The sequence below is a fragment of the Papio anubis genome, chromosome 7, assembly GCF_008728515.1.
Source record: "Papio anubis isolate 15944 chromosome 7, Panubis1.0, whole genome shotgun sequence".
Lineage (NCBI taxonomy): Eukaryota > Metazoa > Chordata > Mammalia > Primates > Cercopithecidae > Papio > Papio anubis.
The window spans coordinates 5,257,008-5,329,096 of record NC_044982.1 but is presented as its reverse complement, the minus strand read 5'-3'; the positions used below and the strand labels follow the sequence as shown (position 1 = coordinate 5,329,096).

Genomic DNA, 72,089 nt, shown 5'->3' with positions numbered 1-72,089 from the left:
TTCTGGATGTTTCAGGAGGGAGGAGAATTCTAGTCCCTGTGAGTCCTTTCTAATGAGAGGTAAAAGTTCATCACATATTTGCTGACTGTCAAATATTTATTCCATATCAATGATTATCGAAAGCCAGGTGACTTCTATGCATTTGAGCTGCACTGGAGAGCAAGCTCTGACAGCTCAGTCCTCGGGGCGGACACGAGGACCGCGGGGTGGTCTAAACCAGAAAATAAAAAATAAACAAAATAGAACAATGAATTATGTACAGAATGTGGGAAGTGTTCACTGCTGCGGAAAACAAGAAAGCAGCAGAGCTGATTACGGGGTGCATTAGGGTCATGGTGACCAGAGGGGGCATAGGGCAGTCAGGGTGGGTCTAACCAGGAAGGTGACATTTCTGCTTCCTCCCTCCTTCTCACGTGCCCCACCAAAACCCTAGTGCAATTAGAAAGGCCACCAGGAAACCAACACAACCTCCTTGGAGACGCCTCATTCCATGTCTTGGACTCCTGAAAGCCACCCCACCCCCTAATTTGATCCCCAAAGCTGGGCGGAGCACAGAGAGGAAAACGTGATCATGAGCAGGCCTCCTCAGATGGCACGCGCCTCTGAGCCTGTCCAAGTGGTAATTAATTGGTATACGTGCTCCCAGAGCTCACAAATGTTTATCCTACAAAACCAAGAAGGAAGGCCCAATGAGAAAATGCATTTTCCCTAGTGAGTGTCTGGGTCTGATTAGGCCTCTTGTGACGGAGGACAGCTGAACTGCACAGCTCCCACTGGCCATCATCTGTGTATTCCTAGAAGCACACAGTTGAGCATTGTTTCCATAGTTGAGTCCATGGCGGGAGGTCCTAGCCCGTGTTCGGACGTCAGTGGTGCCAGCAGTGTGGCCACATGCCCCACCCTAGATGACAGCCATGCCTCGAGTTACCCTTGAGTGGTGCTTCTGCCCAAATGCTGTGGCCTCTTCTTTCCAGGGGTGATCGTGCCCTGCCAGTGCTGCCTCTGTTACTGGGCAGGCCCCACCACATGAAGTGTGGGGATTTCCTTGCAGCCTCCCTGGTCACAGCTCACCTCCCATGACATGTGAATTATCTGCTCTTCTGGGCTTCCTGGAGCATAGTTCCCAACTCACACTCACAGCCCCCTACCCCATAGCCACGGACAGACCCATTCCCTACGCAGTGTGTCTCCTTCTTTGTTATGGAGTGCATGGGTGTGTCCCCCAGATGCAATGTTGAAATCCTAACCCCCAAAGTGATGGTATTAGGAAGTGGGGCCTTTGGGTGGTGACTAGGTCATGAGGATGGAGCCCTCACAAATGAGATTAGTGCCCTTTAAAAGGGGCCCCAGAGAGAGCTCTCTCACCCTCTTTCTACCATGCGAGGACACAATGAGATGACAGCTGTCTGCAGCCCAGAAGAGGACCTTCCCCAGAACCTGACCATGCTGGCACCCTGACTTCCAGCTTCCTGGACTCGTAGAAGTAAAGCTGGGCTGTCTGTAGGCCGCCCAGGCTTTGGAAATTTGTCATGGCAGCTGCAGCTCACTAAGACACTGCGTGCTCTCAGCTGGTGACACTGCTTAGACCCCTCAGCACCTGCCCCATCCTCATGGGTCTGTCCTGCCACTGCCCCTGTCTGGGGCCTAGAACCCTTTGTCCCCAACCTGTGCTCTCTCCTGGGCTGTGGCCCTGAGGTCTATAAAGGACACGAGGGGACGGTAGACAAGAATATGGTTGGTGGGGAGGAAGGAAGGTGTTCTTGATTTGGGTACTTTGACCCTAGCCCATAGATTTCTTTCAAATCTTTCAACTTTTCAGTTGCACCAGAACAATTTACTAAAATTTTTTTAAAACTTTAAAAAAAAAACCCTTTGGCTTCCTTTTTTCCCCAACCCATAAACCCTGAAGGAGGCAAAACAAAACAAAACAAACCAAAACACAACTAAACCAAAACAAAGAACAACACATCAGTGAAACTCAGGCAGTTAGGGACCTCAAAAAACAGGCCTGGTGTCAGGAGAGGACACCAGTTCCCATAGCCGGCTGCACCTGTACCCAAGGCCTGCATCAATCCAGTGTCCCCGGCTGCCTCAGTAGAGAGCTGCCTTCGGCCTCTGCTTCCCCAGAGCTCTGCCTGTCTGGGCATCCTCTAAGGGTGTGCGGGAGCCAGAATCACTTCCAGATCTACACTCTTCAAGGCATTGAGGTCGAACTTTTCTAAATAGTTCAGCTAGCCAACATTAGGAACAAAACAGTATATGTGGTGCTTGCAGGGAATTGTATATAATCCGCTTGAGAGAACGCACTGAGACCCTGGAAATTTCCTCGTCACATCCCTGAATATGTGCCTCCAGTCAACAATACTTGGCTGCATTTGAGGCTGTCCGAGCCACCAGGTCTGGTCCAGCTTTCGTTCTGGGATGTATGGATGGAACCCAGAATAGGGAATAGTGTGGGATTTTAAAACAGCAGGCTGTGTGGACCTCCTGGGGATGGTCCTCCTGCACATGGCAGCCTTCTCTGAGTTACCGCCTGCCCCCCCTGCCACTCTCCTCCCTGCCAACACACACCTCAGTTTCCTTATTTGTAGAATTGTTCGCGGAGCAATTGTGTGGGGTGAAAATGCAATTTGTAAGAAGGTTTCACTGCTCCACGATGGGAATATGATTTATTAACATGTGAATGGCCCCATCCTCTATGGAATAAAGAGAATTTTGACCTCCCTGGCTCGGCTTCACCCTTTCTGTTCCCCCAGCCCCAAGGAGAGCCCTCTATTTGCCAGCTGAGTTGCAAGGGTTTTTATGATGCAGATTTGGGAGAGAGGGCACAAAGAGAGAGGTCTCCAGAGGGCAAGAGACGGGGGAGGGCTCCTCCTGGCTGGGTGAGTTCCAGGGTTCCCCTTTGTTGCACAGAAATATGGAGAATGGGCAAAGCAGAAAGGAAACAAAAAAAAAGAAGCCAGGAGGCCAAGTCTAGCTGCATCAGAAAGAGCCAGGGGAGAGGGCGCTGTCGGAGAGAGAAAGAGCCCTGCAACAGGGCCAAGACGAGTGTTTGCAAGTGTTGGGATGAGAGAAAGATGACAGGGGCATCAGAGAGGGGCGAACTGGGGAGAGAAGACAGCGGGGGCTTCACAGAGGCCTTACTGGAACTACGAAAGGCATCTCCTAAAACGTTTTTCTCCAAAGCTGGCAACAAGGATGGGGACTCCTTCTCCACTCTCTGGTTGCTGGACTGCTGTTTCTTTGCATGTGACTCAGTGCTGTGCCTGGACACGTGGGCTCTGCGGTTTATCTGGGTTACAGAGCCATCATTCCACCTGCTCCCTGGTCTCCTCATCAAACCCTGAGCCCCTGTTGTTTCTCTAGCGTGGTGACTGCTCATGCTCCAGGAATGGTGGCTACAGAGACCTGGCAGACACATGCCTGGGAGAACAATTCCACTCAGTGCGTGGTGAGCGTCCTGTCAGGGCAAACACGGGGGCTGTTCTCAGAAGAGGGGACCTGACAGCGGGTCCTGAAGACAACGATATACTGTCAGTCGACCGAGGAACAGAGGCAGGAAGGAGATGCACCAGGATTCCTGGCTGAGGGAACCGCATGTGCAAATGCCCAGGGGCAAGAACATGGGTGGTGAGTTTGTGAAAACCCCAGCATGACTGAAGCTCTGAGTTCAAAGTCCTATGCAGTGAGAGCAGCGAGCCTGGGGTTTTGTTTTGTTTTGTTTTATTTGAGACAAAGTTTTGCTCTTGTCGCCCAGGCTGGAGTGCAGTGGCATGATCTCAGCTCACTGCAACCTCCACCTCCCAGGTTCAAGCGATTGTCCTGCCTCAGCCTCCCGAGTAGCTGGGATTACAGGTCTGAGCCACCACGCCCAGCTAATCTTTTGCATTTTTAGTAGAGATGGGGGTTTCACCATGTTGGCCAGGCTGGTCTCGAACTCCTGACCTCAGGTGATGGGTGGGGAGCTCACCCTGCTCAGATGTGAGGCTTCATTCCTGCAGGTGCCCATGTCCAGCCCAGACACAGGTGTGCATGTGTGTGTGCGGACGTGCGTGCGTGTGTTCCAGCTCTGGGACCTCAGGGCCAGGGAAGGGACACTGAGGCAGGCTTCCTCGCAAGTACACTGACGCCTTCCCCATCTCTTTCCCCCACTGCATGTTCCTGGAGAAGCAGAGATGCCAGGAGCAGGCCCGTGAAGAGCAGGCTTCTGCCTGTGGCTGAGTGAGGACTGAAGCTGCAGGAACAGCTGGAGGGAAATCAATTTGTTCTTTGCTACAGTCAGACATAAACCAATTAGAGCAGACCCAACGGGGGCCCTCGGTGTTCGGAGAAGTGAACATGAGTCTGGCCAATCAGGGCCTGTTAATCCCTGCTTGTACCTTCCAGCTGCCTGCGAGATAAAGGCCAGCTTTGCGGGAAGGTGGCCAAAGCCTCCTCCAGCTGCTCGCTGTCTCCCCTCCGGAGTCAGAGTTCACCGCGGCCCCTCCTCACCCGAATCCAGACTCAGGAGTGACTTTAGGGGGCCTTGGGGCCCATCGTCATGTGACTCCTCTCCATGTGAGCCCTCCCATGGCCCTGAGGGCCCGGACCTGGCCATCCTCACAGCATACCTGCCCCAGGTCTCTCCTGCACCCCTGCAGGGGTAGAAGCCGTGCTGCCTTCCTTTAGCCAGGGAGCTCGAGTGAACGGCAGGCAGCCGCCTGTGTAGGCCAACGCCTCTGCGCTTCATTTTCACATCTCACCGGCCCCGCAGGAGTGCCAGGGGTCAAAAAGACAGCGCTCAGGAGAGGCGCCTACAGCAGGACTCTGGGCAGGGGCTCAGGAGCTGGGGCTGTCCTGGTGAGAGGCTCGCTGGGCACAGGCTGCCTGGGGCCACGTCGACCCCATCGACAGAGACAGCAGTACCCCAGGACCCTAGCCTGGCACCCAGTGGGTGTCCCCTGCCTTAAGGTGGTGCTGGGGGCTGATGGTGACACTGCTACCCCCTCTGACCGCAGAGTTCCCTTTTGCCCCTCTGGCCCCACCCACACCAGCTGTATCCTGGCCAGGGAGTCTGCAGAATCCGCCCATCCCTGCTGACTCCTGGCAGCTGCCCAGAGCGTGAGCCTTCCCCACAAGGGCCCCCCGGGGGCCGTGGGACCCTGTTTTCCAGGAAACAGCATCTCAGCATCTCCAGGCTGAGACGGGCCCCAGGTCGTGACTGAGAGCTGAATTCCTGGAACTGGCCTTCCAAGGAGTGGGGGTGGGGGATGTCAGTTAGGGGTGGGCGGCTGGGGAGGGGCCCCTTTGCTTCCTCTGGCTGCCTGGCCAGGTAGGGCTTGGCAAGCGACCTCAGAGCTCGCCTGTGTCCATGTGTGGACGCCTCCGCCTCTGACCCCCGAGCTGCACCTTCAGTACCACACACGCCTGCCCCTGGTTTCTGGGGTGCCAAGTGGGTGCTCCTGATCCAGGGTTGCGCAGCTGCTGCCCCCGCACATCCTGAGCGCCCCCCGCCGGCCCTCGTGGGGCTGACAACTGGGCTGGGTCTCACTTTCTCAGTTCAGCCGGTGACAGGATTCTGTATGTAGGGTTCAAGGTGCCGTGGCGTTGCTAAGGGGAACGTGAGCTTCCGGCAGAGGTGACTGCTTAGTGGAGGGTGACAGGGCTGGCTTTGAAGGGAGGGGGAGGAAAAGGCACAGCAGCGGCAGGGGTGAGGGAGAGAGTGTGGCACTGCCTGGCCTGGGGTGGCCAGGACCTGGGGTCAGCAAGGCCCTGAAAGGAGATCCCTGCATGCCAAGTTAAGGGGGCATGGATTTCCTTGTGAAGGTCACGGGACCTACTGAGAAGGCTGGGTGGGGATGACACATCAGCTTTCAGCCTAGGAAACCTAGGGAGGAGGGGCACAGGGGGGTGCAGGGAGGCCAAGGGGAAGCTGCCTAGGGGGTCCAGGACAAACAGCTGGGCCCAGCCTGACCCGGAAGCCTGACCTGGAAACCTGATGCAGCCAGGAGCATGGTCCCCTACCAGGCCTGTCTGTAGTCCTGGAAAGGGGCAGCTGGACCACAAGCACCCCTTGCTCCCCGTTTTGTGCTGAGTGAGCTCTGCCCCTTTATGCCAAGGACAACGAGGTGCCCCTCCTCTCGTATGCCACACACCCTGGTGGGCAGAGGGGTCCCAGGCTGGATTCCAACCCAACCCACTCTCCTGTTCCAGGGACCAGCTGCAGGCCACAAAGTACACAGTGCGTGTGGTGGCCCTGGCCTGGCACAGACTCAGAGCCCACAGGCCAGAGTCACAGGGAAGTCAGTTTCATCTCCGCACAGGGTGTAACTTTCTAGTAATCTCTGTTGACCAAGAAGAGACAGTGGCAGAGTCAGGGTTGGGACAAAGCTCGGGGGGACCTGTCACAGACAGACTCACAGACAGAGGCACCCAGAGAAAGGCAGACCCACAGACAGGGGCACCCAGGGACAGTCAGACCCAACAAACAGGCACAGCCAGGGGCAGGCTGACCCACAGGCAGACACATCCAAGGACAGGCGGATGCACAGATAGGCACTCCCAGGAACAGGTGGGCCCACAGACATGTGCATCTAGAGACAGGCAGACCCACAGACAGGCACACCCAGGGACAGGCAGAGCCACAGACAGGCACACCCAGGGACAGGCAGAGCCACAGACAGGCGCACCCAGGGACAGGTAGACCCACAGACAGGCGCATCTAGGGGTGGGAGGCACATAGGGAGGGACACCTACAAGGGGGGACCAACCCTCCCGGGGATAGGCGTGCACACGCAGACCTGAGCAGAAAGACAGAAGGATGTGCACCTGAAGTCAGACAGCACGTGCCCACATACACACGCATACGCATGCACTCAGAGGATGTCCAGTCACACGGCCCTGAGGCGCTCACAGGCCCCAGACAATCTGGGCAGGTTTGTATTGGGGAGAGATGTGGAAGGTGGAGAAGGACAGGGTAAGGTTTTTTGTTTTCCAGTCCACAAACCGTCAGCCCTGGAGAGCGTTCTGCGTGCCTGCAAAGGGCAGCGGGAAGAAATAATAGATGAGAACAATGAAGGAAGAGCCCTGAAGGCATGGAAACACTAGCTTTGAGGAGCTGCTTGAGAGAGCAGCCCACGGGAAGCCTCCCCCGCCATGTCGCGTGTTGTTGGGGATGAAACCAACTTGGGGGCAGATGGAAGGGGCTCCATGGGAGGGAGAGCCCAGGGAGAAGCACGTTGGAGCAGGCGTCTCGACCTGGTACCCATCAGCCCTCCCTGGACCCCACAGGCCAGGGACGCAGTGCAGACCACCCTGTAGGGGCGTCGGACACAGAGCCACTTATGCAGAGGCCTCTCTCAGAATGGCCGCAGCAGGTCACACAACGAGTGTCTCAAGACCCTGCAGAGCTCTGAATGCAGGTCTGGGGGCTGGAGATGACCTTCGAGGCTGGCCCCTGAGTGAGGGGAACAGCAGTGCTGGGTTCAGGAAAATCTCCCCAGGAGCCCAAGTGGGGAGCACAGACTCAAGAGCCTCGGCCATTGATCCACGGTGGTGTGAGGGGAAAGGGAGGGGAACCAGATGGGGCCACATGGGCCATCTTGTGGGGTAATATTTCAAAGACAAATCTCCATTGCTGACCGCAGTGTTTCTCAAATTCAAGCACGGGAGGACCCCGGATCACAGAGCTGCAGAACCGCGGGGTGCGAACCGTGGGGTCTGTGCGCCTGGTGGGGAGCACTGAGCACTGAGTCGTGTTTGGGAGGGTGTCTCTCAGATAGGATTCAGCCTTGCAGAAGGGAAGATTGATGTCTGGGCAAAGGATTTAGCACAGGTGCTAACCCAAATATGCATTGCCTGTGGCCTAGTCTCCGCCTGAGGAGTCCTCAAGGAAACAGTCAATCCAAGGAACAAGGTGGCAAAGTCATTCCCTTCTGCTGGTGTCCCTGGAGGAGCTCCCAGGGGCTCTGGCTCCCAGCCCCACAACTTCTTTTTCTTGCCAGGAATTTCACATTTCTCAACCACTCTGGGGCCTCACAGACCCCACCCCATCTCACAAGTTTTCCCCCCATCCCCGCCCCACCCTCTGGGAACCCACGTCCTCCTGGCCTTAGGTCTGGGTCTCTCACCATCCTGGCTTCCCTCCGGGAGAGGGGGTCCCGGGGTCCAGGCCCCACCCACCGATAGTCCTGGCCACTCATTTCCTGGGCCTTCCTTGCTCTCTGCAGAAAGACACGGAGGGCCCAGGAACTGCCTTTCACTCTGTTTCTCTCTCTAAAAAATGAAAAATAAAAATAAAAAACTTAAAATTAATGGAGAACTTCAGGTAAATAAAATAACCAGCATCATTCTAGTGAATGTGTGCGGCATCTGCCGGTGTGCTCATGTCGAGATGATGCCTCTACGGTGCAGACTCACGTCTGTGCAGCCCCAGGCTTCAGGAGCAGAGTCTGGGAAGCCTCCTAGGCTGACTCCCAAGGCCCCTGTGCTCTGCAGCTCTTCCTTCTGTCCACTGGGAGTTCCCCAGGACTGCCCAGCAGCTCACATTGGCCTCTGTGTGCAGTCTTCTCTGTCTAGAATGCTCCCTGCTCCCTGATGCCTACTTGCCTGGCAAGTGCTTTCCACTGTCCGGGAGCCCTCCCTGCCCTTGCCCGGAGACCTTGGCCCTGGTCTCCCTCTGGGCAGCTCCTCCCTTCCTTGCGTGCCCTTGGGTAGCTATCCCCTCGCTCCTCTCCCAGGTGTAACATCTTCACGGCTGTCCCTCTCTAAACACGAGCCTGCAGACTGACCGATACGTCTGGGTTCTCGTCCCAGCGGAGCCATTGTTACCTTCCTGTGAAACCGAAAAGGTTCCCTCGTCCCGGACAGAGGGCTTTGTGTATCCACGGTTCTTGCCTTGGTTTACTGGAAGAATCAAATCACACCTGGGCTTGGAGAATCAGTGTAAGATTTTATTGAGTTTTATTAAGGTTTTATTGAGTTTTATTTATAGCTCTCAGCCGATGGGGGAGCCAGAAGGGGACAGTTTTCCCCTGTTGTTGGGCTGCCGGCGGCCCCGGCTCTCCTCTGACTGCTCCAGACAAACTCCGACTCGACCCTCTGGTTCAAGTCCCTCTGGTTCAAGGGCCTGCGGGTGTGCCGGTGCCTGTCACTGTGTGCTTCTGCCAACGTGCTCCCTCCACCGCCTCGCTCCCTCTACATTTTCTTGAGGACCAGTCATTTGCTGTCCCCTTCCTCCTGGCCCGCTAGTGTCTCGAGGGTTTTTATAGGCCCAGGATGGAGGCGTGGCAGTCCAGGGTGATTCTGGCAAATGCTACATTTGGGCAGGAAATACCTGTCCTCACCTAGGTCCGTGGGGACGGAACCCCAGCCAGGGACCTGCCTTTCTCTACCCAGCACTTCCCTTCCCTGCTTCCTTATCATTTAAAGGGACCACGCTCTTCCCTTCCCAGCAGTCCTGTATCATTTGTGCCTTCTTCCAAGTCTGTGAAATGGGAATAGAGGTGTGATTGTGGATAAGATGGGGTCACCCTGAGGAAGGGCCCAGCGAGGACAAGTGCACAGGGAGGGTTTGAGGACCTCATCCCATGCAGGGACTTGCAGGTGCATGAGCCTTGGCCCTTTCTGAGGCTGAGCTGACCAGCGGCGCCCTGTCTCCCCGAGATCTGCTGCTAGAAAGTCACCCACAACAGTTACCATGCTTTGCTCCCACGGCCTGTCCCCCTGCTCAGCCCCGTCTCCCTCTCCCAGAAGCCAGGCCTAGGCCTGTGCTGTGGAGGTGCCCACCCTAACCTGTGCAGGTGCCTCACCCTGCTGTCTCCAATAAGCTGAAAAGCCCCAGAAGCACAGCCTGAGCAGTGCCCCCCGGGTGACCACTAGGTCCACGGACCAGGCCGGGAGAGAGGACAGAGCCGCTGCAGGGCCACAGAGACCTGGTGTGAGGCCGGGTCACGGATGAGATTTGGGCCCCCATCTATAGAGTGGGCCGCTGGAAACGCTGTGCTCAGTGTGGGAGGATCGAACAGGACCTTGAATATAAATCTCCGATCAGGACTGGGCACAGAGGAGGTGCTGAAGGAAGGCACGAGTACCCCCCTCACCCTGCAGGTGGGCACAGTGCCTCGCCGGGTTGACAAGGTTGTCTGCCTGTAACTCACTCTCCCCTTGCGGCCTCTACCGTTTGGACGCGTGCCCTCAGCTCTCACCGGGGCAGTTACAAGAAGCAGTTTTATGAGACTCGTCACTGCATTTGCTGTCCAGATGCTGTTGGGGACATTATCCATTTTTCATTTCAGGGCCACCTAGATGGAGCCTCATGGGAAAAGCATCTTTCAGAGCCAAGGCTGGAAAAAGCTTTGCACCTTCCAGAGGACTGACTGACTGCTGCCTTTGACGAGCCTTTCCTCACACAAGTGTGCAAAGACGCTGCTCTGCTCAGCTCATAGGACAGTCTCCAGGATAATGAGAGTGGCCTCATATATTTTCCCCGGGGTCTCACGTATTCCCTATGTGCCCTGATGGATAGAGAGGTGGGAAATCCTATTCTAAGGGATTGTGAAGACAACGGAACTAATCTTATTTCCCTTTTCATTTTGGCTTCCAGGAATCTCAGAGACAAATTCGAAACTTCAGACAAATCCACTGTACAGGACCTATTGGCCTGTATATTTGTGTTTTAGTTTTCTCTTTGCTGTTCAGTTCTTCTCATGTACATTTTACTCTTACCCGGGACCTTTCGTGTGTCTGTATTTCACTTACTTTTGCTATATCGTGCCTGTAGGCTGAGGTGTTCCTTCATGAAGTAAGATGGGGTTTGAGTAAATGTTTACACGTGTCAAGCATGAAACAGACCCCAAACCCCACACAGCCCACAAGTCCCAGGAGCCAACCCTATGCCTTCCCCTCCTCCTGTAATCCTCCTCCTCTGAGCCTCTGCATGTTCAGAACCTGCCTTGGATGCCAACCCTATGCCTTCCCTCCTCCTGTATTCCTCCTCCCTGAGCCTCTGCATGTTCAGAACCTGCCTTGGATGCCATGGTCTTTGGACAGCAAATCCTCCTAGCGAGAGCCCACAGACCCATTCTCAGGGTCACACTTCTGACTCGGGATTTCAAAGCCCCAAGAGACACCTGGCCCTGGTCCTTCCTTCTAGGGAACGTCGAGGCCAAAAGAGGGTGGATGGCAGGTCCCAGGTCACAGAGTGTGGTGGTGGCCTGACCTTGAAGTTGGCTCTCCTCACTTTCACCCACACGGGCCACGCACCAGCTAATCTGCCCCCAGCTTCCAAACAAGGCGATTGTCTCTGGGGTGGAAGATTCCATGTAAACATGAGATTAATTTATTATTATTGACTGAGCGTCTGTTGCCTTGGCTAGAGATTTTGGGGCCAGGATGAAAACTGGATGCTTTTTCCCACCAAACCTTTCAACAATGTGGGGAACACCACCCCACAACCAGACCACCAGACCTCCCCGTGGAGCCGGTAAACACCGCCGCCAGGGCCAAGGGAAATGGCAAAGTCGGAGAGGCATGGCTTGGCGTGTGAGGAGGAGAGGAAAAGGGCCTTTCAAAACAAAGCTTGGGACAGCCCACCAGGCCTCCTTCTCCTTGCCCATTTGAGGCAGCACAGAATTCTTGGTGACATGTTGCCAGTGTTCAAGCACACCGCACACACATGCATACACAAGCCCACATATGCCCACACATGTGCCCGCCCCTCCCCACAAGGAGGTGCACACGCAGTCACACACACACAGATGTGAGCATACGCGCTCACTCGCACACACAGTCATGTGCACACACCCGCACACACATTCTTGTAAGTGCACACACGCACACTCACATGTAAGCACACACACACACGCACACACAAACGCCACCCCACACAAAGTGCTGTCTAGTGCTACCTCAGCTCCTCTCTGTGCCATTGCCTGTGATTAATGTGGGTGCTTTCATGAACGTTTTCTCTCGGCTCCAGGCCTGTGCTCAGCCCGCGTCAAGCAGTGCTCTCAGGCCCCGGAGCTGGGGTCTGGTTAAAGCTGTGCCTCGCTGTCAAAAAATGTTGGCAGCTGGAGAGCAGCGTTTGCAAAGCCCAAGAGGAGAAGTGTGGCACCACGAGAGTGCGCAGTGCACCCTGGGCCTCAGGGGCTTCCTGAAAACCTGCCCTTCCTCAGGCCCCAAAGGCTCACAGCACAGACAGACCACCCCACCCCACACCACCCCTCCCTACCCTGCTCCTGCCCGTGCATTCTTGCTTCTGCCCGGGGGCTGTTTGCGAAGGGTGCTGGCAGGCGTTTCCCCAGGAAGGCCCGGGCCTCCTGCATGCGCCTCTGCGGCCCCCTCCACGTGCCAAGCCACCAGGCCTCCCGCCTCCCTGAGCCCACCCAGACGGGGGCTGAGTCTTGGTGAGCAAGATTGATGGCACAGGATCAGAGCCAGGCAGAGGCTCCTGCCAGGCGGAGGCCTAGGGAACTGAAAACATCGCCTCAACAGCATCTCGGGACCGAGGAGCTCAGAGGAGCGTCGGGAAAGAAAACCTCAGTTTTGGTTACTCTCTTAATAATTCAGGGCCCTTGGAGACGGTGGGGAAGATGAGGCCTCTTATGATAGCTGATGGTAACGGGAATGCCTCAGGATTTCACTCCCCATTCCGGGGCCCCGTTGAAAGCAGCCCCTTGCCGGGTGCTTTATATAAACGGATCCTCACAGCAACCCCAAGGGTTGGGCCCCATGTCCTCATTTTACAGAAGAGGAGGAGTGGAGACTGAGGGGTAGCGACTCCCCAAGACCACACAGCGGAGGGTCGGAAGGAAGGCCTGCCTTCTGCCCTTACCTGCACAGACTCCAGCCTCAAATGAAGGCCCATGAAGGCACACTCTGTATGTAGAAACCCTCACCGATTTTGCCTGTGCACAAAGCTAAACAAACGTCCCTAGAACAGGATATGGGATTGTGGCAGTCTTGTCTGGCAACTGGGAGAATTGGACTGAGCCAGAGAATTTCTTCCATGAAAAAAGGCTGTGGGCTGGAACCTGTTCACAGCAAGTGGTGAGGACAGACCACGGCCCACAGCCACAGCCCACAGCCCCACAGCCTTACAGCCCCACGGCCCCGCAGCCCCACAGCCCCAAGGCCCCACAGCCTTACAGCCCCACAGCCCCACGGCCCCACAGCCCCACAGCGTTAGAGCCCCATGGCCCCACGGCCCCACAGCCCCACAGCCTTAGAGCCCCACAGCCCCATGGCCCCACAGCCCCAGGGCCCCACCACACACCCTACCTGCTGCAGATGTGCCCTCTGCTGGGGCCTCCCACGTCCGCCTCTTTGAGGTGAGGGAGTTGGGTGGCCCTCCTTCACCGCACCAGCAGAAAACCCCACAAGGAAAGCGCAGCCAAGGGCTCTGTGTCCAGGGGGTAGAAGAGACGGCCCCCTGGGGAAGCAGAGTAGGGAGGTCTCGGGGAGCCGTGACTGTTCGTGCAGACATGGCACTTAGGGGTGAGGAAATGCTCGTTTGCAGAGAGAGGAAGGGAGTGGGAGCTGGGGGCTGCGTTGTTTTCATATTCATAGAGCCAGATGAAAATGGGGTGGTCTAGAGGCAGTGGGGGAGGGAATTCAGGGCATTGGTTCCCATCACCCACCCGACAGGGGTGGGCTCGCCAAGGTCCCTGAGGGGAGCAGCTCCCTCTGCATTCAGACAGCTGTGAAAAGACGCTCCTGACTTGCGTGTGACCCTGCGCAAGCCACTCCCTGTGCTGGGGGCCCAGGTTTCCCTTTGTAAGACGGAGGATGGCAGCTGCAGGAAGACAGCCAAGGACAATGGTGGAAGAGAGAGGGAAGGGGGAGAGCAGTGGGGGTGGGGGGCTTTCTCAGACTCCAGCCTAGCGAGGAGTCCCCGCGAAGAGGAGGACATGACCACCCAGTGCGATCACGCAGCAGCGTCTGCGTCCAGGCCCAACTGGGCTGCCAGGAAGGGAGAAACAAATGGAAAATTCACAGTCCCTGCATTCCCAAGAGGGCATTTGGTGCCTCTGCCACCCTCCTGGGCCTGTGTGTGTGCTGTGTGTGCAAAATAGGGTGCATGTGTGTGTGAACATGTCTCTGTGTGTTGTGTGTGACTTACAAACGTGTGTGAGTGCATGTCTGCGTACATGTGTATGAATGCCTCTGTGTGTACGTGTACATGTGTTTGCGTGTGTGCACTTGAGTGTGGATGTTTATGAGCGTGTACGTGTGTTCATGTGTGTGCTTACGTGTGTGCATGCACGTGTGTGATTGTGTATGGCCAGGGCTGTGATCATGGACATCAGGGAAAAGCTTAGTACCCAAGCAGGGCCTTGGCCCCCAAACCGCCTCAGACAGGAGAGCTGGGGGTGCCTGCCAGGGCCCCTCACCACCCTGGGCCGCTTCCTTCTGGGCAGGGCCCGCTGGGCAGGGAGCTCCAGTGGATCCCTGCCAGGTCTCCTGGCTCGCACTGCCCCCCAGTGGCCATCCTCAGTGCCCAAGGGCCTGGGGCTGGAGTGGACAGTGAACCACAGATACGGCCCCAGAAGGACTGAGGCCACGGGCCCCCTCTATGCAGGGGCTCTCTCCTCCAGCCCCCCGCCAAGAAAACGGCACCTTTTCTGACCTCAGACCTACAGACCCACCAAGATGGTGCCTGTCCCTTCCAGGTGGGCCACCTCCCCCAGGCATCTGGAGGGAAGAACCAGCTCCCTTTGACTAAACCACCTGCCAGGGATCTTAAAGAGGAAGGACCAGCCCATCCGATGTGCCCACCCGGAGATGCCTCCTGCCTGCTACCAGCTCCTGGTGGCCTCTTCCGAGTCACCCCTTGGTTCCAGGCCTCAGCGGCAGCATCTGGGTTAGCAAGGCCGAGGACCCCCACAATCAGACATATCATGAGTTTTGGACTTTAAGTCCTGATCAGGAGGGTCTGGGAGCCGCCCTGAATGTACCCTCAGAACCCCCGATGGAGGGGATCCTCAAAACTTCTGCAGGATTGAGCTACGCGTCCTGCTGCGGCAGCCAGTCACCCGGGCTTTCCTGTTCTGGGGAGGAAAGAAAGAGAAGAGTGGGTGCTTTCTGGGTCCATGAAGACTCAGGCTGGGAAAGCGAGGGGCTGGGCCAATACCCATCCCCCTGTCCCTGCCAGATGCATTTTCAAGAGTTTCTATTTTGGTCAAGAGAGTGGGCCTGGGAGAGAAAAGCGCTTGTGAGCGGAAGTCACAGAGGTCCTCTCGGGGCCACGGGGATGGGTGGGGGGCCCTCAGGAGATGGGGCAGGGCTGTCCTCCCACCACAGAATCCCCCCAAATGGCAGCCTCATGGCATTGTCAGAACTCGTCTTCCTTACACAATTTCCAGATGAAATATCTGGAAAAAAACAAAAAGTGCCCAGTTACATTGGAATGTCTGACAAAGATGCAACATTTGAGATATGCTTATATGAGAACATTATTTATGGTTGATCTGAAATTCCAATGTAACACAGTGTTCTGTGTTTTCATTTGCTGAGTCTGACAACATCAGCACTGTCTCTTCTCCAGGTTCCTGGTGGATTTTCTCTTTCCCTGGCACAGGGCTGTGCCTTGCTCCCCTGAGGGAAGCCCATCTCAGGTGACCGGGTCTGTCCATCTCGGGCCGCCTCTGCCCAGCCCCCAACTTCAGATGGACTCTAGCAGCTGGACTTGCAAAGCCCAGTGCCTGGGGTCCTGGGGTTGTTAACGCAAAAGAATGTGCCTGTCGGTTCAGTCGCATTCATGGTCTCCGTCTACTGCACGGCCTCCCAGGGTCCTGGCACGCATGCCAGGCCCACCTTCCCTCATTCAGGAGCCTCTGAGGGCCTGTTACCAGCAGGGCAGGAGGCAGATGTGGAGTGTGCCGGATCCTCGCCTGCCTGCATGGCTGATTGTGGACCTTATCTTTTGCCTTTGTCCTCAGGCCCTCCCAGGGTGGATCCCACAGACGCTGGTCTCAGTTTAGGAAGGTAAGCAGTGGATGTGTGTCCTGTCACTGAATTCTGTGGCTCCTTCCCACTGCTGGTGCCAGGTCCTGAGGACTTGATGCTGGTCTTGGGGGCTGCGGACTCAGCATGGGGTCCCCGAGAAGGGGTCTGAGGCCCCCTGTGATGGGCAGAGTCTATCCTGCTTAGAGTCTGATTTAAAACAGGCTCTCTGTTGTACAGAAACACTCGCCGCGGGGTTGGCTGAGCAGAACATTTGTGTGGCCTCCCTCCCACCCATTCTGGCCCAGTGTGTCCCCTGTGGGACCTCGTGGGTGCTGTGGCCTGCTCCAGATGCCCTTTCTACCTGCCAGCCCAACCATGCCCACAGGCACACAGCGCCTAGTCTCACAAAGCAGCTGCCAGGTAAGGGGACCCTGCCTCCCCTGACTCCCTTCCCGGTTGGTATCCGAAGGAGAGGCAAGTCCTACTTTCCACACTCCTCGGTTTCTTTTTAGGCAAACTTGGCTGATTTCAGAGCCCTGGCCACCCTTGCCTGGACCCCTCAGCTCCGTGTCCCTAGGCCTCTGCCAGGCAGGAACATGCGTCCAGCCCTGCTGCCTCCTGCAAGTACTAAGGCCCCAGCCTGAGCACTCAGCATCCATCCTCCACAGGACGAAGCTCCAGCTTCCTGCAGGGCCTTCCAGGGCTCCCAAACCACTGCGGCTCCGCCCGCCCTCCAGGCCCGCCCGTCATGCTGCCTCACTCCACCCTCTACACCTTCAGTGGCCCTTTAGGACTGCTCACCCAGGTCCGCCAGCATCCTGAGGGCAGGGCCCCCATTTGCCTCCACTACACGTCTCCAGTGCTGAGCACAGGCCTGACACTGAGTAGGCGCTCAGTAAACACTGCATCCAAGAGTACATGTCAGCCCTGCTTGGGAAACCTCCATCCCTGACAGCCCCCTCTCCAGTGCACGCTGGAAGGCAGCTCAGATGTCACCTCCCCTCGAAAGCCTTCCTTGATACCTCAAGGCAGGGCCACAATTTGCTCCCCTGGGTGTCCACCACCTGGGTACAAATGCCTCCTGTGGCAGTGCTTGGGAATAAAATAGATTTCTATGTTTTCATAGAACATATAAAAGTACATTTATATAGTATAATAATGTCATATCATATTGTACTACATTTATGATATAACTAATTACAATGTGTAACTTTATAATCCTATTATGTAATAATAGAATTAATATAGTATTTTATATTGTTAATATTGTACAATATATTTTTTATTTTAAATTAAATTTATAATATACACTACATAATAATATATTACATACAATATTTATAAATATATTTATATGTAAAATATAGGTATAAGTAAGAATAAAGGATATTCTAGGGTAAATGGGTAAATTTGGACGTGGTCTGTATTATTAAGTAGAATTACTACATCAAAGTTAGATCATAAGATTGTGATTATGGGCTGGCTCCAGTGGCTCATGCTTATAATCCTGGAAGGGTTTTACTTTGGGAGGCCAAGACAGGTGGATTGCCTGAGCTCGGGAGCTCCAGACCAGCCTAGCCAACATAGTGAGATCTCGTCTCTACAAAAGTTTTTTGTTTTTTTTTTTTAAATAGCTGGATATGGGGCGAGCACCTGTGGTCCCAGCTAATTGGGAGGCTGAGGTAGGAGGATTGCCTGGTCCAGGAGGTTGAGGCTGCAGTGAGCTATGATTGTACCACTGCACTCCAGCCTGGGTGATGGAGCAAGACCCTGAATCAAAAATAAAAATTTAAATTAAAAAATAAATAAAATTGCATGGTCTTATTGATAGGTGATACGTGCTGAAATGTGGGCAACTGTCTTTGCCTCCCTGAGGACACCAGTCCCTAGGGACGGGGACCCTGTGGCACCCTCCTCTGGCTGCATCAGCACAGACTCTTGGGAAGGACTCCTGGGCTGTGAGGTCCTCAGTCCCCCAGGGCTCCAGACTGTCCCTCCCACACAAAGCCCCTTTGCCCTGGGTTGCTCAGGAGGGCAGCTGCCTAGTTGGGCTGCCAGTTGTCTTCACAGGAAAGTAGGTAAGAGGCGCACTTCTGGAAACAAGTGGGTGTCATTTGGCCTCTGTCCAGAGTAGAAGGTAAGCTCCCGGGCTGAGACTCTGGTCTCCGGCAAAGGTTGGTTGGACTCGTTGAGAGAAGAGCGGGGAGGCATCTGCAACCAAAGTCAGGGGTAGGGGGAAGGAAGGGACAGCTATGCCTGGGCATGGGCAGGTGAGCCGGGGAGGAGGAGGCAGAGGCCAGGCGCAGTAAGGAGGGGAGTTCCTGAGCGGGAACCAGCGCACTTGCAAGCAACTTACTCCCACTCTTTGGCAAACTGATGGAAAAGAGCAGGGAAAGGCACAGTGAGTGCTAGCAAGCTTGGTTCTAAACTAGGGTTGCCTGATCCCTTGGGAAGCCCTGTCCCTAGAAGCAGGGGAAATGGGGACGAATGACCAACAGAGACCAGCTCTGGTTTTGGAAAGAGCATCTGGGGTCTGTCACTGCCAGATCCCAGGGCCTGGACAGGCAGAGGATTTTCTGTGTGTGCAGAGGGGAAGGGGCACTTCTTACCCCCAAACACAAGTGTGGTCAGGAAGGTCATGCAGGGTCCAGGTGCAACACAGGTTGCACCCCAAAGCCTGCCAGGGCCCAGGTGCAATGCAGCATGCACCCCAAAAGTCACACAGGGCCGAAGTGCCACGTAGGATGCACCCAAAGGGTGCACAGGTCCCAGGTGTAAGGAAGGATGCACCCCAAAAATCACACAGGCCCAAGTGCAACATAGGATGCTCCCCAAATGCTGCACAGGGCCCATGTGCAATGCGGGACACTCCCCGAAGGCCAAGCAGAGCCCTTGTGTAATGCAGGACACTCCCTGAAGGCCACACAGGGCCCAGATGTAATGCAGGATGCTCCCCAAAGGCCACAGAGGGCCCCAGCGGAACATAGGATACACCTGGAAGGTCACACAGGGCCCAGGTGTCATGCAGGGTGCACCCCAAAAGCTACCAGGGCCCAGGGACAGTGCAGGATGCGCTCCAAAGGCTGCACAGGGCATAGGTGCAACATAGGATGCATCCAAAGGCTGCCAGGTGCCCAGTGTCGATGGTCAGAGTCCCCTCTGTATGAGCTTCCTGTGCCATAGACTGGGTGGCTTAGAACTGCAAAATGTATCATCTCACAGTCCTTGAGGTCAGAAGTCCACGATCACAGTGTCTGCAGGCCCTGTCCTGGCTGAAACCTGGAGGGACATCCTTCCTTGCCCCTTCCAATTTCGGGAAGTGGCTACAGTGCTCCATTGTTGGCGATTTCTGACTGTCAGCCACATCACTCCAGCCTTTGGCTCCGTCACCACGTGGCACTCTACCTGTTGGACTCTTCCTCAAGGACCCCAGACACACTGGCTCTCATAAGGGCCCACCCTACTCCCGAATCTTCGCTCATCTTAAGTATAATAATTATATTTCAGCCATGGTCAGTGGCTCACTCCTGTAATCCCAGCACTTTGGGAAGCTGAGGCGGGCAGATCACCTGAGGTCGGGAGTTCGATAACAGCCTGAGCAGCATGGAGAAACCCTGTCTCTACTAAAACTACAAAAAATTAGCCAGGTGTGGTGGCTCATGTCTGTAATCCCAGCTACTTGGGAGGCTGAGGCAGGGGAATTGCTTGAACCTGGGAGGCAGAGGTTTCGGTGAGCCAAGATCACGCCATTGCACTCCAGCATGGACAAAAAGAGCAAAACTCCATCTCAAAACAAAAAAAAAAATTATATTTGCACCAACCCTTTTCCCAAAGAAAGCCACATTCTGAGGTCCTGGGGGTTAGTACTTCAACAGATCTTTTTTTAGGGGGTCACAGTTCAACCTATAACACCCTCCTTATCTACCCTCCTCTGCCTCCACATTTTTTTTTTCCAGGCTGGAGTGCAGTGGTGCGACCTCGGTTCACTGCAAGCTCTGCCTCCAGGGCTCACGCCATTCTCCTGCCTCAGCCTCCCAAGTAGCTGGGACTACAGGCACCCGCCACCACGCCTGGCTAATTTTTTTGTCTTTTTTTTTTTAGTAGAGATGGGGTTTCACCATGTTAGCCAGGGTGGTCTCGATCTCCTGACCTCGTGATCTGCCCACCTCGGCCTCCCAAAGTGCTGGGATTACATGCCTCCACATTTTTTTTCACTGAGAAAGTCTGTTTTGAAATCTTTAAAACGAATGAATAAATTAATGATACGTTCCAGCTTCCAAAAGGACCCAGTTTCTCAATGGAGAAAATGGTGCCTTTGCCGCAAGAACCAACCCCCAGGACCAAGTGCCCTCAAATGAATCTGCTGATCTTCAACAAGCAGAAATGGGCTGGTCCCAAGGACCATGCACCCCAGTGAAAGTGGGTCTCCAAGCGTGCCTCCTGCCACCCAGGTCTCAGAGGAGGCTGGCCAGTCCTTCAGGGTGACCATTCCTCAGAGGGTCTCGGTGCTCTCATCTGTAGAAAGAAACCATCTCCAGCTCTCAGAAGCACTGTGAGGCAATGGGACGGGGGAGGCTACCAGGAGTCACTCAATTATCACACAAATGGGGTGGTCCCTGAAGAGGCAGAGAACTCCAGGCAGAGCCCGGAAGTCCCAGAAGAGGTCCAGGCACTCGCCATGTGCTGATCGGGTGGGTGAGCAATGGGTCTTACGCTGGGCTCTGACCTTTCTTCTTCCCAAACCACCACGAGCTGTTGGAAGTTGGGGGGCTCTGTCTCCCTCACGCCTGCACTCCTCTGGCGCCTACTGGGTGCCCAGTGAGTGGTCAACGGATGCAAGAAGCAGCAAATAGTGTCTATTGCTGGCTGCACCTGACGCGTGGCTATCAAACGTGAAGTTTCAAAGGACCCTTTTAGGCCTAAGAGTCTTTTCTCAACAAATGATTCTCAATGAGCCATTTTCACATTGTTCAAAAGGTTTATGTCTACTCACCACTCAACAGGTGACGTTTGACATTTTAACTGCTTCTTGTGGGCTCATCCCTGGTGAGCACCCAGGTCCCTACCACATAAACAGCCTGCAAGAGGTACTTGATGAATGAATGAATCCAGCAACAAACAAAGGGGCTACATCATAACAGGCGGCCTGCCAGTATGTCTCTTTCCTTAGACTGGGAGCTCCAGGAGGGCAGGAAGCATTTTGCATTTATTTTTTATTCCCTGGAGCAGGCAGGAAGCTCCCAGCATATTTCTTCAATGAACAAAGGGATGAATGAAGACACGCATGTAGAAATAGACGCATTGCATCCTTTCTGTGGATCAGACTACCAAGATCTCAACAAGCAGCACCTACAAAGCTCCTCTGACAGTGGGAGCGGGACAGCTCCATCCTGTTGGCTGTACCAGGACGCCCAACCTGCTGCGGACTCATCCCATCACATACCTGTGGTTCTCAGGAGCTTATCAGGAGGAAGGCAGTGCCTGTGACCTCAGCCCTTCTGCCAGGCACTGCTGGCCTGGGTTCAGGGTCAGCTGCAATTCTCCCTCAGTGGGTGCCGACCAGCAGAGCTCTTGCTGTGGGTGTTATGCAAACAACTAGGGCTGCCACAGTGTGTGCATGGCCCTGCCTCATACTCTGAGAGCTCAGCCCCTTGAAAGATACCCTTTGAACTGTTGACAGGGCACATTTCCAAGCAAAAGGTAGTGTTTGCGCTGACTATCCTCCCCCAGCAGTGTTGTCTTTCGAGGCAAGATGGTAAGATCCACAGAGGAGCCTAAGAGGAAGGAGGGACATGGTAAAGATGAAAGCTTTGGGGCACTTGCTGTTGGGAGCTTGTTCATCTCCCTGGGAGAATATTTCGGTCGCATCTTGGATTTTGAGAAGCCGCACGCCGCAGGTCTTCTCGGCTGCTCGCTGGCATCTGCGGAGCCAGCTTCAGAAAGAACAGGTAGATGTAGGGGCCGGGGGCCGGCCAGCGCAGATACAGATGTTTCACCTCTAGAATCTCCAGATGTTGCACATCACTCTGCAGTTTCTGCAGCTCGCTCCTCCTGAGAAAAAGACGTAAAGAAGGCAAATAGCTGAACCGTTAGTCACATCAGTGGATGCTCTCCACACCACTCCTCACATTTTTGCTGAGAAAGTCCATTTCAGAAACCTTTTACATTAATGACTAAATCGAATATATATTCCAGTTTCCTAAAAGGACCAATTTCAAATATGCAAAATTCATAGGTTTTTCTTTTTAATGCTCTAAAGTGGGAGCATTTTACACAAATCACCTGTGCAAACAGCAGAGCACTCCATCTGCTTCTGAGTCCGACACACAGGAGGGCTCTAGGTCCCCATGCCGCCCGGAGACTGCCACTCAGCCTCCCTGACGCTTGTGTCTCTCACCTCAACAGAGGAGGACAGCTCTCAGAGGCCACCATGAGGAGTCAGAAAAAACATTGGTGGAAAGGCCAAATCAAGCATTTGGCCAGACAGGGCCTTGCTCCAGGGCACCTGCTTCAGTGATGAGCCACTGATATGTCAGAGCCCTTGTTTCTTCCTTCTCCAGTGACCTGACGCCAGGACCTGGGAAGGACCTTGGAAATTATCTGGCCTGCCTTCTCATATGGGGAAAATAAGTCTCAGATACGCCAAGGGGCTTCTGTGGTTGACAGAATAATGTCCCCCCCCCACACCATGGCATCCATGTCCCAATCCCAAGAATCTGTGTCACCTTGCATGGCAAAAGGGACTTCCCAGAGGTGACTACATTCAGGATTTTGAGCTGCGAGAGTATCCTGGGTTAGCCAAGCAGTCTCAACCATCTAATCACTGAGTCCGTGTAAGTGGAGAACCTTTCCCGGCTGTGTCAGGAACAGACGTGATGATGGGTTAGAAGAGGATGGGAGGTCCTGCTGCATGGTTGGTTTTGAAGAGGGAGGATGGGGCTATAAGCCAAGGAATTCAGATGGGTCTAGAAACTGGAAAAGTCAAGGAAACAGATGCTGCTCCTAGAACCCTAGAAGGAACACAGCACTTTGGGTACCTTCATTTTATTCCCTGGGACTTGGATCAGACTTCTGACCTCCAGAACGGCAAGGTGATGCACGTGTGTTTTGGTGAGCCACTGGGTATGTGGTAATTTGTTATGGCAGTGACTGGAAACTCATTCAGCTTTCTAGGCAAGAGAGCCCAGGTGCAGTGGAGCCACGACCCTGTGGCCAGTTTCCTGACTTCCCATCTAGTGATTGGCACTCAGAGCCCTAGAAAAAGCCCTGTCCCAGACTGGCTTTTTCTCCCAAAAGTTGACTACAGATGGTGTAGTAGCAGCTGGGATCCCTCTCTTCCCTCTAGAAGGTCAGAGCACAAATGCTGTCACTGTCACTCCTGGTAACTATACCCAAGTATTCATTCATTTGTTCATTATTCAGCAAATATTTCCTGAGCACCTACTCTGTGCCAGGTGCTGTTCTAGGCACTGGGGATGCAGCTGTGAATGTCACGCAAAGTATCTGCTTCCTGCAGGTCCCACTCAGAGACACCTCTGGAGATGAACTGACCCCTTGAGGCACCCAGATGCTCCACCTCCTCTACAGATTAATGGATAAACAAAGCATGCTCGGTGCACATGATGGAATATTACTCAGCCATAAAAAAGGAATGATGCAATACAGGTTCCAACATAGAGGAACCTTGACAACATTATGCAAAGTGAAAGAAACCAGACACAACAGACCACATATTGTGTGATTCCATTTATATGAAATGTCCAGAATAGGCAGACCCATAGAGACAGAAGGCAGCTTAGTAGTTACCAGGGGCTGGGAGGAGCAGGGAGACAGAGAGTGACTGCTCATGGGTTCAGGGTTTTCATTCGGGGTGATGAAAAAGTTTTGGAACCAGATGGTGGTGATGGTGAGTCAACAATGTTAATATATTTAATGCCACTGATGTGTACACTTTAAAATGGCAAATTTTAGGTGATGTGTTGTTACCACCATACACACACAAAAAGAGGCAGTGAAGCTATGTGCACCTCTTGCCGGAGGCATTTGGTGAGTCCTGTCCTAACTGCAAGGAGGGGCCTGGGAGTCTTTGGGGCTCAGCAGAATGTGCACGTGCCAGCACGTCCAACAGCCCTGCTGAGGTCAGACCCTCTGCCTCGCATCACATCTGCAAAGCGGGGAAACGTGGCCGGCCTCCGCTCGGAGGGTTGTAGAGCTCAGTAGGTGGCCTGCCAAGAGCCAGCCCCTGCCACCTTCTCAGGGGCTGCATCTTTCCAGGGCCACCTTCTACAGGAGGCTGACCAAGCCCCTCACTCCCTGGCTTCCTGTGGCCTGCCCACTTGCACATCGTTGGGTCATTACTCACATTTATTTATCATTTAAATCCAGCCTCTGTGTGAATGTATCTCACAGCAGATCCTGACCATGGAAGAATCAGAGGGGCAGCTGACATGCACAGTCACCCTGTAGGGAGAAGGAGAGAAGGAGAGATAGAGGAGAGAGGAGGGGAGGGGAGGGGAGGGGAGGGAGTGTTCCGGATACCTGTTCAGATGCGTGGCTGCCCAGTCATGGGAGAAACAGGGGGAGAAGCATCTGAGATGATTCAGTAAACACAGGCCACTGGCAGCTCTTCTCCTTTAGGGTCAAGCCTCAGAGATATGAAGACACCATTAAGACAATATACTTCACAATTGACCCAGCACTGGGCAGTGTTGGGTACAAACGCTTCCAGACTTTTTATTAACCAATTTAATCATTTGCCTGGAAGAAGGACCAAAATGGTAAAATGAAGTATAGCTTTAGTGACCAGCGGGGGGAAAATCTCCACCGACCATCTGCACGAAATCCTCTCGCTGGAGTTCGGGCGTTACCTTCACAAAGCATGAGTCCCTCCTTAGCCCGGGTCAGAGCAGACGGCTCCACCATTTGAAGAAGGGCAGGGTCACCCAACGGCGGCGGCCCAGACGGGCACCCTGGGACCACCCCGTCCAGGGTATCTGTGCAAGCTGATTGCTTTAAATAAAGTCAGCCGCTTTTCCAGCTAATGTAAGGATGGTGGGATCAATTGGGTACACAGAAACAGATTACCAAGCAGGTGGCTTCGGGCTAAAGATAAATTGTGTCCTCATGTAACTTGGGAAGAGTGGGTGCAGCAGCTCCTAATGTGCAAAGCAAGATCGTTTAGTTACTTCTTTCTGCTGGGAAGCCCAGGCTGTGACTGTGGCTCCCAGAAGCCCCAGAAGACCCTCCCCTGATGGAAAAGGTTATTGCTGAAAAGTGCTGCCCAGAGCTCCAAATGGAATCAAGTGTGGGCTCCTGCAGAGCTGGTTTTCCCCAGCGGTGGAGTGGGGGACACAAGTCCCCGTCTGTCCCCTGCTTGCCTGGGCACACACCTCTGCGGGCAGAGGGCTCTCTCTGCTGGTGCTGAGAGGTCACATCCTGTTCCCAGCAGGCACCATTCCTGGGGGCCCACCCTTTCCTCCTCACCTGAGTTAACCTCCGCAGACGTCTGGCCTGGCAGGTCTGCCTGGGATGTTGGAAGCAACCGGCCCTCCGCATATTTCTGCTGCTTCCCATGTCTCTGCTATGCATGGCCCTCGCCCACGCTGTGCGCCCTCCAGGCATCCGTACTCTCCCTTACTTCTCTCTCCTTCTTTTTTTGGGGGTTTGGGGTGGGGGAAATAATTATAAATTCACAGGAAGTTGCAAAAATAGTACACAGAAGTCCCATGCACTCTTCACCCAGTTTCCCCCAGAAGGAGCATCTTGCATAACTATAGTTCAATATTAAAATCAGGAAACTGACCTCAGTGGAATCCACGGACCTCATTCAGATTTCACCAGTTTTACAAGCCCTCCTAGTCAGTGGGGGTTTCTGTAACAAATACTACAGACTGGTGATTTAAACCATAGACATTTATTTCTCATAGATCCGGAAGCTGGGGAATCCGAGATCACGGTGCCGGCTGACTCAGTCCCTGCCCTCTCGCTGTGTTCCCGCACGACGGAGAGAGACCATCTCTTCTTGAGTCTCTTCTCACTAATTTCATCATGAGGGCTCCACCCGCAAGACCTCATCACCGCCCAAAGGCGCCATCTCCTAATACCATGCCCTGGGGGGTTAGGGCTTCAACAGGAATTTTGGAAGAATGCAAACATTCGGTCCACAGTACATGCATTCATCATGCACACGTACGTGCGTGTGTGTGTGTATTTAGTTCTATGCAATTTTATCACATGAGTAGATTTAGGAAAGCACAATCAGTTTCATCACCACAAGGATCCCTCTTGCAACTCCTTTACGTCACATCCATGCCCTTCTTCTCCCCGCCCCCACTCCTACCCCCTGGTAACCAACAGTCTGTCTCCATCTCTGTAATTTTGTCATTTTGAGACTGCGACACACCACTTCTGGAGACGGGCCCCGAGGTCCATCCACACTGAGCTTGTCCCCAGGTGGTTCCTTGTGGGTGCTGACCAGTGTTCCCCAGTGCAGATGCACCACGGTTTAACTGTGCACCTGCCAAAGGGCCTTTGGGTTTCTGGCTTTCGGCTGTCGCAAATGAAGCCACTGTGAACATTGTGCACAGGTTTTTGTGTGAAGAAAAGTTTTTGTTTCTCTGGGAATAATTCCCAGGAATGTAATTGCTGGGTCACAAGGTAAGGCTATGCCTCGTTTCTAAAGAAACTGCCAAATTTTCCCAGAGTGGCTCTGCCATCTGACACTCCCACTGGCCATGTATGAGAGACCTAGTTTCTCACCATCCTCACCAGCATTTGGTGTTATGACTGTGTTTATTGTTGTGTTTTGTTTTTTGAGGAATACTAGTCAGGTATTCTGTAGAATGTCTCTCAAATTGGGGACATTTGATGATTTTTCTCACGGTTGTCACTAGTTTTTATTTTCTTTTAGCCATTCTAATAGGCATATATTGATAACTCATCATGATTTTAATTTGCATTTCCCTAATGGCTAATGATGTCACCTATTTTTCGTGAGCCTATTTGCCATCTGTATGTTCTCTTTAGAGAAATGTCTATGCATGCTTTTTGCCCATTTTCTAAATGGATTGTTTGTTTTATAGATTTGAGTTTTGAGAATTTGTTATTTTTCTAGATATGAGTCCTTTCTCAGATATGTGCTTTATTTCCTCCAAGTCTGATTTGCTTTTTCATCCTCTGAACAGGGGACTTCACAATGCAAGTATTCTTAATGTCGATGGAGTCCAATGTCTGATTTTTTATTTTATGGATTGTGCTTTTGGTATCATGTCTAAGAACTCTCCACCAAGCTCTCATGTCGCAAAGCTTTTCTCCATTTTAAACAAGTTGTGTAGTTTTATATCGAAATCTCTGATATATCTTGAGTGAATTTTTAGATAGATGTGAGGTTTACATAGGATGTGAAGTTTAGACAGGATGTGAGGTTTTGATAGGACGCGAGGTTTAGATAGGACGCGAGGTTTAGATAGGACGTGAGGTTTAGATAGGACATGAGGTTTAGATACGATGTGAGTTTAGATAGGATGCGAGGTTTAGATAGGACGCGAGGTTTAGATAGGACGCGAGGTTTAGATAGGACGTGAGGTTTAGGTAGGACGTGAGGTTTAGATAGGATACGTGGTTTAGATAGGGTGTAAGGTTTAGATAGACGTGAGGTTTAGATAGGACGGTGGCTTCAGGGTGGTAGACGAGGCTTCAGGTGTGTGGACGTGAGGTTTAGGTGGTGGACGAGGTTTGTGGGTAGACGTGAGGTTTAGGTGGTAGACGAGGTTTAGATACATAGATACGCGGTTTAGGTGTGAGGTTTAGATAGGATGTGAGGTTTAGATACGATGTGAGGTTTAGATAGGACGTGAGGTTTAGATAGGACGTGAGGTTTAGATAGGACGTGAGGTTTAGATACAATGATGTGAGGTTTAGATAGGACGTGAGGTTTAGATAGGACGTGAGGTTTAGATACGATGTGAGGTTTAGATAGGACGTGAGGTTTAGATAGGACACGTGGTTTAGATAGGACGTGAGGTTTAGATAGGATCTAGGTTTAGATAGGACGCCGTGAGGGCCTAGATAGGACGTGAGGTTTAGATAGGACGTGAGGTTTAGGTAGGACGGAGGTTTAGATAGGACGTGAGGTTTAGATACACGATGAGGTTTAGATAGGACGTGAGGTTTAGATACGATGTGAGGTTTAGATACTATGTGAGGTTTAGATAGGACGTGAGGTTTAGATAGGATGTAAGGTTTAGATAGGACGTGAGGTTTAGATAGGATGTGAGGTTTAGATAGAATGTGAGGTTTGTTTTATGTCTGTGGGTGTCCAATACCCCCAGCACCACTTGTAGCAATCCTCCTGTAGTAAATCCTCCTGTAGTTTTCATGCCTTCATCTTCTGCACTCCCACTCTAGGCTCAGAGACCTGTATCTGTTCCCCAGAGCCCGCAACTTTTCGCTCAGCCTGCCTCCCCCACTCCCACGCATCTCAGGAAGACAGGCCCACCACTGCCCCACAGGTCGCCCTCCATTTCTGGAGGCACCGTCCGCCCTTCACAAGTCGCTCCTCATCCATTTGGTGCACCTCGAGGAGAGGACAAGGTTGTGTCTAGGATTGCCCCCAGACGCCCTGCCCCTCATCCTCTGAGCCCACATCCTCAGACACCATCTCCAACCCCAGCTTCCCATCCTCCCAGCTCTCTCACTGCAAACCTCCAGCCTCTGCAGCACCCTCCTTGGTGAGCCCCTCTCCCCCATCCCCGGCTCCCCAAGGCCCTTCCTCTCCACTTCTTCCTGTGGATCCAATCATCCCAGCGGAAGAATGATGGCAAAATCCACCTCCTGAGGTCTCAGACTTCCAGATCTAAGTTCCAACTGCCAAAAGGGCACAACACAGGGTTCTCAGAGCCGCTGCACCCTAGTTTCATCTCCCCACCCCACAAGCCCCTGGGAACCCCATATGGTGAACAGCATGTCGGGGACGCTGCCTCCCAAACAGCACCCTCCCGATATCTCTGCTCCTGCCCTCTGGAAGACGAGTCCATCCAAGGCGCGCTTCGAGTCCTCCACCCTCTCCCCTGACTCTACCTACTGCCTCCCATCACTCTGTGCCCCTCCCCCGGCCTCAGCCTCTCCTGGACCTTCTGGTTCTCATGACCCTCGGGCTGCTGCCTTCCAGCCCATGCCCTGCACTGCAGCCAGAGCACACTTCAGGTCTCCTCTCCTGAGATGAGGGTCCACCCCGGCGCCAAGGCCTAGACTCCTCTTCCCACCACACGATGCCCTGGGAAACTCGGCCTCCGCCCACCTCCCCAGCCGCCCCTCCCTCCGGCATGTGAGCTCGCTGGCACCTGTGCCTCTCCTTTCTGGGACTCCACCCATTCCCCCACCCCTTCCACTGGTCAAACCTTACGCAGTCTCCAGATCTCTGCTTTGAATCATGTTTTCTGTGAAGCTTCTGCTCAGTGTCCAGGGAGACCCTGTGTCCCCACCAGGAACCGTTTATTAATGTCTGTCTCAGGAGAAGGCTGTCAGATCCCTGAGGACCGGTCTCCTCCCTCTCCAGACCTCAGTTTCCCTGTCTGCCCCTCGAGGTCGGGGTCTGAGTTCTATCACACTCTGTTTCCCCGTCTGCCCCTCGAGGTCGGGTTCTGAGTTCTATCACACTCTGTTTCTTCGTGGGTCTCAGAACCTGGCGCAGAACGGGGGCTTGGGTAAACGTGTGTTAAATGAAAGAAGATGGATAGAGAGAAAAACTCGAGACCAAGAATAATGGGAGATGGTGCAAACACAAGACAATTCCTCTCAAACAAAGCCCAGCTGGAATCCTGGAGGATCCCTGGGGTCACAGGGAGGGGATAAACTAGACAGGAGCCACAGCACACCCCGGGCACCCCAGATGAGGGCAAACAGGCCTCTCAGGGCTGGGAGGGATGATTCCTCTGGAGGCTTCCAAGCTGTGGCCCTCCCCTTCTCCCCAGGGCCAGGCGCTGCTTGGGCAGATGGCAAGGAGGTTCACCTGTGCTCCCAAAACCTGACTCAGGTCTGGCCCATGGGGAATGGTCGGGTGTGAGGAAGGGGCACTGACCGATTGTAGAGGACAAGGGACAGGAGCAAGGCCTGCACAGAGCTGCAGGCCGCCTGGAAAGATGGGAGGCCCAGGATTAGCAGGGGCGGCCTATGCGGGCATTGTCACGGCCTGTCTGGTGGTCCCTGGTCGGAGAAACTGGGAAACAGCAGCCCCTCCAGAAGGGCTTCTTTGACCTCAGGTGACGTCACTCGGCACCCTACAGATCCCCCCACCACTGTCCTTCCCACCTCCAGCAACCAACAGCCAGCAGAAAGCCTCTGCCCAGACTTCTTAAGAGGGATGAAGAGCAGCCATCTGTGGTAGATCACCACTCTCTGACCTGGTCATGTTCGCAAAACCACCCTCCTCTAATGTTTGCCAGCGACAGTTGTGGGGCCAGCTGCCCTTGGGTGGCTGTGAGCGAGAAGGGCTGGGGCCTAAAACCCAGTAGCAGGAGCCCCAAGACCAGGCCGCAGCAGCCAGGTGCCTGGGCAGGTGAGAGAGCAACCCCGCCTGCCACGTCCTCCCCATGGGCCGCAGGGGGAGCACATGCTCTGCCTCTTCTGGCTCAGGGCAGTGGTTCCTGGTGAATTTCAGGGTTAGCATGGGCATAAAATGCCACATGCATCTACCTGGGTTTGGAGGTGAGGAGGGGGATGCCACACTAGGGAACCACTGACCATCCATCTCTGTCCCAGTCAACAGGAAGGAGGCCATTTGGGAGAGCTTCCCTGGGGGCTGTGGCCCTCACTTCCAGAAACATGCCATGGCTGGGCTGTCCCAGGATGCAGGTGCCAAGAGGGTCTCGGCCCTCCTTTTAGAGAGGGGAAGGTGGGTGAGGCCAAGATCAGGAGAACATTGTTAGAACTGTTTGGTGTTGGGCGGGGGGTGGTAAGCATGGGCCCTTCCCTGTCCTCTGCTCTGTGATCTGCTTTGGGGGGCAGGACCAGCTATGTGATTCACGGGGCTCTGTGCAAAATGGGAATGTGGGCTCCTTATCACGAACTTCAAGACAGAGACAGCAGAATATCCAACCCCAAGAGCCGGGCCCTGTTGCACACCCAGGAAGCCGGCCCAGCTTGGGGGCCCCAAATATAAACTTGCCTCCCTGCCCAAAGAGATGGATGCCAGTTTACAAAAGTGGCCTCCTTTTGCTGTTGTATAAATTCACACATCACCCAAATGTTCTTCATCTAGAACCACCTCCTCTTGCCGACTTCAACTTGTGGGGTGCATTGAGCAGTGGATCTCCACTCAGGGGCAATGTCAAGGGTTCTAGCCTCGGCTCTCTCCTTTGTAAAGTGGGGGTGCTGCACTCCACCAGGGCTGCTCTGCTCTGTGTGGACCAGGGCGGGGTCTGAGTCAGCATCACCCTGCCCGGTCTGAGGGCAGGGCCTGGGGAGGCCACGAGAGCCCACCCCGCCCTGACGCTGTCCTCCCATCCTTCTGGCCCTAACATCGAGTTCTGTTTCTCTTCCCTGGCATGGTGTTTTTAACAAGAATCCCACATCTTTGGACCAAACCCGGCTGTTACCCTGAAGGCCACCAATAAATTTCTTAGGCAAATAAAATTGACTGAAAATTAGCATAAGAAGTCTTAAATTAACAGGATGTAATTTTATGAGTATTTCACAAACTAGTCAAAGATGTATGTCAGCCTGGGGTGAGTCAACACTTTCAAGTGTCTTTCATTATATAATGCTGCTAATTTTTTTCAAATGTAAGCAATGTGCTTTCTTCCTAAACATCGTGTTCTTTGTTCTGCAATTTGGAAAAATAAATTCCCTTTAAAGCACTGCTTTGCTCAACCACAAAACAAGGTAGGGAGGCCAGATCAGAGGTGCCCTGGCCCCCCTCTGTCTAGGTAGCCCCCAGCCACACAGTGGGGGCACTTGCTCCCTGAAGAGGAGACTCCACACTCAGGGTCATGGGAGCTGGCACTGGGAAGCTTCCAGATGGAGGCTGCGTACAAGGTGCTGACTCCTACAGCGATGGGCGTTAGCTGGGAAAAGGCGAGCACTCCAGCCTTCTGTCTGTGATGCAAGGCCGCACGTAGGATTCCTGTGCCCCAGGGTCTCGGTCACAGGCGCAGGGCTGTGAATGTTCCACATCTGCTAAGCTCCTGCAGGCACCAAGCTCTGTGCTAGGTGCTGGGGGTGCAGAGGCAGGTAAACCCTGGCCCCACCCCAAGAACTCACAGTCTAGTTTCGGAGACGAGCAGCAGGTAGCTGCCACACATGTGATCAGGGTGGACAAGGGGACCTGCCTGGACCACCTTGGAGCACACGAAGCAGGCCACTTCCCAGCCCACCGCCTGAGAAGGCTGCAGATGGGGCAAACTTGAAGGAAGTCTTAGAGAATGAGCCAGTACTCGCTGGGGATGGGGGAGGCATGATGGAGTTGAGGGGACAAGGACCCTGCAAACAGAGCTGACCCTGGTTCACACCAATGCTCACCCTGAGTGTCCCCCATGTACCAGGAAGACATGCGGTGGCAGCGTCCTTGGGCAGTGACTGTCCTAGATGCCCGGGTTACTGAGTGACACTCACAAAAGTGTGCTGGAAGGTTCTGACTCAGCCTGCAATGCCATATTTAGTTTGCCAAGGAGGCGGGCTGGTGTGTGAAGTCTAGAGGTCAAATGTGGCCCAAGGAGGAGATCCTCAGCGTTCAGATGGTGGTGGGAGCTGCGACCAGGTGAAGCTCCCCAGCGTGATGCAGATTGTAGGAAGAGTGCCCAGAACAAAGCCCCTGGAAATCCAACCTCAGGGCCCAGGGGGACGGCAGGCAGCAAAGAAGCTGGAAAGGTGTGGCCAGTCTCAGGCAGGGAAGGACCAGGACAAGAAGAAGACAGGAGCTCGAGGAGGGAAGGAACAAGAAGCTGGGATCTGACAGCATGGAGACCATCAGGACCATGGCCATAGGACACTGGAGTGTGGTGGGCAGGAGCCCCATGGGTGTGGGCCAAGGAGGCGCTAGGGAACAAGGGAGTGGGCTCTTCATTGGCTCATGTCTCCCCCCCTCTCCAACCATGATCTTGAGCCCTCATCTGTGCCCTGGGCCAAGTGCTGGGAACAGAGCAGTGAGTTCAGTCCCCTCAGTCCATGACCCTTGGAGGTCCCAGGGCAGAGCACCTGAGCCCTGTTGAATCCTAGTGTGATTGAATAGCCATGACCAGGAGTATGTGGCCACCTTGGAACCCACCCCACTGGCCTTGGGCCAGCCTGGGTCTGCATGTGCCTTCCACCATCTCAGCTGTCTTCCACCAGCAGAAAGCATGAAGCCCCCACCAAAAGTGGCCAAGCTGAACAAGGGGGTCCCCTGGGCTGTGGGTTTTAGATTCTCAGAGGCCAAGCAAAAGGGCAGAACTGGGCCTCTTCCTGCCTCACCATCCACAGCTTGCCCATTCATCCCCCAATCTGGTGCCCGTGGCACCGAGTGGAGGCTTGTGGTCCACCGTGAGCAGAGCTGCAGAGGACCCACAGGGCTCCGGTCACACCACAAAGCCTCTCTGTGCCTGCCTGCATGGTGTGGACAAAGTACCCATCCGTTCCAGCCCACCGTCAGGCACATCTGCACCCGTCAGGTAAAGGAGCATGAGAGACGTCGCCTCAGTACTGCAAAGGTCTGGGGTGACATACACTCCAATGAGAGAGCAGAGAAGTGCATCAGAAGTATCAGAGCCTTCTATGCAGTGGAAATGGACCCCCCTTCTTGTACAAATGTCTCCTTAAAGGAGGAAAGTCCCTTCCCTGACAACAGGCAGCTTCCGGGGGTCGGGCGGGAAGTGGATTGGGAGCCACAGGCCCTGCATGCTGGCCGCACCTCTGCTTTGATCACACTGTGTGCTAAACACTCTTTTCCTCTGGCCTCCCTGCATCGGTTTCCCCTTCCATGCAAAGCCAGGGGCATGACCTCTATGGGATCTGCCTGCTCTGACCATTCCAGAGCTCCCTGAAATCCACACAGGTGAGGACTGGTAAATAGCCATGCCTTTACTCCCGCCACTGAAATCTCAGCTGAACCTCTCTACAGGACGTTCAGGTCCCATCACCTTCATCCTAGTGGCCACTGTCACCCTCCATGAGGCCCTTTGCAGGGTGGCAGACAGAGTGGAAGATCTTGTTCTGAAGTTCAGCAGTCAAGGAGGTGAGAACAGATGAGGGGACCCAAAATCCGATTCACCCCAAACCTTGCCAGCTGCAATGTCTCGTGCACCTGGCTGTGTGCACTCAGGTGGCTTCCATGTGCTGCCCAATGCCAGGGCCCTCCTGTGACAAAGGCACCACCATCCACACCCAACAGAAGAGAAAGACAGGCCTTGCAAGAGCCAGCTGACCTGCTGTGGGACAGGGAAGCCTCCATCCAGACCCACTGCTCATCTCACTCTTCAATTCTCCCTCTTAGCCCATGAGCTCAGGTCCCTGGGGAGACCTCTCAAATATGGAAATAAGGGGAACAAAACCTCGTTCTGAGAGTGTAGCATCAACCTAGCAAAGGGAGGCTTGGAGAGCAGAGATGCAGGTCACTGCATGGGTACAGTTGGTGCCCCTGGGGTTCAATGTTGACTCAAATCAAAGTAGAGCAAGACTGTGTCATCGAAGCAAGCCCTGATCACCTGGGGAGGTCCCACAGAGGCAGACGGGGGGCCAGGCTGACAGCATTGGCCACCCCCACCTAGGGAGACCGAGCAGGGGGGTTTCTGGGGTGTGCAGTCAACAGGAAACAGTCTCCAGGTGGCTCCAATCCCATTACACCGGCAGGGCCGGACGCCGTGCTGCAGCCTGTGCAGTTCTCTCAGTCCAGGGCAAGTAAACAACAGCCCGCCTAACTCCCCACCTTCACTCCGGCTCCATGCCAGCCCCAGGCCTGGCCCTGATGGGCCATCCCACGGACCCCCAGCTACGGAGAGTGCGCGGGTCATGCCCACATGCACCCGGGGCACATGACAGCCTGTGCTGCCTGCTGAACATGAGCACCTTGGCACCTGGTTTTACAAACCTGGCGCTGAAGAGTCCACCTCTGAGGCACGGAGGTGGGGTGCAAGGCAGGCCCTGGACACAGGAAATTCCCCAGGGCCGTGAGAAACAACCTGCCAGCCTCCAGTCTCGCCAGGGGCCTGAAACTCTGGCTCCTAACCTGTTTTGTTGCAAGCTCACACAATTACTTCCTGTTCCCTTTTGCTCTTATTCCTATTTTGGTTGTGGTTGTGGTGGTGGTTGTTGTTGTTGTTGTTTGACACAGAGTTTCGCTCTGTGGGCCAAGCTGGAGTGCAGTGGCGTGATCTTAGCTCACTGCAACCTCCGCTTCCTGGGTTCAAGTGATTCTCCTGCCTCAGCCTCCCAAGTAGCTGGGATTACAGGCACCCACCACCACATCCAGCTAATTTTTGTGTTTTTAGTTGAGGTGGGGTTTCACCATGTTGGCCAGGCTGGTCTCAAACTCCTGACCTCAGGTGATCTACCTGCCTCAGCCTCCCAAAGTGCTGGGATTACAGGCACGAGCCACCGCACCCAGTCTCTTGTTCCTGTGGTGGATACTTCTGTCCTTGCAAGCCCCTATCACATTCAGCCTTCTCAGTCATGCCAGAGCAGACAGCAGCAGGGAGTGGGAGGGCACACCCTGACTTGGGTAAAATGAGACCTCAAATGGCCTGCCGTGCATGGAGGCTGAACAGGCTGCCTCCAGAGGAAAGGTGCTTCCCATATTTTTGAACCTGCAATTAGAAAACAGACTACAGCTATTTGAGGGGTACAGATTTTGGGGTAGGAGTGGTAATAGATGTTTCAATGGCCCCCAAAGGCCAGTGTTGGTAAATCAGAGAATGTAGAGCTATTGGAGGATGCTGAACAGGGATGAATGCCTCTACTGGGGCTCCCATAACAAATTATCAGGCTGAAGGCTCAAACTGCAGAGCTGGAAATTCAAGATCAGGGTATCAGTGGGCTGGTTTCTTCTGAGCCCTCTCTCCTTGGCTTGTGGATACCGTCTTCTCTCTCTGTCCTCACGTGGTCTTCCCTCTATGCCTGTGTGTGTCCTAATCTCTTCTGATAAGGAAGATACCAGTCTATGGGATGAGGGCCCACCCTAAAGACCTGGTTTGAACTGATCACCTCTTAAAGACCCCGCCTCCAAACACAGTCACATTCTGACCCCCACGGTTTCAGGGATTCAACACAGGAATCTTTGGAAAGACATCATTTGGCCTGTAACAGGAGATGAAAGTTGTGTTTAAATAATTTGAAAATGAAGAAATGGAACCTAAAGTTGAAAAACTGCCCTTCTCCGGAAGTCCTTTGGTTTGGGAGGGCTGGGGGCTGTGAGTGAGCTGGATGGGAGAGCCGACCCTGGCTGATTAAGTGGTATGAGCTCTCAGCAAGACACATCCAGTGATAAACGGGGATACACTGCATATCAGGTGCATTAATCTGCCCTGAAATCAGCCAAGTATTCATCATGATGATGCCATTTTTCCAGGAAAATGAAATAATTGCAGCCCAGGTGGGAGGACCTTAGTCATCACCTCATTATCCTGCCCTTAATACATCCTTAAGGGCCCTCGCTCAGCTTAGCCGCCCCAGGCGGGATGAATTCCATGGCGATGGACACTTAAGAAGCCTCTTTTTCATGTCCAGGGACTGCGGGACTCTGACAGCTGAGAGCTGGTGGGCGGCTGTCTCAGTTCCCTTCTCTGGCTTCTCCAGTTTTCCGTGTAACGACCCACTCCAACAGAGTGTCAGGGCAGTTGAAAAGTTGATCAGATCTTCTCACTCTCCAGCCTGTGGCCAGATCTTAGAACTTCTAAAATTATAAAGAAGAAGATAACCAGGGCTGGGCTCCCCCGCTGAAGCCCTGCATTGGTCAGCTTGAGTGGGGCTATGCTCCAGAAACAGGCAGCCCCCAGAGTTCAGCGGTTTCCAACCACCCCTGCTGCTCTCTCACCCACCCCACAATCCATATTAGTGTCCCTCTTGTCCCTGCTCTGGATCTGGGTGGTCCTCGCAGTCCTCATCCCCACACTGCTGGCCTTGAGGCCACGGAGAAGCACCCACTGGCTCTGGAAGCTGCTCCCTGAAAGTGAAACACAATGTGCCCACCCACACGTCGTTGGCCGAGCCAAGTCCTGTGGCCAGCCTTGACGTCAACAGCATGGAGAATGTAATCTTCCTGCAGAGAGGAACAGCAGACAGTTGGAACAATATAACCACCTGCCACAGGCTGGAAGCATGCCTCCCCCACCTTCCTCTCACCCGCCAGGGAAGGTGCTTTCCCTAGAGTCCTCTGGGAGGGCGCTGCCCCCAGCCTGCTAGTTCCAGCGTGGAGGAATGCCCACGGGGACACAGCTGAGGCTTAGGGAGGCAGAGGTGGCTTTCTCAGAGCAGTCGCCCAGACCTCTGGAAGGAGCAGCATCCGTGGAGACCCAACCATCACATTTCCTTTATGTACACATGTTTGAAATGTGCACCTTAAGTTCAGACAGTTGAATTCACCCTACTCCTTACTCTATGGCACATAATTATCAATTGCCCATCATATTTTATGCCACTAATTCTCACCTTCTGTTCCCCATCCTCATCCCCACCGTATTTGCGGGAAGGTTTCATATATGTTCTTGAATGGGTGTTTAACTTTGAAACACATGTAGCTTGTTTTTGTGTGTAAGTACTGCTTCCAATGTGAGTATGTTTTGTTGTGCCATCGAGCTCCTGCTTCTCACTTTTTTCATTCAACAATATGCCTTAAAAATCTGTCTGTGCTGCTTGTGGCTGTGTAGACTTCTAGTTCAGGGATTTTGACAATTTCACGGAATGCTGCACTAGGCATCTTCATTGTACTTACCCGGGCCCCTGGGGTGGACACTTAAGTTGTCATCTCTGCAAAAGGAGCTGGAACAATGATGCTTTTGGCAGTCCCCTGGGCCTCTGGATCTGTGCTTGAGTTTCTCAGGGGCATGTTTTAAGGAGCGGGATTGTTGAGTCAAGAGCCACACAAAGTAATGTGTTAAGTGCAGCCAGATCACTATCAGCTGCTCCCAACAACAACACGGTCAACATTAGTGTTACCCAACAACGTTTTGTTGTTTTGCAGAACTGGTGTCTTATTATTTTTGCATCTCCCTCCCAAATTGCTATTGAAATTGAGTATCACTTCACCTACTTGTTAGCTTTTCAGATTTCCCTTCTCCGAATTGCCCACTGTTTTCTGCAGGTCTCCCATCTCTTCCTCGTTGATTTCTGACAGTCCCTTGTATGTTCTAGATAGTAATCCTTTATCAACGCCAGCATTGTAAACAGCATATTACAGTCTGTCATCCTCCCTTAACTTTGAGTCTATTTTCTGCTGATCAAATCTTTAATTCTGACGTAGTCAACCCCATTAGCATTTTATTCTATAGGATGTGCTTTGTCAAAGACCCTATTCAAAAGCCTCACCGCCACCTGAAAATCACAGGGTATTCGGCACACTTCTCATTAATATTATAGTTTTATCTTCACGCATAGTGTTTTAATCCATTTATATTTAACGCATCCAGACGCTCTATGTGTGTGTGGTATGAGGTGTTAGGAAATCAATCTGATTCTCTCTCTGTACAGTGAGTCAGTTTTCCCTACATAGACAATTAAATAATGTATCCCCTCCCCTCTGGCTGGTGACTCCACCTCTACCACACACTATGTTTCCTATGTGAAGGATACGCCTTTAAGCCCTCGAGTCTGTTTTCATTACTATGATGTGGTAGGTGGAATTCTAAGATACCCCCTAGAATGCATATGATCTCTGCTCCTTGAGCTCAAGGACTTCCTGTGACCTCTGGAGGGGTATCCTCCTTTGATTAGGTGACTAATCAGGTGACTTGGAGTTAATAAAAAAGGAGACAATCCCTGGAACCTGCATCAGGTGAGCCCTGGGCCCTCCCTGAAAGAGATTTGAGGTGTGGGAGGGCTCAGATGAGAGGAAGCATCCCCATGTTTGGCTTTTGGGTTTTGAAGACAAAGGGGCCACCTGGCAGGAATGCAGGTGACCTCCGGGAGCTGAGGGTCAGCAAGGAATGAAGGCCTCATCCCTACAGCCACAAGGAGCTCAATGCGGCCAGCATATGAATGGGCTGGGAAAAGTGGTCTTCCCTGGGGCCGTCACATAGGGGACAATCAATCCCTGGGGACCTGAACCACCTAGGATGGAGGTGGCACCATATGAGGCATCCCTGGGCCTGCCCGGCTGCAGAAAGCCAGCTGAGGTAGGCACTGGCTTTGCAAGACGTCTCCAGATCATGCAGGGTAAGTCCACTCCTCACCCCCAAACCATGTGCTCTTCTTTGTCAAAATAGACTTAGCAATTTGTGGACATTATGGCTTATATATATTTTAGAATGAGTTTGTCAAGTCCCTCAAAAAAATCCAGCTGGTATTTTGAACAAAATTACATGAAATTTATAGATTAATGTGGGAAGATTTGACATTTTTACAACTTAAAGCATCCATAAAAATGGTCTATCTCTCCATTTGTTCATGTTTTCTTTTATGTCCTTTTGATGTTTTCAATTTCATCTCTCCATTTTTATGTCTTCTTTTATGTCCTTTACGATTTTTTTAAATTTTAATTTTTTTTCCTCTATAAAGGTTTTCTGCATTTATTTCTGGCTTAATTTCTAGATACTTCATCATTTGGGTTCCTCTTGTGAATGTATCTCTTTTTCTATTATATTTCTAATTGGTTAATGCTGGTGTAGGGAAAGCCACTAATTTTAGTAAGTTGATCTTGTATTCAGCAATCTTGCTAAACTCTATTATTAGTTCCAATCAATTTTCTGTTCATTCTGTTGGGTTTCTATGTAGATGATATATAATCTGCGTGTGATGACAGCTGCGTCTCTTCCCTCCCTCTTCTCTTCCTATCTTTTCATTTTCTCATCTTATGGCACTAGCCAGAGCCTCTCGGGTTAGGTTGAATAGCTGCAGTGCTTCCGTTTGTCCTGTTTCCAACATTAAAGAGAATGAATTAAGGTTCATCTGCAGAGTAGTAGGTTTTCTACAAAGTTTTTAATATGCAAAGCTTTACTGCATTAAGGATGTTCACTTCCCTTCAGAGTTTTCTGAGAAATTTAAAAAATCAGAAAGAGATGTTGGACTTCATCAAATCCTTTTTGGCATCTATCAAGAGTTACTTTGCTCCTTTAGTTCAATAATATGGTAGATAAATTGATAGAGTTTCTAATGTCAAATTGTTCTTACCCTTCTAGAATAAACCCAACTAGATTATTTTTCAAACTACACAGTAGGGTTAATTAGCTAGTAGCTTGTTTGGAATTTTGCATCTATTTTTATAAATGAAGTAGACCTATATTTTTTCTTATATTGGTCAAATCAATATTTGGAATCAAGGTTATGTTAGCCTCATAAAATGAGTTGGGCAGATTTCCCTTACTTTCTACTTTCTAAAACAACTTCTCTAAAAGTATTTCATCCTTAAATATTTGGTAGAATTCTTATCTAAAGCTGTCTATGCCTGAAAATTTTGTGAGGGAAATGTCTTTGCCATTTCCATTTCTTAAGAGCTCAAATTCATTGTTATTCAATCTTCTCTATCTTTGCTTTACGTTTTTGATGGCTTGATCTGCCAATCTAACAGTTTCCGAGAGTTTTATTTTTAATAACAATTATAATTATTCACTTATCTAGTTTCCTCTATGGTTTCATTGGTTGCAGCTTCATGTATTTCATTGTTACTTTTTTGGGAGAACATATGTTCACGGTTATTTTTTTCCGTAATACTCTTTTCATTGAGGCATAATTTACATATAACAAAATGCACAGATTATACGTGTACGGTATAATGTGTTTTGACAAATGTGTACACTCATGTGCCCAACTCCCAAATCAAGATGTAGAGCATTTTTATCAACCAAGATAGCTGCCACATGCCCACCCTGGCCACCGTTCTGACTTCACTCCCATAGCTGAGTTTGCCTGCTGCAGAACGTCATGTGAATGGAATTGTGAGGCGTGTGCTCATCTCAGCACAATGCTTTGGATATTCATTCATGTTGTTGCACATATCACTCATACATCCCTTTCTGCTGCAAAGTAGTTTCCCACTCTATGAACAGAACACAATTTGTTGAGCCATTTTCCTGTTGATGGACATTTGGGTTGTTTCTAGTTTTTAGCTACTATGAATAAAACTGCTATGCATAATTTTATGCAAGTATTTTATGGATTCATGTTTTCATTTCTCTCAGGCAAATACCTAAGAGTGGGATTGCTTGATGATCGACTAAGTATATATTTACTTCTTTAAGATTGCCAAATAATTTTCCAAAGTGGTTGCGGCATTTGACACTTGAACAGCAAGTTATGAGAATCCACGTGGCTCCATATCCTCAGCAGCACTTGGTATATTCAGTTTTCAAGTTTAGCCATTCTGTGGGTATGAAATGGATTCTCATTGCTGTGTTAAATTGCATTTCTCTCATGACAAATAATGCTAAGTACCTTTTCATGTACTTATTGGCCATTTTATATATTCTTTTGTAAAGTATCTCTGCAAATCTTTTTGTCATTTTTTTTATAGGACTATCTTTTTAGTTTTGATTTGTAGGAGCTCTGTATATATTCTGAATATAAGTTATTCTTCAAATATATGTACTGAAAATATTTTCACCTCATCTGTTGATTGGATTTTCACTTTAGTAAAATAGCCCTTTAATGAGTAGAAATCTTTTATTTTCTGAAGTCCAGTTTGTAATTTTTTTCTTTCATGGTTATCATTTTTGATTCCTCTCTGAGAAGTTTGGTGTACACCAAAGTCTCAAAGATATTCTCCAGTGATTTAACATTTAATTTTAGGTCTATGATCTACATCAAAATAATTTTTTTTTTTTTTTTGAGACGGAGTCTCGCTCTGTCGCCCAGGCTGGAGTGCAGTGGCCGGATCTCAGCTCACTGCAAGCTCCGCCTCCCGGGTTTACACCATTCTCCTGCCTCAGCCTCCTGAGTAGCTGGGACTACAGGCGCCCGCCACCTCGCCCAGCTAGTTTTTTTGTATTTTTTAGTAGAGACGGGGTTCAAAATAATTTTTATATGACATTGGAGTCAAGATTGATTTTTTCCCCTTATGGATATCCAGTTGTTCCAGTATTGTTTGTTGAAAAATTTCCTTTCCTGATTGAATTACACGGGAACTTTCATCACATACCAATTGGCTAGATACATGTGGATGTATTTCTAGGCTCTGGATTCCGTCACATTGATTTAGCTGCCTAACAACATACCGCTCCCCTTTGTCCATTCTTTTGCTTTTCCAGGTTTCAGTGACCCATAGCCTGAAAATATTAAGTGGGAAATTCCAGAAATAAACAATTCATAAGTTTAAAATTGGCAACAGGATGAAATCTCGTGCTCCCCAACCCCATCCTTCGCCCAGACTCTCCGTGGTGTCTGTATCTGCGCCCATTAGTCACTTAGCGGTCATCTCAACTATCAGATCAGTTGTCCTGATATCACAGTGCTTGTGTTCAAATAACCCTTATTTTACTTGATAATGGCCCCAAAGCACAAGAGTAGTGATGCTGGTATATTCTTATAAGTGTTCTATTTTAGGGTCAATTATTTTTGTTAATCTCTTCCTGTGCCTAATTCGTAAATTAAACTTCCTTATGGGTACATATAGGGTTTGGTACCATCCATGGTTTCAGACACCCACTGGGAGTCTTGGAATGTATTCCCTGTGGATAAAGTGGGATCACGGTCTCATACTAAAATAATTACTGTTGCTTTACAGTAATGCTTGAAGTCAAATAGTCCAAGTCAGCAACAGTGTTTAGCATGCTTCTGGTGGCTATTCTGGGTCCTTATATTTCCATGTAATTTCTTGAACAGCTTTATTAAGATATAACAATTGGCATACAATAAACTTACTGGTTTTTTTTTTTTTTTTTTCTGAGATGGAGTCTAGCTCTGTTGCCCAGGCCAAAGCACAGTGGCGCGATCTCAGCTCACTGCAAGCTCCGCCTCCCGGGTTCACACTATTCTCCTGCCTCAGCCTCCCGAGTAGCTGGGACTACAGGTGCCCGCTGCCACGCCCGGCTAATTTTTCTTTTTTTTTTTTTGTATTTTTAGTAGAGGCGGAGTTTCACTGTGTTAGCCAGTATGTTCTTGATCTCCTGACCTCGTGATCCGCCCGTCTTGGCCTCCCAAAATGCTGGGATTTACAGGTGTGAGCCACCGCACCTGGCCTGTTTATCGAATCTTAAGTCTACAGTTTGGTAAGATCCAATATATCTATACAACTGTGAAACCATCACCCTTATCAGGATAGTGAATGTATCCATCATCCTCAAAAGTTTTCAAGTGCCTCTTTCTAATCTCTATTTTCCTCCCTCCCCTTTTCTCTAGGTAAACACCGATCTGCTTTCTATATTACATATTAGTTTGTCTTTTTAGAGTTTATATAAATTGAATCATACTGTGTCTCTTTTTTTGGTCTGATCTCTCTCACCCAGTTATTTTGAGATCCACACATTGTTGAGTGTATCAACAGTTCATTCCTTTGTTTACTGAGTAATATTCCATTGTATGCCTGTAATAAAATTTATTTATTCACTGTTTGGTGGAGATTTGGGTTGTTTCCCAGGTGAAGATATTATAAATGAAACTTCTATGAGCATTGACATACTCATGCTTTTGCATTCTGTTGACATATGCTTTCTGCTATGGTTTGAATATTTGTGTCCCCTCAAAATTCCCCAAGGTGATGGTATTAGGAGGCAGGGCCTGTAGAAAGTGATTACGTCATGAGGATGGGGCCCTCATCATGGGATTAGCATCCTTACGAAGGAGGCCAGAGACAGCTCCCTCACTCCTTTCATCATGTGAGGACAGGAAGGTGGCATCTATGAGGAAGAGAGCTCTCTCCAGGCACCACATCTGCCAGCTTCTTCTTGTTGGACTTCCCAGCCTCCAGAGCAGTGAGAAATAAATGCTTATTGTTTATAAGTCACCCAGTTTGTGTTATTTTATTACATCAGCCCAAGTGAACTAGACACTTTCCTTCCTCTTGGACAAATGCCTCAGCGTGGAATGACTGATACATATGGTTGGTGTATGTTTAGTTCTTAGGGAACTGGAAAACTGTTTTACAAAGTGATTATACCATTCTACATTCCCACTGGCAGTGGACAAGAGTTCCAGTGGCTCCACATTCTTGCCAACACTTGGCATGGTCCATCTTTTTAGCTGCAGCCATTGTAGAGGGTATGCAGTGGTACCTCATTGTGGTTTTAATTTGCAGTTCACTAATGATTAATTATGTTGGGCATATTTTCTTGTGCTTATTTGCTATCTATATGTCTTCTTTGATTAAGTATATGTTCAAATATTTTGTCCGTTAAAAAATTAGGTTTTCTTATAATTGAGTTATGAGAGTTCTTTATGTATACTAGATAAAAGTTCTTTATCAGACCTACACCTTAAAAATATTTTCTCCCTGTCTGTGGCTTATCTTGATTTACCTAATGGCACCTTTTGAAGAACAGCAGTTTTTACTTTTAATGAAGTACAATTTATCTGTTTGTCCTTTTATGGATCATGTTGTTAATGTCACATCTAAGAAATCTTTGCCTAACTCAAGGTCACAAAATTTTTCTCCTGTATTTTCCTTTAGAAGCTTTATGGCCTTGGGTTTTACATTCAGGTCTAGGATCCACTTTGAGTACATTTTTTGTATATAATGCAAGTTACGGATCAAAGTGTAATTTATGAGGTATAGATATCCAATAGATCCAGCACCATTTGTTGAAAATGCTGTTTTCCATTCCCTCACTTTTGCACCTTTGTTGAAAGTCAAGTTTGTACGCCTTTGTGGATCTAATTCCGAGCTCATGATTCTCGTTCCCTTAACCTATTTGTCTATCTTGCAGTCAATATGACATGATAGTTTTTTTTTCACAGCTTTTTAATAAGCCTTGAAATCAGGAAGAGCCAGCCCTCCAACTATATTTTTTAAGTTGTTTTGGCTATTTTAGCTTCTCTGAATTTCCATATAGATTTTAGAATCCGCTTTTCAATTTCTACCAAAAAAGTCTGCTGGAATTTTGATTGGAATTGCATTGAATCTACAGATCAATTTGTGGCGAATTCAAATTTTAACAATTTTGAGTTTTCTGATCCATGAACAAGGGGATACCGCTCCTTCAGAGTCTCCAATTACATGTACATGAGACTGCTTGAAGTTGTCCTATAGCACATGGATGCCTTTTCCATTTAAATCTTTTCTCTGTGTGTTTCATTTGGGTATTTTCTATTGCTGTATCTGAAAGTTCACTCTTCTTTTTTCTGCAATGTCTAATATGCTGTTAATCCAATTCAGAATATTTTTCATCATGGACACGGTAGTTTTCATCTCTGGGTGTTTCATTGGGTCTTTTTTATATTCTCCATGACTGTGTTTAACTTTGGAACATAATGAATACAGTTATCATGGTGCCTTCAGTGTCCTTGTCTTTTGATTTTAACATCTGTGAAATTTCTGGGTTTGTTTCAATTGATCATTCTCCTCATTATGGGACTTATTTCTCTGCTTCTTTGCATGCCTGGGAATCTTTGATTGGATTCCAGACATTGTGGATTTTACAGTTAGGTACTGGATTTCTATGCATATTCTTGTGCTGTGCCCTGAGATGCAGTTAAATCGCTTAAAAATAGTTTGATCTTTTGGGCTTTCTCTCTAGGATTTGATAGACAAGACCAGCAAAGTGTTTGATCTAGGGCCAGGGCTGGATCAAAGGTAAAGAAAGTGAGGTGCCTATGGTGCAAAATTTAGGGAGACACTTGTTCTCAGAGTCATACGAGGGCAGGGTCCTCCTTAAATTTTTGTGTCAGAGAGGTCTCATTTGCTTTATCCTAGTTCTGGCTCTGATTAGGCCTAATTATTTTTCATTAGTGAAGCAAAACCTTTATAAGTATTTTACCCAAAGCTCCATAAATTAAGAGGTTTTCCAGCCTGGCTGTTGGAACAGGCAATATTCCTGGCCCTGAGTGAGCAGCAGGCATGGTTACCTCTAATCTGTTCAAGTCATTCTCTCCTCGGCCTTGTGTAGTTTTCTCACATGAATATGCAGATCAACAGTCAACGGAATTTTCCAGGGGTGCCTCTGCTGATATCTGGGGCTCCTTCTCTGTACCACTTTCTCCTCCCTGGTACTCTGCCCAGTGAATTCTGGTTGCCTTGGTCTCCCTGGACCCTCATCTTAAAATCCTCAATTCAGGGAGTCCCCCCTGCTCTGCCTGGGCTCCCCAGTACTGCACCAGAGCCTGCAAATTTTCTGCAGGCAATAACCTGGGGTAATTGGAGTGATCACCTCATGTATTTCTCATCTCTCAAGGATCACTGTCCTTTGTCAAGGGTCTTGAAAAAAGTCATTTCGGGTGTTTTGTCTTCTTAAAAAATTTGTTGTTTCAGATCAAATAATCCGGTCCCTGTCACTTAATCTTAGCTGGAAGTGGAAGCCTATTTCTACATACATTTAAAACTCAGCTTATCAATTTCTATAAGAAAGCCTGCTGGGGTATTGATTGAATTGAGATTGTGTTGACTCTGTTGATCAAAGCCTGCTGGTGCGAATTATCATCTTCATAACACCAAGTCTCCCCATCTGTGAACATGGCTCCCTATTTATTGGAATCTTCTACAAGACTACATTATTTTGAATTTTCAGCTTTTTAAATCTATCCCTAAAAAGTTAATTTTTATATTATCTTAAGTAGTATTATGTTTGAATTTCTTTTTCCAGCAGTTTTTTGGCTAGTGTATAGAAAGAAATTTATTTTAGTATACTGACCTTGGATCCTGAAACCTTGCTAAATTAACTTATTATTTCTAGTAAGGTTTTGTTTTTGTAGATTTCTTAGTTTTTCATGTACACAATCATGTCCTCTGAGAATAAGGAGTGCACTTCTCTTCTTCCTTTCCGTTTTTTTTTTTTTTTTTTTTTTTTGAGCCTGAGTCTTGCTCTGTTGCCCAGCCTGGAGTACAATGGTGCAATCTCAGCTCACTGCAACCTCTGTCTCCTGGGTTCAAGTGATTCTCCTGCCTCAGCCTCCCAAGTAGCTAGGATTACAGGCATGCACCACCATGCCCAGCTAATTTTTGTTTTAGTAGAGAAGGGGTTTCACCATGTTGGCCAAGCTGGTCTCAAACACCTGACCTCAGGTGATCCACCCACCTCAGCCTCCCAAAGTGCTGGGATTACAGGCATGAGCCACCGCACCCAGCTAATTTTGCCTTGGTCTCTTAGGACTCTCACCTTGAAATCCTCCATTCGGGGAGTCTGCCTCACTCTGCCAGGGCTCCCCAATACTGCACCACAGCCTGCAAACTCTCTCCAGGCAATAAACTGGGGCCATTGTAGAGCTCACCTCACATGTTTCAGAATGATGAGAAATAGATGGGGTGAGAGGGAAAGTTCTTGTCTTATCTATGATCTGGTTTAGGCTGACCATTAAGGATGATGCTAACTGTAGGTTTCTGATACCATCTCTTTATCAGTGAGAGGAAATTCTCTTATATTACTAGTTTCCTGAGATGTTTCTTTTTAATTTTAAATCATAGATAAGCATTAAGTTCATAAATTTTTTTCTGCATTTATCAAAATGATTATATGATTTTTCTCCTTAATCTGTTAATGTGATAACTTAAATTGAATTACTTTTCCAAATGTTAAACCAAACTCATATTTCTGAGATAAACTAAGCCTGGTCATTATGTATTATTATTTTATATACTGTGGAATTTGATTTACTAATGTTTTCTTAAGAAATTTTACATCAATATTCCTGAGCAATATTAATCTATAATTATCTTTTTCTTATAATCCCTTTTCAGATTTTGGTATTAGCTTTATACTGACCTCATAAAATGAGTTGAGAAATTTTCATTCCTGCCTTTGAAAACAGTTTCTATAGCATTGGTATTATTTTCCCCTTAAATGTTTGATAGAAATAAAAATTGAAGCCATCTGGGCCTGGAGTTTTCTTTGTGGGCTTTAAATTATAATTCAAGCTCCATGATAGATAAAGATAGGGATTTTCATCTTTTCTGTTTCTTCTTGTCTTCATTTCAGTCAGTTGGGTTTTCCAAGGGAATTTTCCATTTTGTATAAATTGTTGAATTTATTTGCATAAATTTGCTTATAATATTTCCGTATTATCCTAGTAATGTCTGTAAAATTGTAGTGATGGTCCCTCTTTCATTCTTGATATTAGAGATTTGGAGTTTTTCCTGTTTTTCAAATCAGCCTTCCTAGATTTGTTAGTAATTTTATTAATATTTTTAAAGAACCAGCTTTTGGGTTTGTTGATTTTCTGTATTGTTTGACCATATTCTATTTAATTGATTCCCATGCTTATCTTTAGATTTCTTCATTTTATTTACTCTAGGCTTGATTTGTTCTACTTTTTCTAGCTTTGTAATATAAAATATATGGTCATCGATATAAATTTTAATTATTTTCTAGTGTAAATATTTAAAGCTGTAATTTTTCCTAAAATTGATTTAGCCAAATTCTATACTTCTTTAAAAATTTTATTAATTTTAAGAATAGCTTTGTATTTACAGAGAATTTACAAAGACAATACAGACAGTTCTCATATACCCAATACTCAGTTTCTTCTGCTCTTAATATCTCTTATGTGTAAGTAAACATACATCTATATGTATGTCATAACTAATGAACCAACATTGGTATATTATTCATAACTAAGTCCATACTTTATGTGAATTTCCTTAGGTTTTATCTAATATCTTTTTTATGTCCCAGGATCCTATCCAGGAACACATTATATCTAGTCACCATATCTTCTGAGGCGTCTCTAAACTGTGACAATTTTTTAAACTTTGCTTGTTTTTGGTGATCTTGACAGTTTTGTAGACTACTGGTTAGGCATATTGTAAATGTCTGCACCCACACGTTTTGATGTATTGTGTTTTCATTCTAATTGAGTTTGAGAGCTTTTCTAATTTCTCTTGTCATTTTTCTACTCATTGGTTATTTAGAAGTATGTTGCTAAATTTCCTCAAACTTGAGGATTTCTAGTTATCTTTTTGGTATTGATTTCCAGTTTAATTCCATTATAATCAGAGAATGTACTCTTCTAGAATTGTTATAGTTTCAGGTCTTAGATTTCAGTCCTTGATCCATCCTGAGTTGATTTCTGTATGAGGTGAGAGATGAGGATCCAGTTTCATTTGCCTACAGGTGGCTTGCCAATTACCCCAACTTTCCCCACTCTGTGTTTTCGTTTGCTTTGTCGAAGATCAGTACTGGTATTTGGTTTACAACACAGCACAGATTCTATCTTCGTGAAGTTCCATGGGCCCTGGAAAAGAATGTGCATTCTGCACTTTTTGGGTGTAATCACCTGTAAATGCTAATTATAACAATATGGTTGATAGTGTCATTCAAATGTTCTATGTCTTACAGATGTTTGGTCTGCTTGTTCCATCAGTTTCTTTCCTTTTTCTTTTTCTTTTTCTTTTTCTTTTTTTTTTTTTTGAGATGGAGTCTCGCTCTGCTGCCCAGGCCAGAGTGCAGTGGTGGGATCTCGGCTCACTGCAAACTCCGCCTCCTGGGTTCAAGCAATTCTCCTGCCTCGGCCTCCTGAGTAGCTGGGATTACAGGTGTGCACCATTACATCTGGCTCATTTTTGTATTTTTAGTAGAGACAGGGTTTCTCCAAGTTGGCCAGGCTGGTCTCAAACTCCTGAACTCAGGTGATCCACCCTCCTCAGCCTCCCATAGTGCTGGGATTACGGGAGGAGCCACCACACCCCGTCTGTTCTATCAGCTCCTGAAAGAGGAATGTTACCGTCTCCAACGATCATTTTGTATGTATCGATTTCTCCTTTCAGTTTGCCAGTTTTTGCTTTATGTATTTTGAAGCTCTATTATAAGGTGCAAAGACACTTAGGGTTAATGTGTCTTCTCAATAAATTAATACTTCAAGTGTGAAATGTCCCTTTTTATATCTGTTAGAAACCATTTACATCTAACGTAACTACTAATATGGTTGAGTTTAAATAAATCATAATGCTGTTTGTTTTCAGTTTGCCCTTTTTGTTCTTTTTGCTTTGTTCCTCCTTTCCTGCCAAATCAAATCATCACTTTAGCAACTGATGAAACGCCTCTTTTGGATATTTAGGCATCTCTCTTTGCATGATTCTTAATATTTGAATTATTATTCTTTTAGTGGTTACTGTGAGGATTAAAACATGCATCAAGTTGTCACATTTACCTTGAATTAATATTATACCACTTAATATAGAAGAATCTCACAATAGTATATTTTAACTTAATGCTCTCCCATCTCCTTTGCAATTGTGTATATATTTTATTTCTACATGTAATAAGCTCCACATTACATTGTTATATAAACAACCACTTACTTTAAAGAAATCAGGAAAAGAATAGCCTATTGACTATGTACTTACCATTTCAGTGGTCTTCATTTCCTCCCCTACAGTTGTGTTACTTTTCTTTCTTTTTCCTTTTTTTTTTTTTTTTTTTTAATTGAGACAGAGTCTGGCTCTGTCGCCCAGGCTGTATTTTTAGTAGAGACAGGGTTTCTCCATGTTGGCCAGGCTGGTCTCAAGCTCCTGAACTCAGGTGATCCACCTGAGTTTGTGCAGTGGCACAATCTTGGCTCACCACAACCTCTACCTCCCGGGTTCAAGCAATTCTCCAGCCTCAGCCTCCCAAGTAGCTTGGACTACAGGCGCCTGCCACCACGCCTGGTTAATTTTTGTATTATCAGTAGAGACGGCGTTTCACCATGTTGGCCAGACTTGTCTCGAACTTCTTACCTCAAGTAATTCACCCGCCTCAGCCTCCCGAAGTGTTGGGATTTTAGGTGTGAGGCCCCGCGCCCTGCCTACAGGTGTGTTTCTATCAAGTCTTACACACCTTCATCCTAAGGAACTTCCTTTAGCGTTCCTTATAATGCATATCTGCTGCCAGTTCCTTCACTGCAGTTTAATGGCAGTGTGTTATTTTATCTTCATCTTTAAACGATATTCCATGTTGACTGTTTTTTTCTTTCAGTATTTTACAGATACTTTCTTGCTGCCCTCTGGCTTACCTTATTTCTTACGAGGAGTATAGCATCATTGTGGGATTGGTTCCCTGTATTTCATGTGACTTTGTTTCTTCCTTTTTGTCTTTAAGTTTCAGCAGTTGAAAGTCAAAGAGTAAACTTGTGCCACATTCCAATATGCCTACTTGTGGTTTTCTTTGTATTTATCCTGCTTGAGTTTCTCAGGGGATTTTAGATCAGTGGCTGGATGTTTTTGATACAATGTGGGAAAGTTTTGGCAACTATTTCTTCAATTTTTTTCCTGCTTCTTCTCTCTTACGTACTTCTGAGATTCCGATTCCACATATAATAGACTGTTTAATAGTGCTCCGTTGGTCATTGAGGCTCTGTTCCTTGTTTCTGCCTTTTAAAATTCTCTCCGTGCTTTGGTTTAGGAAATTCTTTTGCCATTTCTTCATTTTTGCTGATCATTTTCTCTCCACAATATATCCAATATCAAGTTAATCCTATCCAATAAATACTTGATTTCAGATAGTGATGTACATTTAGTTCTTTTTTATGATTTCTATATCTCTCTTAAAATTCCTCATCTCTTCACCTATTACAGATAGCCCCTGACTTACAATGATTCAACTTATGGGTTTTGTTTTTGCTTTTCTTTTTTTACTTTATGATGGGTTTGGTTTATAAGAGTATTAAGTGCATTTTTGACTTACAATTTTTTAACTCACTGAGTTTGGGACATAACCTCCTTGTAAGTTAAAAAGCATTTGTATATTCATCTTCACCTGTGAATCATTTACATATTATAATATATATTTTAAAGTGATCATTCTCTAATTCTAAGATCTGGATTGTTAATACAATCTGCTTTTATGAAGAACAAACTATTTTTTTCTCTTGATAGGTCAAATGTTTCTACTTTTTGCATGCCTATTAATTTTTTATTGTATGCTAAACATCATGAATATCTCAGACCTTTTGATTCTGTGTCTTCCTGTGAAGAATGTTGATTTAAGTAACTTGTGGATCACCTGACTCCTGCACAGATTTGGTTTTACGCTTTGTCAGGGCAGGTCCATTTATATTCATGCCTTAGTCCTGGAATGTAGCCCTTGATCCTGGGATGTGGCCCTTGTGGGTTTCTCATGGAATTCCAAAATGCTTATGAAGAAACAAAAATAAACTCTGAAAACCAGAAAATGAAGGACAACTGATCATGCACAGGGAGAAGTGATTAATGGCTGACTTCTTATCAGAACTAAGGATAACAAGAAGACAGTAAAATGGCATTCAATGTGCAAAAAGAAAAAAAAAAAACCTCAACCAAAAATTCTATAGCTAGTAAATCCTGCAAAATTGAATAAGCAATAAAAACATTCTCAGACAAACAAAAAGAATGAGTTTCTAGAAGCTCTGCTCTATAAGAATGAGCAAAGGAAGTCCCTCAGGCTAACAGGAAACAGATCTACAGGAAGAAAGGAAGGACACTGGAAATGGTAAGTATGTGGATAATGTGAAAGACTGAGTACACACATACACAAACGTAAACACGTTTAATGTTTTTTAAACACCAGCAAGAATGTCTAAGACAAAAATTATAACACTGTTCCATTTGATTTATTAAATACAGTAGGAGGCTTCTACTTCTGGAAGATGGAGTAGATACTTTTTCTATCCACTCTTGCTAAGTACAGCTAAATGCCTTGGACGTTAGATATAAAACAAACATAAGAAATTCAAAAAAGTGAAAAGAAGAAAGAAAGCTGGCTAGGGACCTCAGGATCTCAGGAATGACATGAAATTGAGTTCCCTGGGTTTTCTTTTTGCCTTAAATATCCCAGACTTGGTGCTAAATAATCTGGCAACATGGAAATGCCAATGTGTGCAGACCAAAACAGCCCCAACAAAAGCCCGTTCTCTCTTGGTAAAGGATGAGGAAGTGGGCAATCTAGTAATATAGAAAATGTTCCGACAAGAACCTCTCCACACCTGCCAAATACCACAGAAAGAGCTGCAGCCCAAACTCCACCCTTGCCCTTTAAAACTGCAGGGGGAGCGTAGCTCTCTACCTTTGTGGACATCAGCCCCGCGTCAGCCCCTCCACTGGGATAATGTCAAAGAAGACTGAATGAGGAGTAAGGACTTTCATCCACGCCAGGAGGCAGTGGAACACTACACCCCACAGTGTCAGGGGAGACCACGTGGAGAGCCTGGATTTCCATTCTCACCCATCGGTAATGAGTGACCCCTCCCCGTCCCTACTGAAGTGGAATCAAGACATAAAGGTCAGCAGTCGCAAGGTCACCCCAAGGTCAATGGAAGCAAGGTGGGGATGAGTGATAAAGCATCCGTGGACCTTTCAGCCAAGGTTTTATCAGTGCAGCCCTAGCAGAGAATTTTAACTCCTACCCCTGCCCAGCAGTAAGGAGGAGTCTCTCCTTTCCCTGGGTGTCAGTGGAGGCTGAGAGGAAACCTTGACTTCCACCTCCATCTGGCAGTAACAAAACAGTATTCCTCTTTCTCCAGTGGGGTAGTGTCAGAGGAGGCCTGATGCAATAGGTTTAAATATATTCTAGGATCCAAAAATATAACACCTAAAATGTCAGGTTTTCAATTTAAAAATTACTAATTATACCAAGAAACAAAAAAAATAACAGCTTGAATGAAGAAAGACAATCAACAGATGCTTAAACCAAGACTCCATAGATATTGACATTATCAGGTGAAGGCTTTAAAGCAGCTATACTAAAAATGCCTCGAAAAACACATTCAACCCAAATAAAAAATAGAAAGATTCAGCAAAGAAATAGAAAATATAAAGGCAATCCAAATGAAAATTACAGAACAGAAAAAACAATAACAAAAATGTAAAACTCAATAAATGTGCTCAACAGCCGAACATGAAGGGCAGAGAAAAGAATCACTGAAGTTAAAAATAAAACAACAGGGGAAAAAAATGGACTGAAAAAATGAAGAGAGCTTCAGGAAACTGTGGGACTATAACATGATATTTAGCATTCATGCCATTGAAGTCCAGAATGAGAGGAGAAAGAAAGTGGGGCTGGAAAAGTATTTGAAGAAGTAATGGCCGAAAATTTCCCAAACTGGCAAAAGACATAAGCCCACTGTATTAGTCTGCTCTCACACTGCTAATAAAGATGTACCCAAGACTGGGTAATTATAAAGGAAAGAGGGCCGGGCGCAGTGGCTCACGCCTGTAATCCCAGCACTTTGGGAGTCCAAAGCAGATGGATCACGAGGTCAGGAGTTCAAGACCAGCCTGGCCAACATGGTGAAACTCCGTCTCTACTAAAAATACAAAAATTAGCCGAGTGAGGTGGTGAGTGCCTGTAATCTCAGCTACTCAGGAGGCTGAGGCAGGAGAATTACTTGAACCTGGGAGGCGAAGGTTACAGTGAGCCAAGATTGCACCACTGCACTCCAGTCTGAGCAACAGAGTGAGACTCTCTCTCAAAAAAAAAAAAAAAAAAAAAAAGGAAAGAGGTTTAATTGACTCACAATTCCACATGGCTGGGGAGGCCTCACAATCATGGTGGAAGGCAAATGGGGAGCAAAGTCACATCTTACATAGCAGCAAGCAAGAGAGCTTGTGCAGGAGAACTCCCATTTATAAAAGCACCAGATCTCGTGAGACGTATTCACTACCACAAGAACAGTATGGGGGAAACTGCCCCCATGATTCAGTTATCTCCACCTGGTCCTGCCCTTGACATGTGGTGATTATTACAATTCAAGGTGAGATGTGGGTGGGGACACAGCCAAAACATATCACCTACATATTTAAAAAGCTGAGTGTATTTCAAACATGGATAAACCCAAATAAGTTTATACTAAGACACATCAAACTCCTCAATACTAAAGACAATTTAAAAAATAAATAAAATCTTTAAAGCAGGGAGAGAGAAACAGCACTTAACTTACAGAGGAAAACAATTAAAATGACAATGGATTTTACGTTCGAAACCATGGAGGCCAGAAAGAAGTGACAAAGCGTTTTTTCAAGTCCTGAAAGAAAAGAATTGCCAACCCAGAATTCTGTATCAAGAGAAAATATTCTTCAGTAATTAAGAAGAAGTCAGAGAATTCTGAGATGAAGAAAAACTAAGAATTTGCCACCTGCTGCCCTACCCTAAAGAATGGTTAAAGGAAGTTCTCTAAGCATAAAGGAAATGATTAAAATAAAGGAATCCTGGAACATCAGGAAAGAAGGATTCGCAACAAAGAGAGCAACAATATAATTAAACATAATATACTTTCCTCCTCCCCTTGACTTTTTGAAATCGTGTTTGACAGTTGAAGTAAAAATTATAATGCTGTCTGATCTCAATGTATGTAGAAGAGGTATTTAAAACAACTGTACTATAAACTAGAAAGAGTAAAGACATGTAGAGAGGGGTGACTTTTTAAAACTTCACTTGAACTAGTAAAATGGCACCAGTAGACTGTGATCAGTTATAGATGCACAGTCAGGTGTTGCTAATGATGGAAATGCATTCTGAGAAACGTGTCGTTAGGTGACTTTGTCATTGTGAGAGCATCCTAGAGTGCACTTGGACAAACCTAGATGGTGGAACCTGCTTCATACCTAGGCTTTATGGCTTAACCTATTGCTTCTAGGCGACAAGAAGTGATATTGTACTGAACACTGTAGGCAACTATAATACAATGGGATCTGTGTATCTAAACAGAGAAAAGGAATAGTAGAAATACAGTATAAAAGATAAAATAAGGGAACACCTATAAAGGGCGCTTGCCATAAATGGAGCTTGCAGGACTGGAAGTTGCTCTAGGTAAGCCAGTGAGAGAGTGCGGAGTGAACTTGAAGTCCTAGGACATCCCTGTACACTACTGTGGGCTTCACAAATACTGCAAACTTAGGCTATGCTAATTTTACTGAAATGATTTTTCTTTCTTGAATAATAAATTAACCTTAGCTTACTGTAACATTTTTCTTTATAAAATTTCCAATATTTTTGACTTTTTGACTCTTTTGTAATAACATTTAGCTTAAAACACAAGCACATCGTATAGTTGTACAAAAATATATTTTTCCTTTATATCCTTATTCTGTAAGCATTTTGTTCTATTATTATGATTATTTGCTTTTCAAACTTTTTTCCTAAAAACTAAGACACAAACACACACATTAACCTAAGCCTCCACAGGGTCAGTATCATCAGTATCACTATCTTCCACCTCCACATCTTACCTCACTGGGAGGTCTTCAGGGACAGTAAAACAAATGGAGGCTGGGTGCGGTGGCTCAGGCTTATAATCCAGCACTTTGGGAGGCTGAGGTGAGCAGATCACTTGAGGTCAGGAGTTTGAGACCAGTTTAGCCAACATGGTGAAACCCTGTCTCTACTAAGAATACAAAAATTAGCCAGGCATGGTGGTGCGCGCCTATAGTCCCAGCTGCTCGGGAGACTGAGGCACAAGAATCTCTTGAACCTGGGAGGCAGAGGTTGCAGTGAGCCAAGATCATGTTACTGCACTCCCGCCTGGCAATAGAGAGAGACTCCATCTCAAAACAAAAAACAAATGGAGCTGTCATCTCCCATGATAGCAATGCCTTCTTCTGGGTACCTCCTGAAACACCTGCCTAAGGCTATAGTTAACTGTTTTTTTAATAAGTAGAAGGAGTACTCTCTAAAGTAACAGTAGAAGTGTAGTATATTGAATCCATAAACCAGTAACAGAGTTGTTTATTATCATGATCAAGTATTAGGAACTGTACATAATTGTATGTACTAGACTGTTCTATGACTGGCAGCACAGTAGGTTTGTTTACATCTGTATCACCACGAATGGGTGAGTTATGTATTGCACTATGACAGCTATGATGTCACTAGGTGATATAAATTTCTCAGCTCCATTATGGGACCACCATGGTAAATGCAATCCACTGATGACTGAAATATCATTTTGCAGTGCGTCACTGTATATATAACGCAGAATATCTGTAAGATACGTAAGACTTGGAAAGCATTATCAAATAACCCCATTTAACACATATAGAACAATCCACCCAGTGACAGTAAAATGTGCTTTTTTTCCCAAGCACAACTGCAACATTCTCCAAGATAGGTCATGTTGTAAGGCAAAAATTCTGAATAAATTTAAAATAATTGAAATAATCTAAAGTATCTTCTCTGACCACAACAGAGTTAATTAGAAGTCGACAACAGAAGGAAATCAGAGAAGTGTTCGTATATTTGGAAATTAAACATCACCTTTAAATAATGCATGGGTCAAGGAAAAAATTAATTGAAAAGTATATTGAACAAAATGAAAATGAAAACATGACATTAAATTGATGTGATAAAGCAAAGGCAATGTTTACAGTGAAATTTTAGCTTTAAAATCTTATACCTAGGCCACTTGACTTCAATACTTATTATGAAGGTGCGTAAACCAGGCAATTTGGTATTGGGATAAAGGTAGGCAAATAAAGCAATGCAATGGAAGGGGAAAAATTCTTAAGCAGACCCATACATAAGTGTCAGTTGTCTTTTAATGAAAGTCCCAAGGCAATTTAATGAAGGAATAGATAATCTCTTTAATGAATGCTGAAACAATGAGATGTTCATATGTAAAAAAAGAGAATAATGTAGCTCAAGCTTTGCCTCATACCTTATTACTTCAAATGAACCACAGACTTAAGTAAAAGATCTAAATGATAAAAATTCTAGGAGAAAATATAGAAGAAAAACTCCGTGACCTTAGATTAAGAAAAGACTTCTTAAATAGGATGCAAAAAGTACAACCTATTTAGAAAAATATAAACTGGATTTCATTAAAATTAAAACTCTTGCTTCTCAAAAGTCATTGTTAGGGAAATGAAAAGGAAAGCCACAGACTGAGAGAAAATATTTGCCAAACACATATTTGGAAACAGACTTGCAGCCAGACTAAACAATCTTTACACTGCAATTATAAGACAAACAACCTCATTAAAAATGGGCAGAACGTTTAAATGAATACTTCACAGAGTAAGATATACAGATGGCCAATGAGCATTTGAAAAGATGCTAATGCCATTTTTAATTAGGACAGGTAAATTAAAACCACAATGAAGCTACCCCACCATATGCCCACTAAAATGGCTAAAATGAAGTTTGACAATATTAAGTGTTGGCAAGGATAGGGGAACAACTAGAACTTTCACATATTATTGGCAGAAGCGGAAAATTACACAGGCACTTTGGACAACAGTCTGGTCCTTTTTTTTTTAAAAGTTACACAGTTACCATATGATCCATGAATTCTGTTCTGAGGTATTTGCCCAAGAGAACTGAAAACATGTTTGCAGAAAGACATCAATGTTCATAGTAGTCTTATTCATAATCAGCAAAAACTGGAAACAACCCAAATGTCTGTTAGAAGTGAATTAAAAAATTAAAAAATTGAGGTATAGCCATACAATAGCAATCACTGCAATAAAAATGAATATATTTCTAATACATGCAACAAAGTGGATGAAGCTGAAAAGCATTACATTGAAAGAGGTCAGACAGAAAACACTTAAAACCTATACACTTTATGATTCCAATTATATGAAGTTCTCAGAAAGTCAAAACTGTAGTGATTAAATTCAGATCAGCCATTGCTGGGGTTCAGGGGATTGAGAAGGGATTGATTGCCAAAGGACAAGAGACAAATTTGAGGGCTGACAGAAAGGTTCTATATACAGTTGCGATGGTGTTTACATGAATATACATTTTTCAAAATGTATGTTATGGAATTAGACCCTTAAATAGGGAATTTTACTGTGTGTGAACTATATTAGGTTGGTGCAAAAGTAACTGCAGTTCTTGGCGTTACTTTTAATGGCAAAAACTTCAATTACTTTTGCACCAACCTAATACTTTCCGAAAGGCAACAAAAACAGTTCCTAGCTTCTTTCAGTCTTGGTTTCTCACTCAAACCTTTCAGCCTGATAGGACTTCACTTTCTACTTGAGCTCAATTCCTCCTGTGACCCAAAGACTAGACGCGCCCTCCCTAGAAAATCTAGTTGAATTGAAAAAACGTAGGACTCAGACAGTAGGTTTTTTTTCCATCCCTCTGGGGTCACATCCCTTCTGATTTATTCTTGCCTTTGGTTGCACAGCAGTGCCATCAAGCAGTTGCTTTTTTAGTTGATCCAGAGTTTGCAATTGTTATTGGCAGAAGGCTGGTCTGATACAATCTACTCTGCCATTCCTAGGACCCAAAAGTTTGTTCTCTATTTTGTTTTTGTTTTTGAGATGGGGTTTCACTCTTGTTACACAGGCTGGAGTGCAATGGCGCGATCTTGGCTCACTGCAACTTTTGCCTCCTGGGTTCAAGTGATTCTCCTGTCTCAGCCTCCCACGTAACTCGGACTATAGGCATGTGCCACCACGTCCAGCTAATTTTTGTATTTTTAGTAGAGATGAGGTTTCACCATGTCGGCCAGGCTGGTCTCAAGCTCCTAACCTCCTAACCTCCTAACCTCGTGATCCACCTGCCTCGGCTTCCCAAAGTGCTGGAAATACAGGCGTGAGCCACCGCACCCGGCCCTCTAATGTCTTTTCATATTTACCGTTCTGTTCCACTACTATATAGTATCTCTTTTTTGACCAACATTATATTTTCAAGTTTAAAATCTATTTTGGAAGACCTTTAAAAAATTGTTACCTTAGATTTATTTTGATTCCTGTATGCCTGCAATATATATTTTTGTCTCTTTATTTTCAACCTTTAGACATTCTTTTATTTTAAGCACATCTCTTGGAAACAATTTATTGTTGAAACTCTTTTTTAAAAATCCAATGCAAAAGTCTCCTTCTTTTAATTGATTCAACCAATTTACACTCACTGTAATTACTGTCATAATTAGTTTTATTTCAGCTGTTTTATTCCATTTTTTCTTCTATTTTACTTTCATTTTGTTTTCCCTCTTCTTTTTCCACTTTGCGTTAGAAAGATGGAATTGTTTTTCGCTGATAGAAATGTATGCATTCTATTTTTGTTTCAATAACAGTGTAGTTACGTTATTATGACCTCAAATTAAGCTTAGCTCACTACCCCAGTTTCACTCCACAGCTCCTCCACAAATCACATGGGTATCATTCAGAGTTTTCGTCTGAGACTCTCACAGGTTTGTGTTTTGGCTTTGTTTTGGTTCCGTTCCTGCCTCGAAATGTTAATATTGAGTATCAACTTGATTGGATTGAAGGATGCAAAGTATTGTTCCTGGGTGTGTATACGAGGGTACTGCCAAAGGAGGTAACATTTGAGTCAATGGACTGGGGAGGCAGACCACCCTCAGTCTGGGTAGGCACCATCTAATCATTTGCTAATGGAACGTGGAAAGACTAGACTGGCTTAGTCTTCTAGCCTTCATCTTTCTCCCATTCTGCCCTCAAACATCGGACTCCCAAGCTCTTTGGCTTTTGGACTCTTGGACTCACTAGGGGCTCTCAGACCTACCACGGGCTCTTGGACTTTCAGCCACAGACCAAAGGCTGCACTGTTGGCTTCCCTACTTTTGTGGTTTTGGGACTTGGATTGGCTTCTTTGCTCCTTACCTTGCAGACGGCCTATTGTGGGACTTCACCTTGTGATCGTGAGTCAATTCTCCTAATAAACTCCCCTTCATATATTTGTCTATCCTATGAGCCCTATCCTTCTAGAGAACCCTGACTAATGCATGCCTGTTTAGGTAACTGTACGTTTTACTAAATTAAATTGCTCTCCTTTACCTCTGTGTTCTAGCATCCTACTGGCTTTAAGTCTCTTCTGCTCTGAGTGACATTTTCCCGTGTAGCAGGACCCAACCACCTTCATTTGCCTCAGAGACTTCACAAGGCTGGCCAGGCCTGTCTCTCTCTCTCCCTCCCTCTTTCCCTCTCTCCCTCCCTGTTCCTCGGCATCACCAGGTGTGGTCCAGAGCAGGGGGCCAGCAGCCCACAATTGTTCACCATCTTGTCAGGAAGCAGAAGTCGTGCAGCCCCCTCCTGTTGGTGATGGGCAAGCGCTCCGTCACCCCAATCCATGTGCATTCACGGATGCCCAGTCTCCGCCAAGCTCTGAGCTGGGCTGCAGGCACATGGTCGTGAGTGACACAACGCTGTTACCTTCTAGTGGGGCAGATGGGCACACAGTAATGCACAATAATAACTAAATGTGACGATTGTGAGTCACAGAGGCAAGAACACAGCTGAAGAGTGCAGCTGACCTAGGGGGGAGGACACCGAGAGAGAGTGGGGTGAGGCGGTAGTTCTGCCACATCTTCCAGGATGAGGAGCCAGTCCAGGAGAGAAGGGCGGTGTCGAAAAGGTTGGGAGGGCAGAGCGTCCATGAGGATGGTCATTGGAGGATGGAGAGAAAGGGGAAGAGCAGAGTGAGGGGAGCCTAGGCAGATCGCAAAGGGCTTTCGGCAGGGGTGGCAGGAACCCTGGTGCAGTTCTCTGGAGAGCTGATCTGATTGGGGTCTATTTCTGGAAACCAGCTATTGCTCCTGGGTGGCTGGGGAGGCCCCGGAGGCCATGGTTTTGAGCTCTGCCACTTCGGTGTAGAACGAACATCCATGAACAGGTACTAAATGGAAGAACCGAGCATCTCCCCGTCGCCAACAGAAGAGGGCTGGTGGGCTTCTGATTCTGACTCCTGACAAGATGGTGAACGGTTGTGGGCTGCTGGTCCCCTGCCCTGAACCAAACCTAGAGATGCCACAGAAGAGAGAAGGAGGTGGACGGGCCTGGCCAGCTTTGAGGGGAGCAGTGGTGAGACCTGACATGGAACCCTGTGGTCCTGAAGTCCAGGAGGAGCCCAGCTGGTCCTGGAACCCACCCACCCACCTCTGGATCCTCCGCACCCCTCACTGCTTCCTGTGCAGGCATCCCCGGGCCCTCAGCTACTGGAAGCCGAGGGTAGGGGAGTGGCAGGGTGGGGGCAGGGTTAGAGGAGACGGGTCCATGCTCCTGCATGGAATTTGTTCCGGTGTGGAAGTCGGAGGGAAGCATGCTGTCATGGCAGGGGTAAAGATCGACAAGGGGAGTGAAAACGGAGGAGGCGGCAAGGCCGCACAAAGCACAAGCTGTAAAAAGATGAGCTCCCTGCCCGGCTGACTAAACAGGGCTCTGAGGAGGAGAAGCCTCCAGGAGTAAACAATACAAGGTCTCCTACCTGTGCGACAGGACAAGATGGAAAACACATTCAATGATGAAACCTCACTTAAAAGGCGCAAGGCAAAACAAATAAATTAACTTAGTATGTTCTGAAGCAATTACAACAATACACACTGCCCTCGCCCGCCCCCACCCCCAGCTCCGGCTAGGGGTCCTCCTTCTGGCTTGAACCCGGGGGTCTTGGCAACGTTTGAAATGGCCTCAGAGTACAGTGCATGCCTTTGGACTGAGCCCGACTGGGCATGGTCTCCATCAGCTCGCACATCTGGCTGCCTTCTCCGAATCCTCTCTTGTGCCTAAGTACAGAATAGAGACAAGTTCTCTCTGCCCTGCGGGCTGCTGCCCCAAGGTCTGAGTGGGGTAGCCCCCGCTGGAAAGAGTGCCAATGTCATGGGCATGGTGGGGACTGGGTGTTCGCTGTAGCACCCCCAACTCATGCTGATCTCTACAGGGTCTTGTCTCCTTTTCAAAAACCCACCCCCTTTCTAATGTCTCCCCACCCCACCCCACCAATCTTTCCAAATGTCCAAGAGGACACATAAGAGATCTGCTCTGTTGGTGGTGAGAGCCCTCGTGCTGCCTCAGCAGAGCCTGGCAAGCTCCTGTGTGCCCTTCCAGGGTCGGTTTAGATGCCAGTCCCTCTGGGAAGCCATGGCGGGAAAATCACATCCCCCCAAAGATGCCTGCATCCTGATCCCTGGAACCTGTGGCTATGCTGCTGGTAGGTCAATGGGTGGAGTTAAAGTTGCTGATGGGATTAAGGTCACTAATCAGCGGACCTTCAAACGGGGATTATCCTGAATTACCCAAGTGGATCCCAGTGTCATCGGAGGGCCCCTAAATGTAAAAGAGGGAGGCAGGAGGGGTTGTGAGAAGGACTCAAACCTCCGGACTCAGCAGCCACTCTAAAGATGAAGGAAGAGGCCACGAGCCAAGGGACGCAGCCCTTGCTGGCTGTGTGCTCCTTGCTCAGGGCAGGGCTGGTGGCTAGTCATTGTGTCCCCAGTTCTGTGGCAGACACATGCAGGGTCTCCATGCTTAATGATGAAGGAAGAAATGATTTAAAAAAAAAAAAAAAAAACTAGCAAGAACCAAAACGATGGTACCTGCAGACATTCTTCTGGTCCACAGCATCCCATTTTCTTTGTGGAGGATGGCCCCAGCCTCCCAATTTCTCTCCTAAAGGCATTGCTACCTCATGGCTCACTTCAACCCTCACGAGCTGGCTTATGGACTCAGCCTTCCCCCAGCCTGGATGAGGCACTCTCTCACCAGCTCCAGGAGCACCCCAGCATGCCTGAAGCACAGCTGCTTCCAGCAATGTCCACTCCGAGTCCCAGCCTCCCTGTCCCTGGCATCCCACATCGGAGGACGGACGCCTGTAAAGCTTTGCTGAGCAGAGTTACCCGAGGCAAAGATGTGGCCAGGAACAGTCAAGCACTCTGCCAGTGTGCCCGGGAAGTGGGGCAGGTTTGATGCTATTACATTTGCATGATCTGTCTTCGCTTTCTCTTCACTTTCCCTGCGTGTGCCTGTTTTTGCTGAAGTAATGAAAAGAGCATGTTCCTGTTTCTGCTGAATTAATGAAAGGGCGTGTGCCTGAGCTTGCCTCTCGTGCAGGGCACCCTACAGTGTACTGGGACTCTGTTCCTGTGGCTGCCTCCTTGAAGCCAGGCTGGAGCTCGAAGTGGACATGGGGTCCCCAGGAGTCAGTGGTGAGGACAAGCAGCAGAATTCAGGGACCCAGGGTGCTCCCTGGGAAAGGCGCTGACTGGTGTGGCCCCCGCTGCTGGAGGGATGCTATCCTGAAGCCCTCTTCTGCTGCCCTGGGAAGGAGGTAGAAGCCTCACGTATGGCAGGAATGACCATTCCTGTTACTGCATCCTAAAAGAGTCAGCACCGCTCCCTCACCCTGCCGGAGGAGCCGCTGTGAGTCTGGGGCGGGAGACGGGAGAACAGACTCCTAAATCAAGGGCAGCAAGTTCCCCGAGGACCCTGCTGCTTGAGATCAAAGTCTGGTCAGTAATTACACAACATAGAGCGTGACTTGCTTCCGGCCCCTTTCCGAGCCTCTCCTGTGTCCACAGCCACCCACAGCAGCTTTCCAGCTATGACCACCCCCAGTAGCAGGAAGGAATGTCGGTGATTACCCAATTCTGATTTCAAGGCCAGCTCCCAATTCATTCATGCTGAAGATGGGCCTTGGCCTCTCTGCCTCTCCCCTCTCCCTGGTGGACTCGGCTTTGACTCTTCAGTGATTTACTTCCAGACCCAAACAGCAGACCGAAAATTGGACAGTGGCATTCCCCACTTTCCCTCGTCGCAGACCCCAGACCCTGAAATTGACAGGCCCTTCCAGGAATGGCAGGGAGGTCTCGGGACCCACAGAGTAGCTGCGGGGCAGGTATAAGATCCTCCCAAGAACAAGTAGTGGTTCTGGCTGACACAGCAAACCCAGGCCCCCGGAGTGGCATCAGCAGGGAGGCAGGACACGTCTCTGAGCAGGGGAGTGAACTGTCCATGAGGAGCAGCCGTGGAAGGACCACCTGCCCAGGACATCTTCTTCAGGGGGGCTAGAGGCGAACCTGCCCTGCTAAAAGCTGCAAGATCGGCCAGCGCCTTCACCAGAATCTTCTACCGGAAACAGCCGGAGGGATGGTGAAGATGAGGGGAGGGCCACAGCCAACTGTGGGCAAAAGAACAGCCAAACTCACAGCACGTCTTGTTTTTTATTTACCTATGTGGTTCCCAGGCTGAAAATTGCACAACCGCATCGCATCCCTTTACAGTTGAAACAGATTCCCTGACAGAGCGACGGCGGTAAACATGCCTGCACTTTGCTCTCCGAATCACACCTAAGTTCATCAGCTGTGTCCCAAAGAGGAAAGATAGCCTTGAACACCGCAGTTAATTTTTACCGAGTCACCTTTGGTAAACAGTGGACTTAGCATAGTTTTCTTTTTTTTTTTTTCCAGCACAGCAGCCTCAATGTGTTTGTAGTATAACAAACAAAAGTGTGTTCTTGGAACCTCCAGGAAATTAATGGCTCATTTTCCTGGCAGGCTGATGTGAGGGGTACTAAATTGCCTTACGCTGATTAAAGACAAGCGTTGCAGCCTTTAGGCAAAGAGAAAAAGAAAAGGAAAAACCGAAGCCCATTAGCAAAAGGAGGTGGTGGTATCAGAGATGTAAACAAGTGGGACGTGCTGTTCTGCTTAAGTGTTGGTTCCAGATGCCACGAAATGGAACCCGATGGCGCTGAGACCACCCTTGTCATCAGGCTGCCCTTGGAGACTTCTTACGTGAGATTAAAAGGGATATTTACCGAAGACCTACTATGTGTGTGACCCATTCATGTAATTATCCATTTTCCAAAAATGTCCTGCAAAGTAGGCGCTATTGAGCTCATTTTGCAGCTACAGAAACAGACTTGGAGTGCTCTGGCCGCTTTCCTCCCAGGGTGCAGAGGTGGAATGAGAACATGAGCTCAGGCCTGTGGCGACATGACTGTGTCAGTGGCTCTCAGACCACCGCCAAGCACAGACTGACTCTTTAGGTCACCGAAGGCTGTGGAGTTAGGTGTAGGTGTCCAAGGAGGTCACTAGCCACTTACTTTCTGTCCTTACCACTGGCGAACACATGCATGCGCGCGCACACACACACACACAGGCACAACTGCGCACAAACTGGAAATATCATGGGTCACCGCCCCCCACTCCTAGGGGAGAGAAGGGAGGCCAGGGGTATTAACGGAAAGAAGATGGGGTTTGGGAGCCCAGAGGCTGACTTCTAAGTCCTGGCACTGTCTCAGCAGGTTGGCCCCGTGGGCTCCATCACTCCGTGACCCCCTGGACAAAGGAGACTGCAGGGATAACTTCCAAGGTCTTTTCTAGTTTTATGCTCTGTGATTCTGTGAGTGCTGAGAATGGATTTTAAATGCTAAATGGAATCTATGAAGGCTGAATATTCCTCGAGATTTAAAGTGTCTCTCTGCTAATTGAAACTAATTCTCCGAACTGTGTATTAAAAGCCCCAGGCTGATTTTTCTATGTGATGGGTGCTGACAAAGTGGAGCACGGTGACAGAAGGGCCCAGAGCTGATCTCTCTCCAGGCCCCTCCACTGTACCCTCCCCGGGAAGGCTTCCCATTTATATCAATCCATTTTTGCTTTCCTGGCCATCACCACTTCCCATGCCATTTAAATGGCACAATGCATTGCCTCCCCTCTCTCTTTCTCTCTTCTCTTTTGCTACTTAGAGCTTGGCGGGCTAATGGCCATCATCATTATGGTGAGCGTTTAACACTGATGGGCGCTGCTCCGAACACAATGCAGTTCCTCCTCAAGAGAAAAGAAATTGAAATCCTATTGCCTGGATAAGTGGGGTAGAGAATGTCATTGGCCCCAATCCTGGATGTCTGGAGGAGAGGCTGGAACTAGCAGCAGGAGTGTGAAGGTAAAACTGAAGTAATAAAAAGACCGAGAGGTGGAAGAAAAGGCGTGACGGTCTGTCGTCAGCCTTCCTGAGCCCTGGCTGCCATGGAGCCTTCTAAAAATGGCCTCTTCTATCCCAGAAGGTTTTGAGTTTCCAGTTGTTTAAACCCATGAAAAGGAAAGGTTCATGAAGCAATAGTTACCCTTGCTCCATGCCGTGCACTCTTTTTTCCATTGTGCAAAAATATCCATCACATAAAATGTACTATGTTGACCCTTTTTGCACTTTTTTCATGTGCAAAAATATCCATCACATAAATGTACTATTTTGACCCTTTTTAAGCATGCGGTTGAATGGCATTCAGTGCACTCATATTGTTGACTGTCAGCACCAGCATCCATTTCCAGAGCCTGTTCATCCCAAACAGAAGCTCTGTACCCATTAAACACTAACTCCCCCTTCCCCTATCCCCAGCCCACGTAGTTGATGCATTCATGTTTTCTAATGTATTCTGGTCTATTCCATTAAACAAACACTGGTGAGGACTCAGTAGCAAGATCCACTTCGAAGTACCCCCCTCACGCCACAGCTGGGGGCACCGACGGGCAGAGAGGGCCAGGGGTCACACGGAGAGCCAGGGACCAGCCGGGCAGCCAAGCAAATTGCCTGACACCCGTCACCACCGTCCTTGGCCTCACACTGCACTTGTATGGATGGTCCAAACTGATTTCTGTCTTTCTCTCTTTCACAGGAAATTAAGAAGACAGAGAGCAAAGAGAACAGCATAGCAAACACTTGCGTGGCCACCATCTCGAACTGACAAGTTTTAATGTTTCATCACAGTTGCTTGACATTTTTATAAAAGGAACGTAATATTACAGATAAGGCTGCCTCTTGTTCTCACTCTCAGGGCACTCTCCCCGTGGGTATCATGAATTTCACCCCCCTGAATCTGGCGTGGGTTTCTCCAGTCCACTGTTTTCATGTTTACACCTACAGAAAGAGATATCTATGAATAATTCATAGTGTTGTTTGCAGTGTGTTTTTAAACATTTTCATAAATGATATTACACAGTGAGCTTGCTTTTGCACTCAACATAATGTTTTTGAGATGTAACCATGTTGATATATGTGTGTGTGTGTGTGTACTTAAGTTGTTTCCAATTTATTTTCCTATTATAATGCCGCAATTATATATGAGTCTCTTTAGATAATAGATCTAGAAGTGGAATAGCTGAGTCTTTGTGAATATGCATTTTCAATTCCAATTTTGCTTTGGATATTGACAAATTGCTTCTCAAAGTGGCTGAATTAATTTACACTCCTACCAGCAGTGTGTGGAATGGCTGTTTCTCTTTATCTCCACGAACTCTTGATATTGTCAGTCTTTTAACATTTTACCAATTTGATTAGTGTGAAATATCCTCTTGCTTGCTTTAAATCATATTTTCCTGATGATTAGGGAAGCTAAGTCTCTTTTCATACCTGCATTAGTAATTTTCTTTTTCTTCTTCCGTGAATGGCTTATTCTATTATTCCAATTCCATCATAATGGTTAGCAAACTATAGCCAGTTGGCCAAATTCAGCCTGGGATTATTTTTCTATTGCCTGCGAGCTAAGAATAGTTTTTAGAAAGGGTCATAAAAGGAGATGTGACAGAGATTATATGTGTCCTGCGAAGCCTAAAATATTTACTGCTGGGTGTTTATAGAAATAAAGTTTAGTGACTCCAGTTCTATAGGGGTATTTTCTTTTTATTGATCCATATTCTGGATAACAGTAATTTGTCTAAACTAGACCCCCTCCTCGTCTCCAGTCATTCTGCTGGTGGAGTGTGGTGAGCCTCTGCTGTCCCAGGGCCATGCTCTAACACATGTTTCATTAGAAAAAAACTGTTTTCCCACATTCTGTTAAGTTTCGATTACATCCAGAAGGTGTCATCTAACTTTGACTCACTCTGAGATTCTCTGAATAGAATCCATTGAGTTCTCTGCCCCATGGAACTCAGGCTGTAGAGTTCTGCCTCTGGCCCTGATGGAGGCACTGGTGCTGAACTTGCTCTCCTGGCATAAACAACCAGAAAACTAGACAATGACTGTGAAACAACTGCTTCCAGACATGGGAAGACAAGCAGCGAAGACTGTAACCTCCAAGAGAAGAGGGGACAGGGAGGGGGACCCAAGCACAGGGTAGAGTGTCACCGAGGTGAGGATACAGTGTGGAGTCTGGGGAAGTGAAGGCAGCCAGTCCTGGGGGTCCAGAGTACCCGAGATGAGGGGGCTACCCAGAGAGGGAGGGTCCCGGAGTCTGCCTGGTGATTCCCTTTAGACATTGACTGAAGATTGGGCCGAGCGAAGTGGCTCATGCCTGTAATCCCAGCACTTTGGGAGGCTGAGGCAGGCGGATCACTTGAGGTCAGAAGTTCGAGACCAGACTGGTCAACACAGTGAAACCCCATCTCTACCAAAAATACAAAAATTAGCTGGGTCTGGTGGTGCACGCCTGTATTCCCAGATACTTGGGAGGCAGAGGCAGGAGAATCGTTCGAACCCAGGAGGTGGAGTTTGCAGTGAGCTACAATCCCCATGGCACTCCAACCTAGGCAACAAAGCAAGACTCTGTCTCAAAAAACAAACAAACGAACAAAGACACTGACTGAAGACTAAGCCATACATGTGCAGGGTGAGACTCCGTAAAGCTGGGTAAAGAACTTCAGAGCTGTAAGTTGAACAACGCCTAGAGTTCACTCAGGACAAGAATAAATTTGCATTTCAACTAGCCAGAGAAGAGAGACCTCAGGAACACCCAGGACATTCAGGAGACCTCAGAATGGATATGACTAAATAGTCAGGCTGAATTAGCTCTAGAGGGAGCCTTCTTTAAACACGCTTTCACAAAGATTAAAAACAAACCTCAAAAGGGTCTGATCTGCAAGCAACTTAGCTGAGTGCTAAAATGAACTTCAACATTCTTTGGAAAATAACAGAAGCTACACACTCAATATTGTGTTGACCTAAAGGAAAAAACTGAGGCAAACAATGTAAGACTTTATCTGGGTCAAGTCTGAGAACTGCAACCTGGGAGCACTGATTTAAATTGCCCTGAATATATACTCTGATAATCAACAGTTGCTAGTAGGTTTTTAAATTAAAAAGTAAAAAAAAAAAAGAGGCAGTTCCTAAGTTGTTTACCAAGAATTTATATTAAAATAACATAAGCAGCTGATTGGCTGTACATTATTCTTTGTAGCACAAATTCCAGGAACATGAAGACAATGGGTGAGGCAACTAGTCAGGAACAAAATGCCTTTCAACAATTGCCCCTGGGCATGGGTGTGGAAGGTGTGACTGAAGTCCCCCCACACACTGATGTCTTGCAGGGCCTGATAAATTTTGCATACCTCAAATAGCCCAGACTGCTCTGAGCTATTTTTCTTTTCTCGAATGTAACATGCATAAGGTCCAGCATTCAACTAAAAAATGATTAGACATATAAACAATCAGAAAAAGTTGGCCCATAACTAGGAGAAAAATCAATCAAGTGAAACAAACACCAATGACAGAGATGATGGAAGAAGTGGACAATCGCTTTACAAAATAGCCATTTGTGTTAGTCCATTTTCATGCTGCTGCTAAAGACATACCTGAGACTAGGTAATTTATAAAGGAAAAGAGGTTTAATGTACTCACAGTTCCACATGGCTGGGGAGGCCCCACAATCATGGTGGAAGGAGAAAGGCACATCTTACATGGCAGGAGGCAAGAGAACTGAGAGTCAAGCAAAAGGAATTTCCCCTGATAACACCGTCACATCTCATGATGCTTATTCACTACCATGAGAACAGTATGGGGGAAACTGCCTCCATGATTCATTGGGGGTCCCTCCCACAACACGTGGGAATTATGGGAACTACAATTCAAGATGAGATTTGGGTGGGGAACACAGCTAAACCATATCGTTCTGCCCCTGTCTCCTCCCAAATTTCATGTCCTCACATTTCAAAATCAGTCATGCCTTCCCAACAACACCCCAAAGTCTTAACTCATTTCAGTATTAACTCGAAAGTCCACAGTCCAAAGTGTCATTTGAGACAAGGCAAGTGTCTTCTGCCTATGAGCCTGTAAAATCAAAAGCAAGTTAGTTACTTCCTAGATACAATCGGGATACAGACATTGGATAAATACACCCATTCCAAATGAGAGAAATGGACCACAACAAAGGGGCTAAAGGCCCAATGCAAGTCCAAAATCCAGCAGAGCAGTCAAATCTTGAAGCTCCAAAATGATCTCCTTTGAATCCATGTTTCACATCCAGGTCACACCGATGCAAGAGGTGGGTTCCCATGGTCTTGGCAGCTCTGCCCCTGTGGTTTTGCAGGGTACAGCCTCCCTTCCGGCTGCTTTCACGGCCTGGAGTTGAGTGTCTGTGACTTTTCCAGGTGCATGGTGGAAGCTGTGGGTGGGTCTACCATTCTGGGGTCTGGAGGATGGTGGCCCTCTTCTCACAGCTACACTAGGCAGTGCCCCAGTGAGGACTCTGTGTGGGCACTTCAACTCCACATTTCTCTTTTGCACTGCCCTAGCAGAGGTTTTCCATGACGGCCGTGCCCCTGCAGCAAACTTCTGCCTGGACATCCAGGCATTTTCATACATCCACTGAAATCTAGGCAGAGGTTCTGAAACCTCAATTCTTGACTTCTGTTTACCTGCAGGCTCAACACCATGTGCAAGCTGCAAAGGCTTGGTGCTTGCACCCTCTGAAGCCACAGCCCAAGCTGTACCTTGGCCCTTTTTAGTCATGGCTAGAGTGGCTGGAACTCAGAACATGAAGTCCCTAGGCTGCACACAGCAGTGGTGCCCTGGGCCCAACAAGCCATTATTTTTCTCCTCAGCCTCCGGGCCTGTGATAGGAGGGGCTATGGTGAAGACCTCTGACGTACCCTGGAGACAGTTTCCTCATTGTTTTGGCAAGGAACATTTGGCTCCTTGTTACTTATCCAAATTTCTGTAGCCATCTTTAATTTCTTCTCAGAAAAGGGGGTTTTCTTTTTTATTGCATTGTCAGGCCACACATTTTTCAAACTTTTATGCTCTGTTTTCCTTTTAAAACAGAATGTCTTTAATGGCACTCAAGTTACCTCTTGAATGCTTTGCTGCTTAGAAATTTCTTCTGCCAGATACCCTAAATAATCTCCCTCAAGTTCAAAGTTCCACAATTCTCTAGGGCAGGGACAAAATGGCACCAGTCTTTTTGCTAAACCATGGAAAGAGTTACCTTTGCTCCAGTTCCCAACAAGTTCCTCTTCTCCATCTGAGAGCACCTCAGCCTGAGTTTCATTGACCGTATCATTATCAGCATTTTGGTCAAAGTCATTCAACAGGTGTCTAGAAAGTTCCAAACCTTCTCACA

At 48.1% G+C, this 72,089-nt stretch overlaps 1 long non-coding RNA gene across 1 annotated transcript; it reads left to right on the top strand.

Annotated features, from left to right (window-relative positions):
• Positions 1–38,795: 38,795 nt before the first annotated feature.
• On the top strand, positions 38,796–67,564 carry LOC108586992. The gene is made up of 3 exons (XR_001905112.3): positions 38,796–38,878; positions 66,504–66,700; positions 67,431–67,564. It is a non-coding gene; the product is annotated as an uncharacterized LOC108586992 (long non-coding RNA).
• Positions 67,565–72,089: the final 4,525 nt, after the last annotated feature.